Here is a 55,998-nt window from a genome sequence, read left to right as displayed (position 1 = left end):
CAGGTAAGCCCCTAATTCTACAGTTCTTGGACGGCTAGGACCCCACTCAGGGTGCCACGGACCCCGCTACATAAGATCGATAGGGTAAAAAAGGGTGAAAAGTAGTGAAATCTTTTCCAAGAAAAAAATTTTTTAAATAATAAATTTTCTGACATGGGTAATACTAAAACTAAAAAACGGCAACTTTTTATAAAAGTAATCTTAAAACTGTTAAGTAAAAAAAAAGGTTAAAAAAAAATAATATTCAATCCTTTTTTACATTTGTACAAGAACAATGCCCCTGGTTTCCACAAGAGGGCACTGTTAACCTAGTTATCTGGGAAAATATAGAAAAACAACTAAGATTATTATGCTCAACACGGCCCAGAAAAAATTTCTACTAACACCTTTTCTCTGTAAAATATGATTAGAGATGCTTTAGATCCTGCCGTTAAATCTGAAAAGAGATTTGCTTAAAAAAAAAAAGAAAAGAAAAAATACCAGCTAAAAAAAAAAGTGAGCCTGAAAAGTTACCTGTAAAAAAAGACAACAAAAATAAAATGGTACCTGATTAAAAAAATAAAAATAAAGAGCCCATACATACCTGTAAAGAGCTAAGGGCTATATTAGCTGCTATAAAAACCAGTAGTTATAAAGATAAAAAAAAAAGATCAGCTTTCCCCTCAAGACAAAACAGATTTAGACGAGGCAGCAGCTCAATATCATTCTGATGAAGATCAGCCTCTCCTAACAGAAAACACCCCTAAAAAAGTAAGAGATATATCTCCAGTCAGGCCATCTGCCCCTAAGAGCTTCGGAGATAATTTCCCAAATAGACCATCTATAAGACCTAAATATCAAGCAGTCAAGAGATTTCCAGAACAGGAGAGGACAAATATGGGGTGCTCTCCCATTCCGCCCCCCCTTATGGGGATAAAAAACCCCTATCAATGGTCCCTCAAAAGAGGGTCATCTCAAGCCCTGATGATGAAATTGATCCCCACATTAAAGCCCGTTTTCCTATAATATATGATGAAAATAGTACGAGACGTCCCCCTGCTGGGAGCCCATTCCAATAAAATTGATAAAAAAAAAACTTAAGCTTGTGCCTTATATGGGCCTGCTGCTGCTACTGCTAAGTCACTTCAGTTGTGTCCAACTCTGTATGACCCCATAGACGTCAGCCCACCAGGCTCCCCTGTCCCTGGGATTCTCCAGGCAAGAACACGAGTGAGTTGCCATTTCCTTCTCCAATGCATGAAAAAGTGTAGTCGCTCAGTGGTGTCCGACTCAGCGACCCCATGGACTGCAGCCCGCCAGTCTCCTCCATCCATGGGATTTTCCAGGCAAGAGTACTGGAGTGGGGTGGCATTGCCTACAGCCCCTTATACTATAACACTGTTAGAGACTATAGGGGCCAGATAGATGATACCTCATGATTGGAAATCAGTTGCTAAAGCTTGTCTATCTGGAGAACAATATGTGCTCTGGAGGGCTAAATATTCTGATGCTGCCCAACAACAGGCTGATGTCAACCACAGTCGTGGCCTGAGACGTATTACCAAAACTACGCTACTAAAAATTGATGACTATAAAACAGTAGGAGATCAACTAAATCTAGACAAAAGGACTCTAGATCAAGTGACAGGTTGCACCATTAAGGCCTGGCGATCATTGTCTCAAGAAAAAAAATCAACATCATCCTTTTCAAACATTAAACAAAAACCAGAGGAACCCTATGAAGATTTTATGGCACGGCTTATAGAGGGAGTTCACAGAGTAATTTCTAACGAAGAGGCAGCTGATATACTGATAAGACAATTAGCCTTTGAAAATGCTATCTCTACTTGCCAGGCTGTCCTACGTTCTATAAAAAAGAATGGACACATATCAGATTTCATCAGACAATGTGCAGACATAGGGCCAGCAATGATGCAGGTTTATAGCAGCGGCCATAAAAGGAGATTCTTATCAGCAGACAGTTCAAACTTTTCTTGTAGGCAGGAATTCCAACAATCAAGGCCGAAATGCTGGCTCGTCCAGAGCCTGCTTTTCTTGTGGCCAGGAGGGGCACTTTACGCGTGCCTGCCCCCAAAGAACAGCTAACTCTTCTCAGCCAAATCCTGCCTCCACGGCTATGACTCCCAATCTCCCTAAATCACTTTGTTCTCGTTGCCAGAAGGGATATCACTGGGCTAAAGACTGCAGATCGAGATTCCATAAAAACGGAACCTCGCTGAGTCCTGACCAACAGTCAGGAAATGGGTTGAGGGGCAGCCCCAGGCCCCAACAACGAATGGGGCAACAACAATTACAACAACAATGAACCCATTCATACCCTTCGTCCCATCACAGAGCTCATCAGAGCAACTCCAGGCAGCGAGGGACTGGACCTCAGTTCCACCACCTCAACAATACTAACACTAGATAGTCCCACTATAAAAATCCCTACAGGGATTAATGGCCCATTACCAACAGGCTTGGTGGGAATTATATTAGGCAGAAGCTCTTTAGCTATGCAAGGACTTACTATTATTCCTGGAGTAATTGATTCAGACTATACAGGAGAAATTCAAATAATGATTTCTCCCCCAACTAAAACTATACAAATTCATAAAGGACAAAGAATAGCTCAGCTTTTGCTTCTGCCCTATCATACTGCCATAGGGCATACTGCTACTCAAAGTGAGAGACTAGGAAGAGGGTTTCCGTCTAGTGATATGGTCTTTTGGGTAACAGAGATTACTCAAAAACACCCTATGAAAACTATCTTGGTTTCTGGCAAGTCTATTGTAGGACTGTTAGATACAGGGGCAGGTGTTTCCTGCATTGCTGGGAAAGATTGGCCTAGTTCCTGGCCAACACATACAACTGAAAATGACTTGGTGGGAATAGGGAGAGCCCAGGCAGTAGCTAAAAGTGCAAAAATATTGGATAGGCGGTTTGAGAATACCTGTGGAACCTTCCAGCCCTATGTAGTTCCTTCACTCCCCTTTACACTATGGGGAAGGGACGTGCTGTCTCAAATGGGAGTGCTGCTTTTCAGTCCTGACGAGAAAGTGACCTCTCAAATGCTCCATATGGGCTATGATCCATCAAAAGGATTAGGTAAACAACAGGAAGGAATAATTGAGCCAATTCATCCAACCCCTCGACAGCTACGCACTGGATTGGGGTATCCAAATGGATTGGGGTATCCAAATTTATAATGGAGACCATTGTTTTTTCTGCCGACCCCATTACATGGAAATCTCAGGACCCAGTGTGGGTAGAACAATGGCCTCTGCCTCAGGAAAAATTACTGGCAGCTAAAATGTTAATCTCTGAACAACTACAATTGGGACATATTGAGCCCTCCAATAGCCCCTGGAACACTCCTATTTTTGTCATTAAGAAAAAATCTGGCAAGTGGAGACTTTTACAAGATTTAAGAGCTATTAATGCCACTATGGAAGATATGGGGGCCTTGCAACCTGGGCTTCCTTTCCCAGTAGCCGTTCCAGAAGGACATAATATTATTGTAATTGATTTACAAGACTGTTTTTTCACCATTCCCCTAAATGCTGAAGATAAAAAGCGATTTGCCTTTAGTTTGCCATCAGAGAATTTTAAACAGCCTCATTTAAGGTTTCAATAGAAAGTGTTACCCCAGGGAAGGAAAAATAGCCCTACTTTATGTCAAAAATTTGTTAATACGGCTATAGAAGATGTTAGAACTAAATATGAGCAAGTGTATATGATTCATTATATGGATGATATTTTAATAGCTCATCCAGACAGAGCTCATTTGCAAACTGTTCTCCAAGATTTGACTCAGGCACTGTCAGCTAAAGGTTTAAAAATTACCCCAGAGAAAATTCAAACCAATCCACCTATAACTTACTTAGGAAGGGTTATAAATTCTGAAACAGTGACTCATGGTCCCTTACAACTAAGAAAATATCACCATTTTAATTTTAAATGATTATCAAAAACTTTTGGGTGATATTAATTGGATAAGGCCTTACCTGAAATTAACTACTGCTGAGTTAAAACCTCTTTTTAACATTCTACAAGGGGATCCTAATCCAACTTCAAAAAGACAGTTAACTGTTGAAGCTCGGGAAGCTTTAAACAAAGTAGAAAAAGCTTTATCTGATAGCTATGTAAAAAGAATTGAATTAACAGCCACCTGGCAATTCCTCTGCCTGGCTACTCCAACAGCACCCACGGGAGCCTTATGGCAAAACGGCCCCCTAGAGTGGATCCATCTTCCCACTCAAGCTAAACAGGTAGTGGCTTCTTATCCTGACTTAGTAGCTGCTTTGATATTAAAAGGGAGGAAACAGAGTATTGAGTTATTCGGTAAAGAGCCATCGGAAACTGTAATTCCATATAATAAAGAACAGCTTGATGCTCTTTTAATGTTTGATGAAAATTTGCAGATTGCTAGAGGAAATTATGTTGGTCAAATTTTACATCATTTTCCTTCGCATGTTTTGCTAAACTTTATGTTTAAACATCCAGTTATCTTCCCTGTTAGATGTAAATACTCCCCCATCTCAAACCCTGAAATGGTTTTTACTGACAGGTCAGCTAACGCAGAGCTTCTATAGTTGTAAGAGATCAGCATAAGGTTTTACAAACACAGGAAACTTCAGCCCAGAGAGCTGAATTCATAGCTGTTATAAAGGCTTTTATTAAGTTTGCAAAGGTGGAATTTAACCTTTACTCTGACTCTCAGGTATGTGGTCAGGCTGTTTCCACACACTGAGGCTGCGGTTCTGCCCGAGAACAAAACTGTGGTTCTGCCCGAGAACAAACGTGCAATATTTCACTTGTTAACTAAACTGCAGCAGCAAATTTGGAAACGAAACCAAGCATATTTTATTGGCCACATTCAGGCTCATTCTGGATTGCCTGGACCTTTAAATGCCTTAAATGATCTGGCATATTCACTAACTAAGGCCACAGTGGCTCCTGTTTTTGAAGAAGCCCAAGCTTCTCATTCACTCCACCATCAAAACGCTACTGCATTAAGATATCAAATTCCTCGAGAAACTGCTCGGGAGATTGTTCATTCCTGTTCTCACTGTCCCACTGCTGTAGTTTACCTATGGGAGTTAACCCTCGCGGTCTCAGACCTAATGTACTTCGGCAGATGGATGTAACTCATGTCTTCTCCTTTGGAAAATTGTCCTTTGTTCATGTAACCGTAGATACTTTTTCTCATGTCATTATTGCAACTGCTCGCACTGGAGAGGCATATAAGGATGTAGTACAACATCTCTTTACTTGTTTTTCATATTTGGGTTTGCCAAAAGCTTTAAAAACTGATAATGCCCCTGCTTATATTTCTAAGTCTTTCCAAGAGTTTTGTATAAAGTTTCATATAAAACATAACACAGGCATCCCCTATAACCCACAGGGACAAGCTATAGTAGAAAGAGCACATCAAGTTGTGCTCAAGAACATTAAGTATAGTTCCCCCCACCAGATCCTGCATCATGCTCTATTTGTAATAAATAACCTGAATGTTGATTCATCCGGAGCCACTGCAATGCTTCACCATTGGTGCCCAGAACAACAAAATAAAAAGCCATTGGTGAAGTGGAAGGACCTCCTCAATGGGCAATGGAAGGGCCCCGATCCATTATTAACTAGCGGCCGAGGATATGCTTGTGTTTTTCCACAGGATGCAGATTCTCCGATTTGGATCCCAGACAGACTGATTCATCATGTCACAGCCCCCCAGACACCTGGTCCCCCCACTGCCTCGACCACAAAAAATGAAGGGGCCTCCACTCCCTCCACCAATACGGGAAGTCCAGCTGACCTCGAGACAAATGACACCAGAGATCCTGGATGAACAGGAAGAGGAACCACCCACCAGACAGATGTCACAACTCTGTATAAAAGATATTGTCCCCCCTAATTCTTTACCCCACAGGAGACCACCAGGATGCCCAGCTCGTGCAACTCAACAAGCCTCCATACCCACCTGGGGACAGATTAAGACGCTCTGTCACCAGGCACAGAGGATAGCTTCTCTGCAGGGCTCTTCAACCTCCCCTGAGAGAGTGTTTATTGCTATGCTTGCCTTGCTATCTTGCCAGGTAAGCGTCTCCTCTCCTGCTCCAGAAAATTATTGGGCCTATTTCCCAAATCCTCCCACCTTCCAAGTAGTTACTTGGAACAGTGACCCTATACGGGTCCACACAAACCAGCCTCGTCTTTTGGGAGGATCATATGCTTCCTATACAAAGGATCAATACCCTATTAATTTCAATTATACCTTTAGGGGATTAACAGACAACCTTCCTGTTTAACTTCCCCTTTGGTCATACAGGAAGCTTTATTACTCCTACCAAAGAAGGATGTTTTGGAGCCTCTGAAAAAGCAATTCTGACACATTCCCCAAACTTAAAATATCGGTCAGTTTGGATATTACAGGCTGGTATGCCCGGGGTCCTTGACCCCTATAAATCCCTGCTTTTCAAATCTCCACCAGAATATCCAAATTGTAATAATGTTGCCCCTTCAGATGTCATGTGGAACACCATAGATGGTCACTTAGGCTATCTGATTTGGAAATCTTGTACTTATAATTTGAGAATTGATTACAGAATACCGGGAGAAGGAAATTATACAATTCAGGACTGGAGCAACCCAAATCCAGGTCAGAACCCAATGTCCAATGATGAATTTACCAGAAAATTTGACAGTTGGAAAGAATATTCAGTTCCTTGGCCACTAGCCGCCACTAGATGGCATCATAATCAATTTGTTCCTCCAATGTTGTCCTATACAGCTAAGGGCAGAACCTATTGGCAACCAGAAATTTGGAGAGCCCTTGCCGCTACTGCCCCTATTTCTTTAACCCGGGCAGAAAATAATTCTATTTACTCTATTTTAGCTTGTCTACCCTCTCCTTATGTTTTTCTCTTCACTAATGACTCCAAAAGACTTAATATACAAATGAATCATTCAGGTGGACCTCATATAGTGTCTTGTGAACAATGCATGCTCTCATCTTGTTTGATCCCCCAATATAACGTTTGCTCTTTTGTGGTGTTACAACGTCCACCTTATCTTATGGTGCCTGTAACTGTAACCACACACTGATGTGATAATTATGGTCTTGCTGTATTACAACAACTTCAAGATTTAATGTGATCATGACGGTTTGTGGGCTTACTTATCTTGGGAATAGCAGCTTTGATAACTGCAATTACTTTTGTTACTGTGGCAGCAATATCATTGACTCAACAAGTACATACTGCTCAATATGTTGATACTATGTCCAAAAATATTTCTTTAACATTGGCAACACAGGAAGCTATAGACAGGAAGCTAGAGATGAAGATAGACACCCTAGAAGAAGCAATAATATATATTGGAACTGAATTGCAGGCTTTAAAAGTGAGATTGGCACTGTCCTGTCATGCCGACTACCGATGGATTTGTGTAACACCCCTAAAAGTAAACGAGACAGATTATAACTGCGAAAAAATTAAAAACCATATTTCAGGTGTCTGGAACAGCTCTGACGTTGGTTTAGATTTAGGGAGACTTCATAATCAAATAACGACCATGGAACACTCCCGATTAGATTTTACTGCAGCAGGAGTAGCAGATGACTTCTTCCATACATTCTCTAACTTTATTTCAGGAAAGAACATGCTTTCTACTATTTTTAGCTATGCTGCTGTAGCTGCTCTAATTCTGCTTTTCATAATTATTCTTCCTTGTATTGTCAGAATTCTTTGACAGAGCACTCAGAAGCTCACGACTGAACTGCATCTGGCTGTCTTAAGAAATAAAAAAGGAGGAGATGCCGGGAGCCAGCACAGGAGTCCCCAGCCATGACAAGGCCATGTGAGAGAGTTATGGTGGGCAAGGCGAGCCAGAACTCGAGGGGTGCCCCTCTGGGCCTGCCTGAGCCATCTACCCCAAAACCAGAGTCTGTTTTACTATTTCACGACTTTCACCAACTCCTCTGACATTAACGGGAGGCTATCCCCGACAACCTTTCTCTGTAAGAAAATCAACTTAAAACTCTAGTTAATAAGTCTCCTGGGCATAATAGGAGTGTTTCCATTCAAACCCCTCTGATGACTTTCTAGCTTGCCTGACAGGTTTGTTCAGATTCACAGCCTCCCAACCACAAGAGGCACGGGAAGCTTAGGATATTCTAACAATGCAGAGCTTCTCAGAGAGTTAAAGTTGTTAAATAGAACTAGTAGAGGATTTCTTTGTTGAGCTAATGCTTGCTGCCAAGTTTCCATATCCCTTACCTACTTTGTCCCTGGGAGTGTATTGATTAATATAGTTGGTGTATAGAAATGGAAGTAGTAGCTTTAATGTTTGTAACCTTAGACCCTTGAGTTAATTCTTTTCTTGTTATAGCCCACCACTTTTGCCCTATAGGTATGCAACTTTATCTAATGCTTTTGGAGGGTGACGCCTGACTTGAGAATAATCACCTTTAGAGAAAAATAAGTTTTCTAAGGAAAAGGGTCATAAAATGTTAACAGGCTTCCTAGCCAGAAGATGATGTAAATCACCTAAAACTTTTGCATATGATAAGTTTGCAGGAAGAAAGCCTAGCTTCGATAAGGATCAAGGACTGCTGACCTTGCATGACTCTACCCCTTCCCCCATTATTCTCTATGCACAACTTAAGGTATAAAAACTACTTTGGAAAATAAAGTGCGGGCCTTGTTTACTGAAACTCGGTCTCCCCGTGTCATTCTTTCTTGTTTCCTTTTCCTCCTTTTTTCTTCTATTCTTCCTTCACGCCAAAATAATTGGAGCGCGGGGGTCCTCTGCGACCACTTACTTGCCTGGGCTTCTAAGACCCACTTGAGAAGGTGCCTAAGGTGGGGCACCTTCCGCTATTCGAGAGGGCGCCTGCGGCCTCTGTGGTCAGAGCTAACCTGGTGTCACAGGTTATATTGATTTTCCACGTAAACCAGTTATTATTGAGCATCTAATAAATCTCTGCTTTGCTATTCTAATCGCCAACGCCGTCCTCCTGAGGGAATCCCTGGATCCAACCGGGGCTGGACCCCGGTAAGGGAGACAAATGGAGATTAAAGCTTTTCCTCATTTAACACAGTTTTTCTGCAAATTACAGTTTGTTGGGTAATATTATAGGAAGGGTAGAGGCAGCAAAGACTGAATTGTTTCCCATGCAAATCTTCTCACTTGCCTTTTTCCCGTTTACCATCTGCAGACCCAGTCTCCCACCACTTGGCATCCTAGATCTCAGCAGATGTCCAAAATTTGGGAAGTACCTCTGGGATTGTCACTAAGCCTAAATAGATCTCAGGGAGCAAGAGGGAGAAGTAGAATGATTTTGATGTACCCCCCATCTAAGAAGTACCAAAGTCAAATCCAAAGGCTTCTTAACTATTTGTAAACACATGCAACACAGATAAACACACACATATAACATACTTCTAGTAACAGTGAAGGTTATTTAAATGAAGATAGTAGCTTATAACTTTTTAGAGGCCAGATTACCAATATCTGTCAAAAATTTTAAATATACACACCCTTTGACCTAAATTACAGATATACATGTTTACATAGATGATATTACTGCAGAATTGTTATATACAAAAAGCCATAAAAAAGTAACTGGTTAAATGTATTCTCTCTTTAAGGAAACACAGGTGGAAATCTTGTGACCTTGGACTAGGCAATAGTTTCTGAAGATAGGACATGAACAGCACAATTAACCAAAGAAAATAATAGTCTTCACCAAAATTTGAAACTTTTTATCAAATAAATAACAAGTATCATTTCTAGGAATATATGTCTCTTCTATGATTTATATTATCACAGTTCCCTTGATTCTGACATACTATTTCCCCCAAAAGTTGAAGCTTTTGTTAATCAAAGGACAGTGTCAAGAAAGTGAAACAACAACCAAAAATAGGAGAAAATATTGGCAAATCATAATCTGATGAGGATCTAGTATCCAGAATATATAAAAAACTTGAAATTCAGCAATAAAAAGATAACTCAGTTAAAAATCAGAATTTGAAGAGAAATTTCTTCAAAGAAGAAACAACAAATGCCCAATAATAAACACTTGAAAAGATCTCAACATTATTAAACATTAAGGAAACAAAACCATGAGGTACCATTTGACAAACACTAGAAGGGCTACAATTAAAATGACCAACAATAACAAGTAGTGGTGAAGATGCGAACCAATTAGAGCCCTCACATGTTACTGGTGAGAATGTAAAATAGCACAGCTGCTTTGGAGAATAGTTTGCCAGTTCCTCAAATAGTTAAACATACAGTTACCATGTGATCTACCAGTTCCAATCCTGAGTATATAACTAAGAATTAAAAAGAAACGTTTATACAGAAACTTGCACATGACTGTTGATAGCAACATAGTAATAACCAAAAAGTGGAAATAACCAGAATGTCTATCCATTGAAGAGCAGATGAACACTGTATGGTTTATCTATACAATGGAATATTATTGTGTTATTTGTTGTATTTTACTATTATTATAAAATGGAATAAAGTATTGATATATGCTACAAAATGGGTGAACCTTGAAAACATGCTAAATGAAAGAAGCTACATAAAAGGCCACTGTATGATTCCATTTACATGAAATGTCTTGAATAGGCAAATCCATAAAGATAAGATGTAGATGAGCAATTACCAATAGCTGAAGGAAGGAGTGAAAGGGGAGTGATTGCTAATAGGTACAATGTTTCTTTTGGGGGGTGATGAAAATGTTCTGGATTTTAGTGGTGATAGTTGCAGTGTTGGAATATACTAGAAAACATTGAATTGCACACTTTAAAGGGGTTAAAATGAATTATTCCTCAAAAATGCTGTGCTGAATTTCTGTGATCTATATTTGTCTTTTATAAATAGTGGCCAGAAAAAATTGCACTGATATATATATACTATGGTGTTTGAGTAATAAAATACAGCAGGCCCCCCTAGATATTCATGAGTCCAGACTGATAGGTGAATGAATCAACCAGCATATAAATAAGTAGGGAAGAAGGCATAAATATTCCTTTCAGAAGAATTTCAGTTAATACAGAAGGGGGAAATAGAAAATCACTAGAAAATCACAGTAATAATTGCTCATGGATGAATATTAAACAGTCAGTGAAACAGGATATTTGCATAGTCTAAAGAAAACTTACCTCAAAATGTATTGATTTTGTGGCAATTACCACAAATTCTCTGATACATCTCCCTCCTAGTGGTTTAGTCCCCTTCCCCTTGAGTGTGAGCTAGACTTAATGACTTGCTTCTAACAAACAGATGAAAATGGTACAGTAAGAAAAACCTGGCAAATATCACCTCAGCTTTAAAAATGATCAAGGTTAACATCACTAGTAATAAGTCATGTTGATATGATTGCTTTTGATATGATATAACAAGAAGGGCACATCATCTCTTGTATTCTTCCCTTAAATTCATAATTTTAATCTTTTCATGAGAAAACAGCAAAGCCAAACTGAGAGATTCTACAAAACACCTGACCAGAACTCTCCAAAAATGTCAAGATTATGGGAAGCCTGAGAAAGTGGCACAGTTGCAGGATTAGACTAAGGAGCCATGATGACTAAATGCAGTGTGGTATTCTGGATTGGACCCCGGAACGAAATAACCATATTAGTGGAAAAATGCAAATCCACATCCAAATTAATAATATTATATCAACATTAATTTCTTGGTTATGTAAGATGTTAACAGAGGAAGCCGAATGAAGAAGGGTATGTGAGAAGATTCTCTGTAAATCTTAAATGATCTTTTTTTAAGGACTAAAAGCCATTCTACTGGAAAAAGCATCAACACAGGTTCTTTGGGGGATAACTGTGTATCTGGTTCCCAGTTCTCCTCCCAGGTACATGGTAGGATGATATTTCCCTCCCCTTTGACATTTGGTAGAGCCATGTGACTTGCTTTGCTCACATATATAAAATATGAGTGGAAGCGATGTTTCATTTCCAGGTAGAAGATTTAGCACCGACAAGTGGTTTTTTCCTTTTTTAATAAAATGCTATCAGTTCCCCATATATATTATTTTTAACCGAAGAATGGAGTCCAGGTTTCATCTGACATTAAATATATACCAATAATCTTGCCTGAGAAATCCCATGGACAGAGGAGCCTGGCAGGCTACAGTCCACAGGGTCAGACATGACTGAAGCAACTTAGCACACATGCAGGAGAAGAGACTGTTCCAATGTGCTACGATCCTACAATTCAGTGACTGTAATTGTGCAACTCATCACAATCCTGAAGTTCTGTTCAGTGATAAGAACTCAGAAAATATTTAATGTGGGGACTTCCCTGGTGGTCCAGTGGTTAAGACTCTGACCTTTCACTGCAGGGAGTCCATGTTCAATCCCTGGTCAGGACACTAAGGTCCCACAAGGCCAAAATATATAATAATAATTTTTTAATGTCCTCTTTAAAATAATTATTTTAAAAATATTCAGTGTAAAACCTAAGCTGATTTTCCTTTCACCTCCCTTGGGTGAGTCTGTTCTTATCTTCACTCACAGCAAGTTTTTATATACTTTGGCCTCACTGTGTATCTTTAAGAAAGAACACACCCTTCATGTGGACCTGGCCAACAAGCCTGAGTCTTAACTGAGCAAGTAGACTTTACTTTCTCTAGCCCCACACCTCCAGCTTCAGCTGGGGCACTTTGATAGGATTTTTATAACTTGGAAGATAGACATCTAGGGCGTCCTCCTGTCCTTGGCCCATGCTTTCAGGGGAACAAAAGGCAAATGAAACCATCGACTTTTTGGATGATGCTGTGTCATGGTTCTCTGTAGCATTTCTGGGTAGTATTATGAATCACAGGTTTCAAATTACCTTAACTTGGACTTCGAGCCACAAGGTGCAAGTGGAACAGTTGGTCCAGAAGGCTTATTTAGAGCCCTTGCATGAGGCCATGAGGCCATGAGGAATGACAGAAGCATGACCTATAATTAAGACATCAGCTCTTGGCATTCCTCGTGTCTTTATCCTCAGGTTGAGGAAGAATATGAGGCATTGATAAAAATAAAATAAAATTCTTCAGGTGATTTCAGGGCAAAGTAAGAACAAAACTGAGTACCCCTCAACTCCCTAAATCCTGAAAACTCTACATCAGAGTGCAGTGGTATTTCTCTGAAAGAACCCTACAAACCCAGGATAAAATCCTGTAACAGCACTAGCTTATCATATACAAGTCCTCAAATTCTTGGACACAGAAGACCCTAAACCCTTCCTTAACCCTTAGGAAGAAAGGGCCTCAGGTAACTTCCTCGCCCATAAAATAGATGATAAGAATATAAGGTTGGAGAACTTTTACTTAAGAGGGTCACAGTCCACAGCTAGTCCATGCGTTTGCACTGTTTCATCTTTCAATTCATTTTAATCTTTGTGCAATTTGAGAGATAACCCTTTTATGATCTCTTCTGAGAAGGCAAATTACTATACTGACTAATGCTTGCAGGTCAAGCGGCTGCCACTGGTCCCTCAGTGTCTGTAAAAGCCAGAAGACTCACTCTGCTCTCGGTATCCTGGCTTCTCACCTTTCACCTGGGCTGTTGGCTCTGAGTAGATGGGCTATTTCTGTGAGACGAACCTAGTGATGTCCTGGTTCAATCCAAGTTCTTTCCCAGTGCCCTAGACAGGAGACAACTCAGTCTTCCTTCTCTTCCTCTTCTTTGAACAAGTGAGAGGTCTTCAGATATCTGTTCAGACTAAGTGCTTGTCAACATCCTTTTCATACCTCCTCCTGGGAGAAGTCATCCCTTAGGGTTCTGGGGCCCGCAAATGACACAAGAATTCTAAAGCCTAATTTCAAAGATCTGCTTCACGTTCTTACAGTTCTAGTAAGGAATAATGTTAATTCAGAAAAGAAACATAAGTACATCCATATTCTTCCCTCTTGGTCCAAATCCACATGAGAACACAGACAGGACCACACTCTGAGATTTTCTGTCCCTTTATTTATATAATTGTATCAGGAAAGTAGACACTGATGTCTTCAGGCTTTGCCTCTCTAGCACGAGCAGTCTCCTTGCCCTGAGTAGTGATCTTCATTCCCAGGAGAGAAAGTAGACATTGCCCTGGGTGTCTCCCACTGCGAGTTGCAGGGTAGAGTCAGGACCCAGACAAGGTTCCAGGCAGCTCACTGCCCCTTCACATCGGAACAGGCCCAGCTACAATGGAACAAAAATGGGAGATGAGGGCTACAAGCCTAGGGCCTCCTTACTAACTTATTTGTCTCCCACACCAATGACTTTTATTTAGAAACAAGTTAGTTACACATTATTGCAAGAAGGAGAGAAGAAAACAATTTTGATCCTCTGTCTTTCCTTACCCCAAGTTTGCTCTCTGACATCCCTTTTGTCCTCCTTACACACACACACACACACATACACACTTACCAGCTGCATACTGGGTCTCTCCCACAGTTTAACATCTCTGTCCTTTGAAGCTGTTACCAGCAACTCAGGCAGCACATGGAGGGCTGTGACAGGGCCTGAGTGAATCTTAGAGAGGAAGAGGAAGAGGTGTGGTGAGTTCTAGAAGGACCCTCCTCAGTCAAGGGAGAAGAGAAGTTTGCTGGGTCAGACCTAGAGCCTCCTCCCCAATATCTTGTGACCTTTCCCTCAAACTCACCTTTCTACGTTGCTGTGTCTTTAGCTCTGTGACTGTTGACCAGCTGTAGGTGTCAGTACATATACATGACTCTGTCTCTGAACTTTGAGTTGAAGGCATTTCTGCTTTTTTCTGCCAGATATTATCCGTGATCCATTCTCCTTCATCGGTGCATCTGGCTAGGTTCCACAGCATCCCATCAGAGCTGGCACACAAAAATGAGGACTCTGCCATTTCAAGGGCAGAGTTTGAGCCAGGTCTTAGACTTTGAAGAATCTGCCATCCTCCCCGAGGCCATCTCTGGATTCCTTGAGCCCTCCCAACACCACTTACCAGATCCAGGTTTGGCCTGAGTTACTGATATGAGGGTATTACTGGGATTCTCTAAATTCAGATCAAATTCCAGGCACTCTTCAAACTCTCCTAATTCCTTTTGCCCCTGTGAAAGGACAGAGCATTTTATCTAGCCTACTTGTATCATTTACTGCTTCCCAGACAAAGTAACTCTTTTCTGCTCTGGGCTGGTCAAGACATTTCAAAATTGTATCCATGATACAATAAAGTACACAAATCTTAAATGGACATCTTGATAAAATTTTACACATGTACCCACCCATGTAATTACTGCCCAAATCAAGCCATAGTACATTCCACCACCCTGGAAAGTTGCCTCCATGCCCCTTACCCTATCACCACCCCCAGAGTCAACAATATTCTGACTTCTGTCACTATAAATTAGTTTTGCTTGTTCTTGAACTTCATTTAAGTGAAATTATATAATATCTACTCTTTTGTGTCTGGCTTCTTTCACCTGGTATAATGTCTATGAGATATGTCTGTATTGTTCCAGACTAATACCCATAGTGACAAGACAAGAGACATGAAGATAATGCAATTAAGTAAATGCCTAGGTTGATCACTTCTCAGCCTTTTGGCTAAGATGAAGTGTAGTATAGGGGCTTCCCAGGTGGCACAGTGGTAAAGAATCCACCTGCCAATGCAGGTTTGATCCCTGGGTCAGGAAGATCCTCTGGAGGAGGAAATAGCAACCAGCTCCAGTATTCTTGCCAGAAAAATTCCATGGACAGAGGAGCTTGGTGGGCTACAGCCCATAGAGTCTCAAAGAGTCAGATATGGCTGAGCTACTGAACACCCACTTAGGTTTATGGTTCCCCACGATTCTTTTAAACAATAGAATTCTCTTTTGTATCAGTGAAATCTTACAAGGAAACCCAATATAAAGCACTCTTCAGTAGAGTTCCAGTTGAAGGAAGAGAAGGGGATTTGGAACCAACTGCTTTTCACTTCCTTCCTCTTTTACTCAGTCATGACCTCAAGACTTTAAAATAGTAGTCCTGAACAAATGGTTGTTTTAACACACACCCAAACAGAACTTACTGAGAAAGGAAGAACTTGAAGTTTCATTGACTGCAGGACAAACACACCATAGTCCTGGTGGGTGGACAACATCATATGGTCTTCCGAATAACTTTGCCTGGTTTACAAGAAAGGAAGAGGCTAAGCCCAGGAACACCCCTCTATAAGACCCCAGTGTTTGTTTTAGTTAGACCCAACCTCCCAGGGACGGGGGAGCTTGGTGGGCTGCCGTTCGTGGGGTCGCACAGAGTCGGACACGACTGAAGCGACTTAGCAGCAGCAGCAGCAGCAGGGTAACCATTAACCCATTTTTCTTTTTTCTCCAGCCTAAGAGAAAACAGCACTTGGGGTCTTACCAGATTACAGAGGGCTCATCACCAGGCTTCATGTGCAACAGCTGCAAATCCGCTTTGGCCAAGATGAGGGAGTGAGCATCAGGGGCCAGGCCTACACTTGTCAGGAAACCTAAGTCCTCCTGAAGAACTCGGTTCAGGCGAAGACTGAAGTTCAAACAAGGCACATAGACAAGAAAGAGTCTACTTTAGTCCACGTCTCTCGGGCTCCTCAGTTCCCCATGAATTCCTCAGGAGTATAGTACAAAACAAACTGTATCCCCGTCCCCACAAATTGCCTTCTTTCTGACTCTCTCATATTAGTATTTATCATACTATCATCCCTCAAACTAGGAATCTCTAATATTTTTGTCCTTTCCTTCCCTCCTGACCTGCAACTGATTGATAAGCACTGCAGAGTCAACGTTCAACATATGCCTAAATCTTTCTCTCCATCTCATCCCTGTTGCCCAGATTAGGGCCCATGTTATGTCTTCCTGGGACTATAGCATCATCTGTAAACGTGGTTGCCCTACCTTTAGTATCTCCCTACTACTATCCATCCTCCACATGGCCACTAGAGTTCTCTTTCAAAATTCAGATAATTATTCTGCTCAAAATTCTTAGCACTGTGCCCTCTACAGCCTGGCCCCAGTGTATTATTTCAACGCAATACCCCACCACCACTCGCACCAAGAACCCAAAGACTTAGCTATACTCAGAATACACCATGCACTCTCACACCCTGTGCCTTTTATTAATGCTACCTCCTCTTCCTAAAACACCATTCCCTGCCCTTACTTTAAGCCCAGTCTCAAACAGCCATTGTTAACAGTAAATTTCTTAAACTCTGCAGCCCCAGGAATTTTATATAATTTATTATAGCAGTGATCACTCCACATATTGTTGGCAGTTTACTTATATTCATATTCCTCTACTGTGAGCTCCCTTAAATAAAAATTAATTTCAATCTGGTTCATGCTGCCTGGCCCAGAACTTAGCATACAGTAAAAGCTTGATAATTATTATTTTAATTGACATAATGAGGAGCAGAAAACAATTTCCCAGGGACCTTTTCCCTGCTTACTAACTAATATCCTGTTGACCGAGTTCAGAAAGAGAGGAGAGAGATTTAAGCAAAATCCCAGGTTTAACCATATCCATTAACCCAGCCGCCTCATTTCACCTGACATTTCTGGGTGTTGAACCCTTCTGGAGTTCCACTTGCCACTCGCTGACTTTTTCATTAGCACTGACAACAATCAAGGTGTGTGCTGAGTACCAGAGCAGAGCACTGATGCAGCCCGGAGCCTAGTGAACACAGTTCAGTTCAGTTCAGTCGTTCAGTCATGTCTGACTCCTTGCAACCCCATGAACCGCAGCACGCCAGGCCTCCCTGTCCATCACCAACTCCCGGAGTCCACCCAAACCCATGTCCATCGAGTCGGTGATGCCATCCAACCATCTCATCCTCTGTCATCCCTTCTCCTCCTGCCCTCAATTTTTCCCAGCATCAGGGTTTTTCCAATGAGTTAGCTCTTCGCTTCAGGTGGCCAAAGTATTAGAGTTTCAGCTTCAACATCAGTCATTCCAATGAACACCCTTCTGAGGAACCAGGATTAACCTGTCCACACCCACCACCCCCAGGCTTCTACACAACCTCTGACCCTAGCACATGCCACCAGATACACAACCAGGGCAGAATTCACATAAAACTGAAGTTTACTCCACTCACCTGTACTGTGACCACAGCCTTAGCTTCCTGCCACAAGGTCAGTTCCCCAGCTTGATTCCCGGACACTGCTGCAGAACCGTCTGGGGCCCAGGCCACAGCAGTGATGGCTGCAGGACTCCTAGGTCTATATGTGTCATCTGGAGAAGAAAGGAAGTGATTCATTAGCAGCTGGACCACTGCTGGGGTACAAGAGGAGAGAGCAGACTACCCTTGAATTTCTTGGTCCCACTTACACACACCACCCCCCTTTCACACCTTGCCTCTCTCCACACCTCACTCACCTGCCTCTTTGGGCACCTGCCAGAGCCGTAGGGAGCCATCCTCTGAGGTGGTCAGCAGGAGGCCTGAGGTCTCTGAAACAGCAGCTGCACTGACTGGGCCACTGTGACCCAGCAGAGTGTGTGTTTGAAACACCTGGAAGGAAAGGATGGAGATAGAAGAGTGAAGAGTTGACACAACAGGAGGCTGTCCCACTACCCCCTCCCACGGCCCCCAGCCCGGTCCTTTCAGGGAACTCACCAAGAGTGGATGCCACAACCGTGTGGCCCCATCCAATCCAACAGTGACCACCAGAAGCTCTGACCCCGGCTGACCGGCTGGTAAAATGCAGAGGCTGAGTCAGAAGAAGGGGAGGAGGGAAGAGACAGCGGGGACTGGAAAGTGGCTGATATCCCGGTACCTGCACGGGGCTCCAGAGCAGCCACACAGTGGCTGATGGGTCCTGAGTGAGCGGGGATGCTGGTCATCTCCACGCCCTGATGGTCCCACACTTTCAAGGTCCCATCTCGGCCCACGGATACCACGTGCTCCTCCTGCCCCAGGAAACAGGATCAGAGAAGAGTCACACTGAGCAGGACGTGGGAATTACGGTTCCCATCACAGAGGTGCGGGCTGAGCATTAAGAGCCTAGAAGCTGTTGTCAAAGAAAGAGGACAACCCGGCAGTGGGGCTAGGGGGCTCAGGGATGCCATCCCGCCACAAGGCCATGACACTAGGGTACTGTGTCTTCATGCTCTCCCTCCCCTCACACTGAGCCTCAGCCTCGACACCTAACCCTGCTCTCATTCAGGCCCAAGCATCTCACTCTTGGTACTTCTTCTGACCTTAGGATTAGATACCCCATGCATCCAGCCTCCCAAAGTCCCCTTAACCTTCCCAGGGACCCTCCATGAGCTCTCTACCGCCTTCTCACCACGGCCACCACGGCGCTCACAGCATGCTGATGACCCAGGAAGTGACCAAGCTGCTGTCTCGACTCTGGGTCCCACAGGGCCACAGAACCATCGCTGGAGCAGGAGACCTGCAGAGCCAGAAGGTAGAGGAGTAGACTTAACCAGCATCCCTCCAGCATCTCTCTGTGCTTATAATGTAGGATGCAGGGCAGTAAGCCTTGTGATTAAGAGCAACGGTCGTCCTGCGTTCTAATCCTAGCTCCACCATTCATTACTTGGTGACCAGTTCATCTCTCTGGGCCTCAGATTTCTCGTCTATTCAACCAGGATAAGGACAGGGTACCTACTGATATGGGGCTGAAGCATCTATATACAGGACTTAATACACTGCCTGGTACATAGTGAGCACTGAATAAATAGTAGCTACTGTCCTTGTTATTAACATAATGTTAGTCAACAACTCTGTCTCACCCTGACAAAGGTGAGAAGTCTGCAATGCCCAGGACAGATCTATGCCTAGAAGGCAGGGGTAGAACAGACTATGACAAGTCTATTCAATTGTTATTTATTTTTGAGAACAGTGATTCTGTGTTGGGAAACTAGGCTTTACCAACCCTGAGTGCATAAATTGAGACTGGTTTTTCACTTAAGACCAAAGAAATCACAGCAATACAAGTCTCCTGCAGGAACAGGGCATCCTAAGCCCTTGGGGAGACAGCTCTGTGTTCCTGTTATGAGCATGGGCTTTCTTATCATAAAGTTTACTGACTCAGCTTCTTCATTTACATGACCGTGGAAATGGTCTTTAATCTATCTGAGCTCAATATCCTTGTCTATGAGATAGAAAGAATAGCAGTAACTTCTTTACAGGGTGTTGTAAAGACTATATGAGGCAACACATGCTAAGGACTCAGTCCAATGTCTGACACATACTAAGTGCTCAAAAAGTGCTCTATTATATTGGGTGTTAGAAAACTATATTAATACTGTATTATTATATATGAGTGTTGGGAATAGGATGAGGTAGAAAGTGTTGACTCCCTCTCCCAGGAACCCTGCTGAGCCCTACACCATCCCAACCCCTTCACTCACCAGGAGGCTGTCTTTGGTCCAGGCACAGCCAGTGACCCAGTCTCGGTGACAGGCAGAGAAGGAGCAAATCAAAACAGGGGCTTTGGGTGTTCTCACATCCCAGCAGAGCAGACTCTGGATACAGGTACCAAGAGAGGAAGTCGTCAGGATAGTAGGACACAGGTAGGAATAGCAGGGCCATCTCAGGTAAGAAGTTTCAAGGAAAGAAGGAGTAACAAAGGAGGGTGGGTGGGCAGATCCAGTACAGGAGGTTTAGGAAAGCAAAAAGCCAGAGGAAGCAGTAGGAAGTGAGCTGCTAGGAAATCCAGGGGCTGTGGGCCCCCAAGGGGCTGGAGGTCCGTGGGGAGGAGGGCCCAGGGGTGCATCTTCCTGAGACTCACCCGATCCCTGCCCCCAGTGGCCAGCCTGCATCCATCAGTGCTGAAGCTGCAGCAGCTTACAGGGCCCTCGTGTCCCCGGAGCTCAGTGCTACGAGGAAAGTCTTCTGTCTTTTGTGGAAGCATCAGCAACTGCCTTGGCCACAGTCGCACTGTGAAGTCCTCTGCATTGAAAATGGGGAGAGAGGAAGATTTCTTGAAAAGAGAAAGTGAGACAGGCCTGGAAAGCCAAAGACAAAGGCAATCCTGGGGGCTGAGGGTGATGTCTGAAGGCACAGCTCCAAGGGAGGGACTCCGTGAGTCACACTGAGACCTGGGACACAAGTCTGTCCCATGCGAGGTCACAAGAAGGCATGCCAGGACACCCAGCTCCAGCCCTGCAGTTCTCTCTAACCGCACCTCCACACTCTGCTCTGCTAAAGTGCCCAGTGTCAGTCACTCTGACCAAGCCTCCTACCTAGAAAGGACTAAGGCCATCCTGCATTTTCACCTCGACATCTCCCTCTCTCCCAAGGGAAACCCTTCACACAGCAAAATCCCCAATGGGCAGAAGCTCACAGGGTTACAGGGTTTACAAAGGCATCTAAGAATCAGGGTCAGGGAACAAGAAGAAAACAGCCTAGACTGATTATGCAAGATAAATGCATTTAAAAACACTCTGAATACAGTCAAATATGGTTGAAATGGTATGTTTTACGTTATGTGATTTTTACCATATTAAAAATAAAGTTTAAAAAATAAGTAAATAAAAGCACTTTGAAAGTTGGAAAAATAAGTTATACAGGTGTATTTTCACACACATATACATATGAATTGAAGAAATGTGTTCATATATTTAAAAGCAACAGTGACTCACAACCCTGCCCACTGTACCTGAGGCAACGGCCAAGAGTTCCTGGGAGGTGGCCAGTCCCAACACAGGCTTCCGGTGTCTGGACAAGAGCCAGAGGGACTGAAGGGCGCCCCCCTGGAGCAGCCAGCCCTGCAGGGCCCCGTCTTCTGCACCACTCACCAACACCTTAGGGCTGAGCCAGGTCAGAGCAGACACTGCCACATCGAGCGCTTGACCCTGAGCCCCCTGGGAAGCTGGAGAGTAAGAGACAAGAGAATAAGCCACTTGCACAGGGGGCCAGAGTTGGGCAGGAACAAAGGTGGGGGTTTCTTTCCAGGCTCAAAGACTCCAGCCCTCCTCCCTTCAGTACCTGAAGAAATTCTGCAGATCCGAATGCCATCTGCTCGGTACCCAACAGCCACCTGATCACCATCTGGGCTGAGAGCCACGGAGAGGGCAGGAGAGAGGTGGGGGGAACCAAGGCACCCACGGGGCCGACCCAGAGACCCGGACCACACCTGAACCTGCGGGCCGAGAAAGGGCCTTAAAGATAACCCACCCTCTTCTCTGCCCCTATTAAAGTCCTCCCTCCAGAAATTCTTCTGGAGAGCTTCTGTGCACACACCCACAGCCCTCTCCCTGTAGCTCTCCAGCCAAGCCCCTCTAGACTCCTCGACAAAGGTCCCACCCTCACACAAATATTTCCACGCCTTTGCCGCCCCCTCCTCATAGCCCACCACCAGCTCTCGGTAACCTGACCTTGCCGTCCTCTCCAGCCGTCAGTAACTGGCACCCAGATCGCAGGAAAAGGGCGGTAGCAACGAAGCCTTGGTGGGCAGGGAAGGCAGCCAGCCGTGCCCCCTCCTGCCAGGCCCACAGCTCTACCATCCTGTCCAGCCGGCCCACAGCCACAACCCGCCCGGGCACACCGAAGGCCAAGGTACGGACAGAGGCTCCTGGGGCCCCCAGTTCCTACACGAAGAGATAGAAACTGGAATGGCAGGGCCTGCTCTCAACCCAAACCCAGAATGAGCCAGGATGCAAGTGTCTGCCATTCCCCACCTTCCACTCCACTCTCCCGTGCTTCCCGCTACAGGGCCACCTAGCTCCTCTCACCTTGGTGACTCTGAGCCCATCCACGTGGAAAAAGCTGAAACTGCCAGCCCAGCCGCCGACAGCTATCACCTGTCCTTCTGGGTGGAAAGCAACGCAGTTCAGGGGCTTGGGACAGGTGTGCTGGGAGGCCAGCTGCCCTCGGACTACGTCCCACAGCTGGAGAAGAGAGAAGGGAAAGAGGACACGGGAAGCTGAATAGACCCCTGAGCTGCTGGGTCCCAGAGCTCCAGGGGCCACCTCGTCCACTCCCCAGCCCTCAGCAGGCCAAGCAGTCAGAGCATCTGCCCCACTGAGAGAGCCACTTCATGGGGCTGACGCCACGTTTAGGGCCCTTTTCACCACCACAGGCCCCTGGCTGTTACCTTCAGGCCTCCACCCAGGCACACGGTGGCCAGCAGCCGGCGGTCTGGACTCAGGCAGCAGCCAGTGATCTGGTACTGGTGAGCTTGGATCTGGAGCACCCTACCCCAGGGAGATAAGGTCAGGGTCCCCTGGCCACTGCCTCCCTCCTCATTCCCTTCCCCCTAGGCTTCCAACAAACAGGGAGGGCCCTCACGCCAAGCACGGGGACCCCTTACCGACAACCGTGCTGCAGGTCCCAGAGCTCCAGGAGCCCATCAAAGGCAGTTAGAAAGAGGGCGTTGTCCGAGAGGAATGAACAAGAGGAAACCCCATCACCGCCACTCACCATCGACCTCTCCTCCTGTGACAGCAAGTGGGTAAGACACTCAGGGCACTCCCTTGACCACCCCATGTCCGGCTCCCCCAAGCCCCAACCAGGAATGAGGCGATGGCTAGAAGGGCTAAAGCCCTTGGCTCTCTACAGTCCCTGCTGAGTCGCAAATTATGGCCCTCTGGCCCCACACAGGGACACCTGTGAAAAGTGCAAAGCTCTGGGCCCCACTCCAGACCCAGGCCAAGCTCGAACAGGTTTAAGTGGGACCTCATGATCCAAGTGAGGTCACATCGTCTCCCCCATTTCAAACCCCATAAGCATCCCCAAGTCACAGAAGATTCTGATTGGTCTGAGTTGGGAATGACGTTATACACATACATATATATGGGGGAGATGGGTTGACATGGGTGGAAGAGGAGAGAGTGACTGTGGCTGTGGGGCCCACCTCTCCAGCCTCATCTACTCGGCCCCTCCCTTACCTACACTCCACTGCAATCAGTGCCAGCAGTTTAAGGAAACGTTCCCCCCGATGTTTGTGCCCAGGCTCCACACTCAACCTGGAACACCTGCCCTTCTCATCCTGTGTCCTCTAGTACCTGCACAGTTCACTTAGCTCTTATCTATGTCACATGGCCACGTTCTGGTTCCCTTTTTAACCTTCTGTGCCTTAAATTTCAACAAAACTGACCACTTGGTGGGCAAAGACAATGTCCTAAGTCCTGTGTTTCTTGCAGTGCTTAGTACACTTAGTGCCTTCAAAGGAAAGTACAGAGCAAGCATTTGCTGTAGGATTGATTTTTTGACCAAGCCCTTGGGATCTGATGTGAAAGTAAAGTTGCTGAATCAAACAGGGTGATAACAGGTAGGCTTGTCTTGTCTTGGGCTTCGGGGCAGGCTGGGAGGCTTTTCTGAAGGTAAACTCTGCCCCATCTTGAGTGTCATACCTGCCAGGTTCTCAGGTCCAAAAGGTAAACTGTCCCATTGGCAGTGCCCACGGCTGCTCTTTGCCCGTTAGGGGAGAAGGCCACGGCTGTTGGGGAGGAGGAAACTGCCAGGGATAGGCTGGAGCTACAGAAAAAATAACAAAAAAGGTGGAAATGAGGGACCAGGGGAAGGATGTGCATTTCTGTGCCTGAAGTCCCATCTCACTGGTGACTCCGGTCTGTTCTTTATTCTCTAGTTTCAGAGAGGACTGCAGCTCGCTCTCTGGCAGGGCTTGTCAGCATCTGGGGTCAAGGGTTTTACCTTTGCTGGTGCTTCAGGGTCTGAGGTTTATTAAGCCAATGCAGCATACACTGGAGGTGCTGTCGCTGGGAGAGTCGGGGGGCCTGGCGGCAAAGAGGCGAGTCCAGAGGCTGGTTGGCTACCTGCTGGTGCAGGAGCAGTGGGTACCGGCTGAGGATGGGAGCCTGCTGCCTCAGGAAGGTGTGAAATGCAGCAACATCAGCCTCAGGAAGCTTCTGTTCCTCGCCAGGGACTGAGGAAGCTAGAGAAGAGATGCAGAGTCAGCCTTGACCCCCATGAACCCCAGGACCAAGCCAATCATATGATGTGTCCAAAATGCTAAGTCTTAAAGTGTGGCCCTCCGGTTCCAGATCAGGCACATCTGTTAAAATTACAAAGCCGGGCTTCCCTGGTGGCTCAGTAGTAAAGAATCCACCAGCCAATGCGGGAGACAGGGGTTCGATCCTTGATCTGGGAAGATCCCACATGCCGCAAAGCAATTAAGCCCGTGGGCCATAACTATTGAGCCTGTGCTTTAGAGCCTGGGAGCCACAACTACTGAAGCATATGTGCCCTACAGCCTGTGCTCCCCAACAAGAGAAGCCACCGCAGTGAGAAGCCCATGCACAGCAACTAGAGAGTGGCCCCCATTCACTGCAACTAGAGAAAAGCCCACACAGCAATGAAGACCTGGCACGGTCAAAAATAAATAAGTAAATAAAATTTTTTTTGTTTTAAGTGCGAAGCTTTGGATCCCACTCTAGACTTAGGAAACCAAATCTGAGGACCCAGGTATCAGCAATTTGAACAAGTTTCCCAAGTAATTTTATGCCCACTAAGATTTAAGACAGCTGAGTAAAAGGTCTCCTAAGAATCACTTGCTTACACTCATGGCATTTTTCACCTTGGAATAGAAATCAACTGCTCCTTCCATTACACCTCCCTCCGAGCAGGACCCCACGAACACACCCAGGACCCCATAGCTTGGAGAAGACTCCAGCCCGTAACTCATCTCACCATAGAGGGCATGGGCCTCCAGGAGCTGAGAGGTCAGACCCAGTTCCAGGTGTGCAGCCACCACATGGAGACTGGTGAGGAACTTGGCAAGAAGGCCGCGGTTCCCGCTCTGGAGCTGGAAAGTCAGACTGAATTCATTAGGGATGTGACAAAGCTGGTGAGGAGGGACAGTCTAGTCTTGGACCCTGCCTGTGCAGCTGACACTTAGACTTAGGAGCTGGGACAAAGGACCTGAAGGAGGAGGGCTGGAAAACTGAAAGAAAAGAGGTACAGAGAGTTGGAAGGCGGGTAACGATTGTGGGGATGATGGTGGTGGCTGGGGGAAGAGGGGGCTCAGAACGGCCACAGCAGTTCCTTGGGAGAAGGTGCCAATGGGCTCTGGGGACTAACCAGGTGGTAAGGCAGGTCTGCCAGGGCTTCCGGAGGGCACCTTCGGAAGGTATCTGAGGCATCAGGGTCACACGTCTTCCAGAGCTGAGCTGCAGGTGCGGGTCACAGGAAGAGACACTGAGATGAGCTCGGCCCTGAAGCATCTCCAAAGATCACACTCCTCAGGCTACAGTGAGAGCCATCCCCTCACTGGGGTGGCAGTTGAGGAGGCCAGCCAATGGGGAGCGCCAGGCCCCACGCTCAGTGCCCCGGAGGTTAACCAGGCTGCAGTCACCTGCAGTGAGGAGGTGCGCTGTCTTCTCCAGCTCTGGCCTCTTCCCGTAACGACACCTGACAGCCGTTCTCAGGGGCCCATCCTGGAGACAGAGCCGGGCACCGGGGCGCTCCAGGGGTCCCTCCCCTAGCAAACTGACCCCATGTTTGGGAGAGAAGGCAAGAGAAGTGGGAGAAGGGCTGTCAGTGAGCAGTCTGGCACAGAGGTGGGCTCCCAGTCCCACCTCAAACAGTGGTAACTTGAGTGACAGCCATGCAGGGTCTGGAGACAAGTGTCAGGGGCTATACCAAGAGAGGAAGAGGATGAAGAAAGAGGGTCACATGGGGCCCTGCCTCAAAGACAGGGAGGCACAGGTCAGTGGGAGCTCAGTGGGGGCACTTGTACCTGCGCAGACTCTGGACGAGGTAGGCAAATGGGCCCATGGGGTAGGGGTCCCCACTGTTACCAGCAGCCACTGCTTCTTCCCAGCTCTTGCTCCCCCTGGGAAGAATCCGCCATGCACTCAACACTCCATGCAACTGGTCCACGGTCAGACCTGAAAACCCAAGGTCACTGAGGCCCTAAACCAGGCAGCATACCCATCCCCACCTAATCCCTAATCACTCCCTGTACGGCTTGCTGAGACCCCAATACGACCAAGGTCGTCCAACCCCTGAGCCCACTCCAAGCGCAGACCGCTGCGTGTGGCTTCAAGAGTGGCCAAGGCTTGGGGAAGGACGTCGGGGCCATGCTCCTGCTCCAAGGTGCCCAGGACGTGCTGCAGCAGCAGAGGGACGGTGGCCGGCAGCGTCCGGAGCCTTTCGGAAACCTGGGGGAGGAGCGCGAACGGCCTCCGTCAGCGCAGGGAAGGGGAGAGGCAGCTTCGGTGTGGGTAGGAGATGCGGCAGCAAGGAAAAGTGTGGGAAGGGATGAAAAGGAAACACCGGTGGGAGGGAAGCAGGTTGGGGGTGTGGATGAGGAGTGGCAAAGGAGGAGGGTGGGAAGGGGTGAGGGATGCGGATGAAGAGGTTGAATGGAGAATGAGAAATGGGGTTAGGATACAGAAGATGAGGAGTGAGGGTTCACATCCTCAACCGACCTGCTCGTAGAGCGTGAAGAGCCTCAGGTGATCGGTGACCAAGCGCAAGTAGAGTGGCAGCACTGACCCCCGCTTCACCAGCAGCAGCCGCATCTGACGAGACTCAGAGGACTCAGCACTGGACCAGAGAGCTGGCCCACTGCCCTCCACTCGGGCACCAAGCCCAGTGCGGGGCAGCTTCTCCTCTGAGAGCCCCCACAGGGGAGAGACCCACCGTGCTACTCAGAACACAGCTATCTCTGCCCAGCACTGCTCTGCCCAGCTCACTCCACTCTCCCCCCGCACCCGCTGGTTCAGCCCACCCAGATAGATAACCGGCATTCACCAGGGGAAAAGGACCAGGTAATATTATCAGCAATCACAATCCTCTTCCCCTGCACAGACTTCCTGAGAAAATGAAGGAGCTGGTCTGTGTGGGGCAGCTGGTAGCTTCAGCACTCAGAGTCTCACAGCTCCCAGATTCACCCCTCACATCTATCAGCGCCAGCCTAGACCCAACCTGGTTGTTAAACGGTGACTCCTCCAGCCGCTTCCCATACAGGGCCAGTTCTTCTCGCACCAGTTGGGCCCGGGCAGATGGCTCCAGAGGCCCCAGGGCCACCACGTGGGCACCTTGACTCTGCTCAAGGGTCTCCCCCAGGCCAGAATCACTGGACACGCTCAGCACTAGGTGCACCCACTGTGAGATTTGGACAAAAGGGTAGTGATGAAGAAGGAGAGCGGGGAGAATATTGTTGGAGAAGCCCCTCTCCCTACCCTCATCCCACCTCGCCTCCTTCTCACACTCACCCGGGGAAGGATCTTTGGGATCCAGTCCGAGATCAGCTGCCCACGCTGGTCCACCAACCTGTCAGCCCCGTCGATGATCAGCACCAGAGGCTGGCCAGTTCTCAGGGACTGAGCAGACTTGGGCAGTAGCCTCTGCTGCAGCTCCCACACCAGGCCCCTGTGTGCAGAGGGGGAGGGCCAGCGTCAGCGGGGGTGGTGTGAGGGGCTATCAACAGGCCGGTCTAGGTCGGGGAGAAACACACCGGTAGGTGCTGGGGAGGGCACTTGGCTCCTCCAGTTGGCTATGCAGATAGGCACAGAGGCGTCTGAGCAGGGTGAGGGCAAGACTGTGGTCAGGGCGGGCCCCTGAAAAGTGGAAGAAGACTAAGGGGGCCACCGTGGCCCCATCCGGAGCCTGCAGGGCTGACACAAGGGATGCCTGAGGGGGAAGAGAACAGAAAACACGGTCACATACGCCAGCTTCCGGTGCCCCACCTCCTTAGCCCTCCTGAGCACACACAGCCCTCGCTCCCTCCTGTCCAGGCCTCTGGGACCCTGTACCAGGAAGGCGGTCTTGCCCTGTCCTGACTGCCCGGTCACCAGGCTCAGCCTCCCCTGGTGCTGCATGAGCTGCCGCACTGTGTCCTGAAGAAGGCGTGGTCGGGCAGGACTCGGTGGCTTCTTTAGCTGCTGAAAGGTGGCCTGGACCAAGTCGTCATCTGGGATGGGCACTGGCTGCTGCGGCTGGGCCCCAGGCTGAGGGTACATGGGGCAGTGACTGTCTCTGTTTCCACGCTCCTCAGGACCCCAGGCCTAAAACTTACAGCACCCCCACCAAGTCACTTCCCACCCAGGACCACCCTACCCTCTCTCCACTCTCCTGGCCACCAGCACTCCTGCTGACCTGGAGGTAAAGCTTCTGGATCATACTCCACACATCCTGCAGAACCAGCTGCCCAAACTCCTCCAGCCCCCCGACATAGGGCCGGCCAGCTGCCACACCGCCCCACTCACAGCGGTATCTGTGGGCAGAGTGAGCACAAGCAGGATCAGAGCAGGCCTGGCCCACGCTTCATCGCATCTCTCCAGGCAGGTGCTCCCTACCTCTCCCAGCTCACCTGCGACAGGTGATCCCTTCCTGTCTGCTCAGATAGCTCTTCAGTTCTGAGATCCGATGGGCAGCCTCTTCAGATTCAGAAATAAAGTCCGATTTCCAGGCATCTGGCACAGAGCTGACCACCAAAGACACCCCAAGAGTGAGGCTGGATTCAGACCAAAGCATCTCTCCACCACCAGCCACCAGACCTGGCTGTGGCTCCCTGAAACTCCTCAAGAAACTGCTCCAATGGAGATCTCCTGCCTTCAGCTGCAAGGCAAGCTCTCTGATTCCTGCTTCTCCATCCTAGGCACCCTCTCTTGTACTCTGAACGTTAAGGAGAGAAGACACCCCCACTGAGCCTATCTGGCCTTCTGTGGAGGTACCTGAGGAAGCTAGAATCCCGGAAGTAGAGGAGAGGCTGAGCAGAAGGCTGCAGACGGAGGCCCCGATTCAGGAACTGCATCACCTCCATCTCTGTCACAGAGCGACCTGCAGGGTACTGCTGGGCCTGCAGGGAGAGGGCAGGGAGCAAGTGGGTTCAGTCCTGGTCACACTATCCCCTCCCGTGAGACCTGCCATGACCCAGGGCCCTTCACCTCAGTAATGTTCCCCTCTCTCTCCAGATACTAGCCAGTAAAAATAGAGCTAATAGCTAAGATTTATGGAACGCCTCTCACAATTTGAACATTTTTTGAGCCTTCTTGAAATAGATTTCTGATTCTCATAATAACCCTGAAATGTAGACATCACTGCTTCTCCTTTATATAGGAAGAAGCTGAGTCTAGATTAGTATAAACCATTTTCCATTAAGCCTCACAATGACAGAAGAGTGATCAGAACCCAGCTCTGTCAGATGGCAAAGCCTAATCAGACCGACCGCCTACCTCTCGCATCCTGCGGCCAACCCAGAGGTGTTTCCCAAAGGAATTCCCTTATCTAGGACTTGGTCACTCACAGAACCTTCTGCCTGTGTTTCACTTCAAGTCTCAAGGATCTGCCTGTGCAGAGTCCCGGGGTTCTAGACACACCGTGACTTCTCCCGCCCCTGCCCCAACCATGTCTGTCTTACCCAGCAGAAGTGAGGATGGTCAGGGAGGCTGTAGTTGGGGGGAACATAGCCATAGCGGGAGCCCAGGATCCCCACAAACAGCTGCGAGTTCTCCACCTCCCCGAGGCACACTTCCAGCTGTCTGCAGGAAGGTTATGGGAGCACCGTGTCAGGGAGACGGCCCAGCTCACATCCCATAGCATCCAAAGAGCACCTCTGGCCCACAGCCCTCAGCCATCCTTGCAGCCCCATCCCTACTGCCACTCAAGCCCCTATCTCCAACCCAGCCCCTCTTCTCAGCAGCCTCCACACCTGTTCCGACGGGTCTCCTCCTCAGTAATGCCCCAGCGCAGGTCGATGGCATGAAGGCTGATGCGGTAGGGAGCCACTCGGGCTTGCAGTGCTGGCAGCAGGGACCTCAGCAGCAGGTCCCGCTCCCCATGCATGTCCCGGAAAGTGGAGGAAATGAAAAGCCGGATGCTTCGCCATCTGCCAGTAAATCAGGGGTCAGCCCCACAGCCCATAGACAGGGCTGTGACCACCCCTCACCCTGCTGAGCCAGGTACAACAGATGGCAGGGGGTATCCAACCGGCCTCCGTGAATAACAGGCTTGTAACCTCAAATGCAGAGTCTGGAAATTAAATCCCACTGGCTATTTCTCATGTACCCCTCCTGTGTCAGCAATGATTATTATGCATCTACTATCCTGCCCATGATATGGGCCCAAGTTGCACAGTGAGGTAAGCACAATCATTCTCTCCATTTTACTGATCAAGAAACTACAGCTTGAACTTCCCTGGTGGCCTAGTGGTTAAAAATCTGCCTGCCAGAGCAGGGGACACAGGTTCAATCTCTGGTCCGGGACGATTCCACATGTCATGGGGTAACTAAGCTTGTGTGCCGCAACTACTGAGCCCATGCTCTAGAGCCCGTAAGCCGCAGCTACCGAGCCCACACACCGCAACCACTAAAGTATGTGTGCCTTGAGTCCGTGCTCCACAACCAGAGAAGCCCCCACAATGAGAAGCCTGCATACAGCCACTAGAGAATAGCCCCACTAGCCACAACTAGAGAAAGCCCACCCAGCAATGAAAAAACCCAGTGCAACCAAAGATAAATAAATGAAAGAAACTACAGCTTAAGACATCAAGCAACTAGCCCAAACTTCAGCTATTATTTGGCAAAGCCAAGATAAGAAAGCCCCGGCCCGTGCCTCGAAGCCCTCTGCCTGAGCCCTGGTGCCCGCTGCCTGCCTCACCTTCTAGCCCCCTCTCCCTAGTACAGTAAGGGACATGCTCACCATCTGTGTTAGACAAACCCCTGCCTGGGAAGAGGAAATGTTCCTCAACAATAGAGCAAGCAGCATCTCAACAGCCAGAATTTCAGTCACTTGAGTTTCTCTAGGTTTCGACTAAAGCCTCTCCCAGTTCACAAAGGCATAAAAAACAGACTGACCCAAGCTGGGAAACAGGAGCCAAGGGGCTTGGAGTATTCTCTTCCAGTGGCCGGAGAGACTGGACCCCTGTTTTCCCTGGGGGTGGTGGAATCTTGAATATTTTGTCCATTTGGCCTACATGTTCTAGAAGCCGGAAGGCCCCACGCTCTGCAATGAACCTGAAATAAAGAGTGAGAAAATAAATGAGAACAAAATAGCAGAGTGAGAGGGAATCAGGAAGGTCCTCCGAGGGGGCAAGGGACAAAGATATGGCTAAATTAGGTCAACCAGTTAACTGGAGGTTCTTAGGAAGATTACCATGAAGAGTAAACATAGATTAAAATAAGGAAGGAAGCAGAACCAGAGGAATGAGGGAACAGAGAAGAAACCCAGATATAGCCCCTTCTGTGTGCATGGTTATCACAGGCTTTCACTATCACAGTTGGACCAGGGGCAACTGGGCTGAATGAAGATGTAAAGATTAAGGTTGATCAGCTCTGGGCTTGATTAGCTCTGTACCAGCCATGAAAACTCCCTGGGGAGGGAGGAGCATAAGGCTTCCTAACATGGGGCAATGGGTGGCATCCAAAGGAAAGAGCAGAGGAGAAAACAAAAAAATTGGAAGCCTGATAGCGGACAGAAAAACAAACAAAGATTTCTGTAGATCAGGCATAAATAAATAAAATTAACATGGTATTTCCTCTGAAATGGAATGGAACAGAGGCCTCAGAGAATGAATAGAAATGATGGGACAAACTCCTGAGTTGTACCCTTAAAAGCAAACAGTACAATCTCCTATGTTCCCTTTTCTCCTTTCCCACTAGATTAATACAAAAATGATGGCTGGAGCTGTAGTAGCCATCTTGAACTATAAAGTAGAAGCAGAGTATTTGAAAATGGTAGAGCAACAGATAGAAGATGACCAGGTACCTGTAATATCATGTTGCTGCCATGCCTAGACAGCTGTAAAAGCAGAATAATCTTTTATTTTGCTTAAAAAATGAAGTGGTTAGAGCAGAAACCACAGATAATCTCTAAAAGATGTTCTAACAAAGCTGCCAACCTCTCCAATGTCCATGCTATACTCACTTCAGTATCCCATCAGTACAGCCTGAGAGTGTCACGTCATTGGGATTCAAATCGGTACATCTGCCAAAGAAAGAAGAAGTCACTAGCAGTTAGAAACAGTGCCAGGAACATAGAGTCACTGCCCCCACCACCCCCACCTCTGCACCTTTAATAGGGTTCCGTGCTAGACTAGAACTGGGGTGGACCGTCACAAAGGGGTACGGGGCCAGGCTGAAGACTTCAGAGAAGGTTCTAGCACTAGAAGTGCAACAGAGGTAAGAGGCAGAAATGGGAAGGGGCCTAGAGAGTGGGAGTATCCCAAGCTTTAGTAGGGATAGACAGGAAATATGGATCACTATCTGCCGGCACTGAGCAAGGAACATAAGCGCCCTTACAGGTAACTTGCCCTTAGGAGAACACCAACAAAGAGGCACTTGGGATTCACATGCTGCCAGAAGAGCTGTTTGGCTGCATTTATCAGTTTCTCATTTGTAGTCTGGCCAAAGACAATGACCCTGTCCACCTGTAAGATGAAAGGGGAGGGGCTGAGACGAGGGAGGTGCCAAAGAGCTCAGGATATCAAGAGACAGGATCTCTGAGGGCAGAGGAACTAGGAGAGCTCTGAGGTGGGTGTAAATGGCCTTTCTGGAGTGTACTTAGGGTGCAAAAAGTCATTGCACCCTGACTTGAAGAGCATCAAAGTGGAGTAGGGGTTGCCAAGATATGAAAGCAACCTTAGTGTCCATCAACAGATGAATGGATAAAGAAGATGTGATACATACACATACACATACACACACACACACACACACACACACACACACACACACAATGGAATACTACTCAGCCATAAAAAAGAAGGAAAATTTGCCATTTGCAGCAATATGGGTAAACCTGGAGGACATTGTGCTAAATGAAATAAGTCAGACAGGACAAAGACAAACACTATATGTTAACACTTATGTGTGGAATCTGAAAAATATAACAAACTAGAGAATAAAACAAAAAAGAAGCAAACTCACACATACGGAGAGCAAACTAGTGGTTACCGGTGGTGGGCAATATGGGGGTGGGGGGGTGGTGGGAGACAGAAATTACTGGGTACAAGATAGGCTCAAGGATGTATTGTACGACATGGGGACTATGGTCAATATTTTATAATAACTGTATTTGGAAAGTAACCTTTAAAAATTATATTAAATTTTTAACAAAAATAAAAAATAAAGTGGAATTTGGGGTAGAGGTGGTGAGTAGCTGGCACATTTAGGCTCACAAAAGCTGACTGTCAAACCTATAGGAATTCTGTGAGCCAGCTGTTAAATATGGCCACCATTAAATATTAAATTGTATAAGCTCACAGTCAAATAAATTACATTAAAAACAATGTTAATAAATACTAAAACATATCACTTCCTAATTATTTTACCACATTTCACCATTAAATACTCTTGACCTTATTTACATCCATATTATACACATTATAGAATTACTATACAAAGGTGTGCTACTGAGCAACTCTTTCTAACTCTGTGGTCAATAAAGCACGTGGGTAGTTTGAAATCAGTCATGGAAGAAGTATTCACACCATGGAAAATAGCAAAAGCTATTAACCAAGATGATTTTTCCAGATTGCTATTTGAGGCAAATATCTACCAGCATAAAAAAAAATATTTACCAGCATACCACTGAGTAGGGGGTTGCAGTCATCAGGGTATTGTGCATAGGTTACAAAGAAGCTTTGAAAAATGAGAAACATCCATGCGGAGGAAAACGTGGAGGAAGGGAGGGTTTCTCAGGGAAGGAGCAGTACTCACAGGGACCCTTTGGGTAGCCAGAGACAGCAAGTGCTTCCCCAGAGTAGTCAGGGACTGTTCACAGCTTTCATCTGACTTCTGAAGGAAAGAAACTCATGTCATGCAGTCGCACAGGAGATGGTCAGTAAACAACAAAGACTGTAGACGGCTAATCTTCAGATCTGAGTAGATCCGAGCCTTTCCTGAAGTTAGCTGTTCCCAGGCCTCTGTCTAGTTATGCAGTTTTGCAAGGAAGGGGTGAGAGTCTGACCTGGACTTGAGCTTGGAGTTCGGTGGCAGTTTTCAGGATGCCTTCCTCTGCCTTAATCACAGCAGTCTTCACAATGCCCCCTCCACACAGCAAAAGCTCCACCTGCTCCGTCCGTACCATCATCATGGCAATCAACAGCAGCACATAGTTCAGAGGGGGCTGATTGGACAAGCATCAGGGTGAAATAGGCTCCCCTATTTTAGAACCCACTTTGCCCACCCAAATCTGGAGACCAAATGTCTCTACTGGTTAGAGTAAAGTGGACAAAGTCCCCAACTGAGATAGTTTCAAGAACTTCTCTGGTGGTCCAGTGACGGACTCCACGCTCCCAATTCAGGGGATCCGGATTCAATCCCTGGTCAGGGAAGTAGATCCCACATGCCATAACTAAAGATCCTGCATGCCACGACTAAGGCCTGGCACAGCCACATAAGTAAATAAATAAATACTCCCCCCACAAAAATAGATGGGCTTCGCAGGTGACTCAGTGGTAAAGAATCCGCCTGCCGAGCAGGAGTGTCTTACCCCTTGTGGGTTGCTCTTGGGAAGGATTCTGTCTGCACTGGCATCTGTCAGATAGACCAGGAGGGTGCGGCCTGGCAGTGGGGGCAGGCTGTGTTTGACAGAGAGGTTCACAGCTGTCTCCAGGGCCTGTCGATACCGAGCCAGCATCTCACGGTCACATTTCCACTGTCTGCAGGCAGGAAAGAAACAGACGGAGGGCTCAGGGGCTTCTCTGTTTGCCACTTGAAGGCAAACGGGAAGATGAGAACTTGCCACTCAAGTATTAAGTCTCCACCCATCCACAGCCCGTCTCCAGTGTCAGTAGAAAAAATAAGGACAGAACTTCCCTTGGGCCCATTCTACAGGACTCTGCTAATCCATCCCATGGAGTAGACCCACTCTCAGACACTGCTTGCCATGCTTACCACATCAAGCCATATTTATTTCATGAAGCAAGATTTAACTGCAACTTTTTTGGGGGGTGGGGGCTGTGCAGGGCAGCTTTGGATATATGAGTTGCCTAACCAGGGACAAAACTGGCCCCAGTAGTCAGAGTACCAGGAAATTTCCAACTGCTGCTTATTTTTAAATTGCAATTTGAAGAACAAACACTAACTTCTTAATCTGAAAAATGGCAATTAAAGGAAAAAGAAACATTCATCCCACCTTTCCAAGACAATCTCTATTTCAAAGTAACTAAATAGCTTTAGTTCACAGAGGGTGGTTCTTTTCAGAGCTCCAGCTAGTAAATACGGGGAATGATAGAAAATGTATCATATTATTTGGCATTTGTTTTTAAAAACATCTTCAAAAAAAGAAAAGAGAGGGATCAGGAAAGGAAGGCTGGTAAAATCTTGATTTTTCACTGAATGGGAGTCCATTACATTATTCTCATTACATGTTTAATTTTTTTCATCATTTTTTTAATCTAGAGAAGCCAGCAGTCTCTACCATTGCCTATCCAGTAGAAATAAATTACAATTAATGAAATGAAATTGAAACTATACATGTAATATAAGGTTTTCTAGTAGCCACATTTTAAAAAGTAAAAAGAAACAGGAAATATTAATATCACATTTAATTTAGTCTAATGTACATATGTACATATATATATATGTATTTTTCACTTCAACATGTTAATACAAAAATTAAAAATGAGATATTTTGCATCCTTCTTCACATTGCCCTCAAAATCCAGCACATCTCAGTTCCCACTAGTCACATTTCAAGTGCTCAAGAGCCACATGTGGCTGGTGGCTACCAAACTGACCAGCAAAGACATACTGTTAGGACTACACCCTCAGCTTAATTCTTTAATGGCCCTGTGTTCAGCCACTGATCCACTGATTCAGATGAGTCCTGGCCACTGAGTCCTATTAGAAGGTTAGATGAGACCTGCATTTGTCTTGAATGAAAATGAATGAAGAAGTATCTAAAAGGACAAAATTCTGGGAATTCATCAAGCTTACAGAACCGATTTTATACCTATCTTTGAGTCTGCTTGAGGATAACAATCTTTATAAGTATCAAAAGAGAAAGGAAAGTGAATGGGTCAGAAAATACACAGAAGAGAGAAACAAAAAGAAAAAGAAACAGATAGAGAAGAAAAAGAAAGACGAGTATGAACCAGAGCATAGGTAGAGAGGCACTATCGGGTACAAAGAGGAAGGGAAATGCCACATAGGCTGACAGAGTCCACAGAAACCAATAAGCAACCACAGATACTACAGTGGAGGCCAAACACTGATATTGTTTCACTCTCTCTCTGCAGGACAAAGTTAAAGACTAGGTTTTCTATGCAAAAGACGATGGGAAACAGTCAAGTTTCAGTGGCTGGGAGACTGACAAGCATGTTTTCACAGAATAAAAGCTGGGGTTTCAAGATGACTTCCAAGCCCTTTTAAGGTGCTTCTCATGCCCACCCCTTGCTCCCAGATAGCACATACTCATGCACACACCTGGCCTTGTGTATTTTCATCTTCTTCCGCTTGAGCTGTTCATATATCACAGGGATCATCATTGCTGTCCGAAGTTCCCGACGGCTTGGTTGGCGAAACTGCCAGGAATAGGCATGCTTCTTGCCATATTTTGTGTTTTTAATTATTATCTGCTTTATCAGTTGTGTGTTGGAAGGAAATGGCAACTCTGGGTGGCAACAGGTAAGTATCTGAGTTAGGCAGCTTCTATTTCCTCCTCTTATCTTCCCATCAATGCTGTCTTGAGGAGGCTGGCCAGTGTCTGACCTCTGCCCACCCCATACAGAGAGTGGAAAGTAAGAGGCTGAAAATACCAGTGCTGCTATCTCATCTGTTCTCAGACATGAGAGATAAACAGGAGTTGGAAGAAGAGAGATATTACCTTTCTTTTCGAGTTGAGCCTCAAGGTCATTGATGGAATCATGAGCATTAAGGAATCTGAATGGAAACTGCCGACTGTGGATCACTGTCTTCTACAAAGCAAAAAGAGGGGTCATGAGCAGAGGACCAAGAGGGATGGGGAGCATCAGAGGCTTCAGGGGCCAGGAAGATGAGATAACCCTTCTATTAGATCTGTGGGAAGGTGGGAAAGGACAAAATAGATATTAGACAAAGGTAGAAAAGAATAGATGTCCTGAGAGACTATGAGGAAAGAGAAAAGGAGAGGAAGTAACAGAAGGTTCCCTGTTTCTTTTATATCAGACTCCCTCTTAAGTGAGTTAAATCACAGAAATGATCTCAGAAAATAAAAAGGAAAGTTCTCAAACAGCACAGTGGCTATGACCTTCCCCAGCCACTCGGAGAAGCCTGGCTCCCCGCCCCTCACACGTACAGCATGCTGGAGTCTCTGGAGCACAAGCTCGTGGTGACGGGCGCTGATTCCAACCCGCAGCAGGTTACGTAGGTTCCGAAGCATGGCCATGAAGGGGAGTTTCCCACTGTCTGCCGAAGGTAGACATAGGGTGGCAAAAGCAAACAAAGGATGAATGAGAGAGGTCAGAGATCAGAGCAGGATGACCAGAGGCCAAGGAGAATATGCATGTTAGAGGAAATGAGGTACTAATAAGTGATCTATTGTCCACAAAATATTTTAAAGGTCTGGAAAGATAAAAATTGGGTTGCCTGATCTTGGAGCAAAATCTGTACGTTTCTGAAATTAGCTATTTCAACAAACAACTTAGGTCATCACTTTGTTGGCTTCAGTCCTGAGACTGGGCTTAACTGGCAAAATACATTCTCTACAATAATGATTTCCAAACTTTTTAGATGGCTAAAAGAGAAATTTCCAAGTGTAATCTCATAAATTATATACATGGAGTACTAGCAACATGGACTAAGTGATTACAGGAGTTCAATCTGTATAGTAAATACTGGAAACACTCTTTAGATAAAGGTAGACATAAACAGGAGGTGTGATATTTTTCCTGGGTACCCCTGCAAAACACTCAGACCACACTCAGACCACATTACAGGCCTGGCCTATGAGGCCCCAAACCACATCCCAGTCACTAGCTCTACCATCAACAGCCTTCATTAGGAAAGTGGGGGTACCTTTTTTAAGGTTATATAAGTCTCATTTGAATTATAGCTAGAAAGCTTTCAGCCTCCTGGAAGTCCTGTGGTTCTCCAGTCATAAGTCTTCTTCTGAGTTAGATTGTGTAAAACAATTAAGTTGTATACACAGTGTAAATGATATGTGACAAGTCATGAACTATTGCATCCTTTGTCAACTCATAAGTTTTGCTCAAATGTTGCTATATATGAAAGATATACTGATCAATTTGATAAGAAATTAAATTCAATATCATATTCTTTGATACACTAGAATATAAAATGATTACTCATTCTATAGATGAAGTAGTTCACTGATTTCAATCTAAAAAAATTGTTAATGAGTTACTAATGAGCCTCTGAGGGCCAAAGAGGGATCTGTATATCTAGTTATATTTTATCTTATATTGTATACTTTATTTTTTACATTTATCTTCATATCTATATTTATATAAGTTATGTAGTTCCTAAAGTACACAATTTATTAGTACATGTATAAAATTTTTTAAAATACATGTACATATATTCTGGTGTATCCCAAAAATTCTTACTGCAATATATAATCCAGTGGGCTGGGGACCACTGGATTAGATTATGGGCATTTGTCTCAACCAACATAAATGGCACAGTTTTAATTTTCAGGGTCAGAGGGAGGAAGTGGAGATGATGCATACTAGAATCACCAAAACATGCTAGCTGCCATCCAGGTCTCTTTATCCCACTCTAACCAAAGTCATACCAAATGTTGGGGGAAAGGTTGTCAAGCGTGTGTGTGTGTGTGTGTGTGTGTGTGTGTGTGTGTGTGTGTCTTTTTGTGTTTTAATTCTCATGTGATTCTGATATATACACTGTCATAGACAATTACAAAGTGAGAGGAATGATAAGCGGCTGAGCTATTTGGTCTGCCCTGAGTACAATCTATAAATGACAGCTCACAGAAAAAGAAAAGCCAGCTTGGGTTTCTGAAGCTCCAAAATATGAAGTCCATAAAACTCAAACAGCCAGGACTTTCTGGTGGTCCTTTCTGCTGGTCCAGCAGATAAAAGTCCACCTTGCAATGCAAGGGACTCGGGTTCAATCCCTGGTCAAGGAACCAAGATCTCACATGCTGTGGAGCTACTGAGCCTGCATACAACTAGAGAGTCGGTGCAACACAATGAAAGATTCTACGGGTGCAAGGGAGACCCCACGCACCGTAACTAATACCTGACACAGTCAACCAAAAAACAAACGAAAACAAAACAAACAAACGCAGGAAACCCTCAAGCAGGCAAAAAGTCTACAGTCAGACAGAAAGAAGCTGATTTTAAACTTTCAAAGATGAAGGAGGAAGTAAAAGAAAACATGGAATAAAAAGGGCCTTCTATAGTTAAAAATAAACAAGCAAGAAAAGAGATTGAGAGTAACTTGGTCCTCCCCATCTGAATTATTTTTACTCATGTGGGCATATGACCTAGAACATCCATGTCCTAAAAATGGGCTTTGGTGGAGATTTCAATGTGCCATGTCCCAGTCCTACTTTGTCTGGAAGAGTGACACAGATATTGGCACAAGTGATATCAGAGAGAAGGTAATGCTTTTGTCATGTATTGATAAAGGCTTGTATTATATCACCTAACATATCACCTAATCACGTCTGAAATTATGACCTTCCTATGATGTCAGTGCTATTCAAAGCAGAGGCCACTGGCCACTTTGGTATGGTCAATGGCAGACCTGTTAAATCCAATCATTTCCAGTGATGGAACTACCAAGTGAGAATAATTGCACCACGCCATGGAAACTTCTCTTTCAGGGGCCAAAATGTAGAAGCATGAGTGAGTAAGACAGGAAGGGAGTGTGATAGTCAAGGTTACTCTACCGATGAGTTCCTCCCAGACGGTGGCCTTGTTTCCCCGTAAGCTCAGCTCCCGCTCCCAGGTCTCTGGTCGAGCGAGCTTCATCCGCTTCCCGGCTCTGCTAGAATCCCAGGGCCCTGGGAGGCGGCTTCGAGAAAAGGCCTGTAGGTTGGAGGGGTATCTGAAACAGACAAGGAAAAACATCATTTCAAAGGCATCTGAAAATAACTCGGAAAGGAACAGTGAGTCAGTCAAAGCCAGTAAGTCCCAGTTAAGGCCAGGTCTGCTCAAACTATAAGGACTGGGGCTATGGGCGCTGAAGAGTCAGGGGGTTATCCAGCTGGAGTGTGCATCTTCTCACCTGCAGCCCAGCAGGGCCTGGACAAGCTGTGCAGGCTCATGGATGTGCAGTCTCCGTACCAACTTCTTCAGGGTGAACCTTTGCTCACTCTTTTTCTCTGACACTGAACCATAGGTTGTCTCAAACTGTGGAAATATTCCCAAGTCCCACAGGGGTCATTCAATCTATGACATGGTCATCTTCTTCAGAAAACAAAAAACAAGACCATCCTACACCTAGATTTGACAAAGAACAGGACTAAAGAGTAAAACTCTTCAGCAGCAGGAGCTTCTGAGTAGGTGTGTGGGGTCACTGTGTTTCATCTACACAAGTCGGACTACCAACAGTTAACAATGGATGAATGGCTTGTGAAAAGCAAGATGGGGATTGACTAAACAGAGACGAGCCGGTTCTTAGAGGGAGAGAGAGCGAAAGCAGCTCTTATTTAAATCATTGATGGGCTTCCCTGGTGGTCCAGTGGTTAAGACTCCATGCTTCCACTGCTGGAGGCATGGGTTCAATCCCTGGTTGGGGAACAAATGTCTGAGACTTGGAGCATGCAACTGGAGCACAATGTAAGCTGTGAGGAGTTAAAAAATGAAAGAAGCTGGCTTTCAGAGTCTTCTATCTTAGAAGAGCTAAGTTTGGGATATATTAATAGGATGAAAAGACCAGTGGACCAACTGAGGATGTGTTTTCTTGTAATACTAACATATTTCCCTAATAATCTTATTTTAATGAATATGATATCATCGTTCAGATCCAGGTATTGTTAGAAATCCTTTAAATACAGTAACTGATTTAGTTACTCCTCACAAAGAACCCAATGAAGTAGGTCCTGCTAGTATCCGATTCATTTTATATGTGAGGAAAATGAGGCAAGAGAAGGTAAGTCATTTGACCAAGGTTGCACAGCCAGCAACTAAGGAGTGGGGATGGGGTGGGATTCAAAACTAGGTTGTCTGGATCCAGATTCTACGCTCTTAACCATTAAGCGTGTGTGTGTGCGAATGCTAAGTCACTTCAGTCGTGTTCGACCCTTTGCGACCCTATGGCAACCGTAGCCCACCAGGCTCCTCTGTCCATGGGATTCTCCAGGCAAAACTACTGGAGTGGATTGCCATGTGCTCCTCCAGGGGATCTTCCCGACCCCACGATTGAACCTATATTTCTTATGTCTCCTGTGTTGGCAGATGGTTTTTTACTACTAACGCCACCTGGGAAGCCCTAACCACTAAGACTAGTGCCTAATTTGTTATTAAAGTAAAAACGAAAATAAAAATTTTTTATTTGGCTTATTTTTTTAAATTCCTGTGGAAGGTGGAGATTCCATAATGTTTTTAACTCACTTATCCAGCTGGACGTGACCTCTGTCAGTAAAGAATGACACCAAAGAGAGCAAAGTGGAAACAAAAGGAGCCTTTCCCAGTGTTCCCAAAGCCCCAAAATCACAGCTGAGAATTCCAAGGACACTGGCATGTGCCTACTACACCCACTACTAGTATTTCTAGACCAAATGGAATTCCATTTCTAAGTATTAATTGAGAAAAGATTGTACATGTACATTTAGAACCCCAGAAAAAGGCACTCACCATCTTCTGTTCACCTCGAATATGCCAAATGAACCTTGGCAAATACGTCTGTGTCTCAGAAAATGTATGTTCCTTCTGTAAGGACAGAAGAAACTGTTTCAAAAAGGGAGGTGATGGTTGTCCCTAGAGAGACCCATTCCAATAGCCCATCTCTATCACAAAGGAAGCGGCTGGGAAAGAGGCGGGCCCTGCTCTCTGCTGCCTGAGCTCTACTCAGCTCCTCTGCATTTCTCTGACTCCCTCTGTTCCTGGTGGTAGAAACATGTCAGTTGTTTAGAGGAGGTTGGGCGGCTGGGGGGAAATCAGTGTGTTCCCTCACCTTGCCCCACCCCCCGCCCCCGCCAACTTTCTAGGGAAAAAGGGGCCAGGCTGTAAATGACCAGGGTTGAGGCAGGGACTGACTGGCGGGCGGGGTGGCCGTCGGGGGCGCCGCTTGGCCCGGTGCTTCCGAGGGTTGTACTTAGCCAGCTGGTACTCATCAAACTGGGAAAATTTGTCCCTCATCGCAGCACGCAGGCAGGCAGGCAGGGATGCGAGACAGTCTTCCTGTTCTCTGCACAGGAGCTGTCAAAGAGATGAAAAACCATCAAGGGTGAGACCACTTCATGGGGTTCAGTGACAGCACAGGATACAAATTCCCAGGCCCAGCTCAACAACGGCAATTTCTGTGGTCCTGGACCTGTCAGCAGACTCCTCAGAGTCTCCTCTTCACTGTAAACACGAGGTCCAGAGTAACACCAATTTTTCTCAAACTCCGCCCAGCCCTTCTGAGTCACGCCCTCCCTGTTGGGCAACCCAGCCTGGTACTGCAAGAAACTGTCCTGTCTGGGCACCGGGCTTGAGACAGCAGGTCAAAGTGTCTGAGAGTTTTCTCCAGGGATGCAGTGAGCAAAGGAAAGGGAACCAAGTGAGAATCCAAGCTCAGGAAACTGAATGCCATACCTCGTAGAACCTGGCTACCTGGATCCAATCGGAAGGCAACTGGACGATGGCACAGAAGTACCGTCGCAGGTAGGGGCGGCAGAGTGGCAGGAAGGCAGCAATGGCCAAGACTTTGTTGGCCACATCCCGGACATTCAGCTGCTGCCTGGTGTACAGAGATGCCTAGGGAACAGAGTAGGTAGCGCTGGCCTCTCAGCCACCTCTTCATTGCATCGTGCCATAAACTAACTTCCTTATCTAACCTGCCTGCATAAAACCTTTCCTGAGCCCTCCATATTGTCTGTAAAGTCCAAGCTTCTTGGCTTGGCATTCTACATGCTCCATAATCTAGCCCTTATTCACCAGTCTTCTCCTAAGTCTACATACCCCCACTTAAGGGCGTTTAACCCTTTCCCTCTTTGGAGGGCTTCTCTGGTGGTCGAGACGGTAAAGAAACTGCCTGCAATGCAGGAGACCCAGGTTCGATCCCTGGGTCGGGAAGATCCCCTGGAGAAGGGAATGGCAACCTACTTCAGTATTCTTGCCTGGAGAATTCTATGGACAGAGGAGACTGGCGGGCTACAGTCCATGGGGTCGCAAAGATTGGACATGACTGAGTGACTAATACTTTCACTTTCACTTTCCCTCTTTGGAAGACCTCTCACTTTTCAGACTGCCGATTTATCCTGCCATCTTCCAAAGTCTAATAGGAAATATTTTCCCCCTTTTCTCTGCTTCTGAGACATTTGCTATCTACTACTCCATTTGCATTTACATAATATCTGGGATTGCTTTGGTTTCCCTAACAGTATCACACATGCCCTAAGAGCCAGATCCAAGTATCATTATATCTTTTGGTATAGCCCTCAAGGCATTGTGTATTTAGCCTGTGTACTTATTAAAAAGCAGAGATATTACTTTGCCAACAAAGGTCCGTCTAGTCAAGGCCATGGTTTTTCCAGAGGTCACGTATGGATGTGAGAGTTGGACTGTGAAGAAAGCTGAGCGCTGAAGAATTGATGCTTTTGAACTGTGGTGTTGGAGAAGACTCTTGAGAGTCCCTTGGACTGCAAGGAGGTCCAACCAGTCCATCCTAAAGAAGATCATTCCTGGGTGTTCTTTGGAAGGAATGATGCTAAAGCTGAAACTCCAATACTTTAGCCACCTCATGCGAAGAGTTGACTCTTTGGAAAAGACCCTGATGCTGGGAGGGATTGGGGGCAGGAGGAGAAGGGGACGACAGAGGATGAGATGGTTGGATGGCATCACCAACTCGATGGACATGGGTTTGAGTGAACTCTGGGAGTTGGTGATGGACAGTGAGGCTTGGCGTGCTGTGATTCATAGGGTCGCAAAGAGTCAGACACAACTGAGTGACTCAACTGAACTGAACTTACTAAATAAACAAACCCTAGTATATTCTTTCTCAATCCTCTCTTCCCCTCCTCCTCAGAGAACCCTAGGGATTGGGCCTCAGGCTCACCCAAAGATCCTACTGTCTTCCTAAGTAAAGCTCCTCCCACCCCTAATACGAATCTGCCCACCATCCACCTCATACACCATAACCAAATTCCCTTCCTCCTAGCTTCCCACTCCCATCCCTCCTTCACATCACAATACCTTGAGGACAAATTCAGGCTCAAAGCGGGCAACTTCGCTACAGACTTTGAGGAGGAAAGCCTGGGTAGAGTACGCTGCATCATTTCTGTTTACATTTGCCACCAGCGATGAACACAGAAAGCTCATGAGAACCATCTGGGAATCAAGAAAGAGAGGGAAGAAAGGGGTCAGAAGGACCAACTTAAGCATCCACTCAGGCCAACTTACAATGTCAAAGACAGAGAAAAAGAACCCAGATTCAGGAAGATGTTTGTCTGGCTAAGAGGTCTGAAAAGACGTTTAGCAAGTGAAACGCCAGAGCTCCTGCCCCTTCTTTCCATGGAGGGGATCTGGATCAGCCTTTGGTGACCATTCTTCTCACCTTCCTCATCCCCTCCCCTCCACCACCACCAACCTCTCCCAGCTCCGGAACTTTTACCTTCACTTCCTGAAGGACTTGTTCAGTAGGCTCAGGATGAGATTCAGAGTCCCCAGGGGTGAGCTTCAAGGCCAGCTCCTCCACCTCCTCCTCCTCTCCCAAGCTTAGTCTATAAAAAGGCATTTGAGCCTCTGCCCATTCCTTCTCTTCTGGCTTTTTCTCTCCTGAAGATGACCATCGACCCTGGGGATTGTGGCAGTTATTAATCCCAGCATACACCGGCAGCCCCTCAAACAGACAGAGAGCTGAAAGAAACATCCAGGGCTAGGAAGAGTCCACATCTACCTTCTAGCACCTAAACTCCTCTCCCTTCACACCCTAGCATGGATCTGTCTGGTCTGATGGAGAGACACACTGGCACACACACACATTGTTTCCCAAATCAACATTCTGAGCATTTGCTCAGATGATTCATGATCTGCTTTCATCTTCTTATTGATGTCATAGCCTAGAAGCCTGGGGCCCCTCACAACACATCTTCTAATTGCTATTAAGGTATTATGGAGTTAGAAGAAAAAAAGACCAAGCCCCAGATTAATCCCCCAGCAATCGTGATCTTACTCTCTGAGCCTCAGCTTCCTCATCCTCTGCCACCTACCTGATGGGGCTGTTAGAAGATTAAATGGGATGTGTATATGACTCTTTGCAAATTGCAAAGTGCTGAATAAATGTAAGGTGGCAGTAGCTGTAATCCTCACAATGACTCAATGAGGTGGACTTTCACTGACTTCATCTTAAAGGTGAGAAAATTAAAGCTTCAAAGGGTTAAGAGTCTTGCCCAAGTCTGAGTGGCTTGTAATAATAGGCAGAGAAGGGGAAAGGCTCAGATTCACCTTTCCCTCAGTCCAAATCTCAAGTCTCCACAGAAGGACTGTGTATCTGCCTATCGATCCTGACCTGTATGCCAAAGGTGTTTATATAGATGTGTAAGTGGACGTGTGTTTGCACATGCACACACAGTGAAGTGATCCAGGGTATTACAGTCGTGTCTCTGCCTTGTAAGATCTCAAAAGCACCTGACTGACTCTGCTACTGCAATATAATGCCAGCTCTCCTCCCATGCAGAGGCTTTCTAAAAACAAAATCTACTTTTGCTCTACTGTTCAGAATCTCTGAACTATATATGCAATAAGAGTATTGATGCTGATGAAGAGAACCTTTGGGTAAAGGGCACGTCAGGAAGAGACTGTGAGGAGACAGGGTACACAGATGCAGAACAGAGGGACAGTGTGGCACTGAAAGCTAGTGACTAGAGCATCCAACACATATGGCTGCAGTGAAGACAGCTTCCTGGAGCCATTACCAGAACTGCTTCCTGAACTCTCTCTGGGGCAGAGATGGTTTTCGAGACCCTGGGGCAGGTCAGAAGGCCTCGTCCCTCAGAGAGGTACTGCACCCTCGAGGCTGGATGCTCAGAAAGCAGGTGGTTGCTGCTGTTCAAGCTGCACAGATCAGCTTGAGCCAAGTGAGATATCTGGAGATTCTGGAGCAAGGGGCTGATAGACACAGTGCTCTTTAAAATGGTGAGTGTGGCCAGGCACCGATTCTCCAAGGAGAGGATGTCTGAGTGGGCAGACACATGCCCGGGTGGTTTCTCCAAGGTCTTCAGGTCAGGAAGGGTGGCCAGGCACCGGTTCTCCAAGGAGAGGATGTCTGAGTGGGCAGACACATGCCCGGGTGGTTTCTCCAAGGTCTTCAGGTCAGGAAGGGTGGCCAGGCACCGGTTCTCCAAGGAGAGGATGTCTGAGTGGGCAGACACATGCCCGGGTGGTTTCTCCAAGGTCTTCAGGTCAGGAAGGGTGGCCAGGCACCGGTTCTCCAAGGAGAGGATGTCTGAGTGGGCAGACATATGCCCGGGTGGTTTCTCCAACATCTTCGGGTCAGGAAGTGTGGCCAGGCACCGGTTCTTCAAGGAAAGGATGTCCATGTGGGTAGACACGTACCCATGGAATTTTTCCATGACTGGGGCCCAATCTGTATATAGCTAGAAGGAGAGAAAGAGAGGTGATGAGCAGCTGGCTGTAGTGGGAATGCATGTGTACTGGGACTAAATCTTTTCCATAGTCTTCCTGGTAATGCCAGTGACCTGAAGGCAGAGAACAACCAATATTTGTTTTTCTAGGACTGGGTTCATTCCAAGGATGTATTCAGGGAGTATTCAATCCAGAGAATACAGAGAGTATTCTAAGGAGGAGTAGGGAAAAGATAAGGCAGAAGTTTAATAAGAGTAAGGAAGTCTTAAAAAAAAAAAAAGAAAAGAAAAGAAAAAGCAAGGGCTTGAGAGGAAAGGAACGTGTCTTCACATGAAGGGGTAAGGAAAACTCTAGAGCTATCGGTCTGATCCCAACTTAGCACAGGAGCCATACTGGTCATCTGGACTGGATTCTTGGTGAAAGAAAAACAAACATCTTGATCAGGTATCAATACTCACCACCTCTATTGCTTTCTTTCTCCAAAACTCTAGATGTGTTTTTAATGAGCTGCTGCTGCTGCTAAGTCGCTTCAATCGTGTCCGACTCTGTACGACCCCATAGACGGCAGCCCACCAGGCTCCCCTGTCCCTGGGATTCTCCAGGCAAGAACACTGGAGTGGATTGCCATTTCCTTCTCCAATGCATGAAAGTGAAAAGTGAAAGTGAAGTCGTCGCTTAGTTGTGTCCGACTCCTAGCGACCCCATGGACTGCTGGAGCCATGTTTAAAAACCAGACTATATAATGATCTTTTACTTTTATCTAGTTTGACTTTTTCTATTTCATATTCAGTGCTCCCATTTCATTTAGTTTATGTTTTCCAATTTCTGTCACTTCATTTTTTTTTAATGTTCTTGCTCAAGCTTTTATTAAGCATAATAGAAAAGCCTTTGTATACATATATATAGTATGTATAATATATATTTTAAAGAACATGAATTTTTGCCTAGCTAAAAAATTTATGACATTTTGATTCTACTTGTTTAACTCAGTATGAATAGAATGCTAGGATTCTAATTTTAAAAAAATAGATACAAACAAGCAAAGGTTTACTGTATAGCACAGGGAACTATAGTTAATATCTTGTAATAACCTATAATGGAAAATAATCTGAAAATGATATATGTATATATGTATAACTAATCACCTTGCTGAGCACCTGAAACATTGTAAGTCAGCTATACTTCAATAAAATATATAAAGAAAAAATAAAGCAATTTTAAAGCAGAAAAAAAAAAATACCACGTCAACATCTTGCCTCTTACTCACTCTTTAACCAACTAAATAGGATTCTATCCCCACTAGTTCTCCAAAGCTACCCTCTTAGGTAACTAATGAAATTCTGGTTACTACAAAAATAGACATATCTTGGCCCTTATTTACTTTATCTGTCAAGTAGACTATGACACTGTGATCACTCTCTCCTGAAACTCTCCCTTTGGCTTCCATGATGCCATCCCGGTATTCCTCTTAAAACCCTGACTGCACCTCTTGGGGGTTCTTCCTCTGCCATTCCTTGAATATTGATATTCTTTAGAATTCTTTTCTAACCCTTCTATACACTACTTTCTCAAGATGGTCTCACCTACTCTGTTGCTCCAAATAACACTGCTACGTTGGCAACTCACATATTTATTCCATGACCCAGGTCTCATCTGAGCTTCATACTCATTTATTCATTCCCTTGTTGGACATCACCACTTGGATGACCCAAAGGTACCCAATACTCCATAGATCCCAAAGGCATCATTTTTCTACGTCTTCCCCAAATCCACTTCCCCTCATTGCCCCCTCTGCTTACAGGGGTTTGAATAAAATAGGCTTGAGTTTGAATCCCGATGAGACCTTGGACTGGTTCCTTAAACTCTGTGCCACAGTTTCCTCATCAACAAAACTGAAATAAATGCCTACCTCATATAGTTGTACAGGAAGAAGTAAGAAAAAAATATATGAAGCACTTAGAGTAGTGCCTGGACCTTAAATGCAAGTTGTTATTTTTTATTATTATTATCCAATAAACTACCAAATCCTATTGATTCTACTCCTTCAATATCTCCCAAATCTAATTCTCTCTGTTCTGCCTGCCACTATCTTTGCTGAAATGCTCCAGTCCACATGGCACACAGTACGTAGCTCTACTTAAAGGAGCTCCCAATACATACCCTGGAGAAGGAAATGACAACCCACTCCAGTACTCTTGCCTGGAAAATCCCATGGACGGAGGAGCCTGGTAGGCTGCAGTCCATGTGGTCATGAAAAGTGGGACACAACTGAGCAACTTCACTTTCACTTTTCACTTTCATGCATTGGAGAAGGAAATGGCAACCCACGCCAGTGTTCTTGCCTGGAGAATCCCAGGGACAGCAGAGCCTGGTGGGCTGCCGTCTATGGGGTTACACAGAGCTGGACACGACTGAAGTGACTTAGCAGCAGCAGCAATACATACCCCAGCCACCATTTACTGCATCACTTTATTTCATCAAGATAAAAATTTATTTTGTTAGGTTATCTGCCTACTTGTTCACCGTTTCTCCTTAATAAGATAAAACTCCCTGAGAGTCAAGGCTCCTTTGTCTTGTTCACCTCTGTATGCCCAGCATCACACACATAACCTGGCTTCTAATCTCCCAGTCTCATTTTTTCCTGCTACTCCCATCTAACTTCATGCTTGAACCATACAAACTCTTTTCAGCTTATGAATTGCCGAGGTATCTCTTGACTCTCGATCTTTGCACAGGCAGAGGCCTGGAACATTCATCCTTCTACTGAGACCACCCGTCTTCCCCAGCCTCTTCTTTACTAGGCCAAATTCTACTTCCTTCTCACTCTGAAGGCCTCAGTTTAACAGTCGGAGCCTCGGGTGAAACCCAGCCCCCAGCCTTGTACAGGTGGTCCTTCTATGTTCCCACATTGTACTTCCTCAAGCAGAGAACACATCTTTGTATTGTAATTGTCTGTTCATTTGTCTTTCATCCCCCCAGACTATAAATTCCTGAGGACAAAGACCCTTCAGCCTTGTTCAGCATTGTCGGAACAATGCCTAGTCCATGGGATTCAGAAGTTTTTGAAAATCTGGTGAAAGCTATGGAGCTTTTTCACATGAGTATATACTAGTTTGCATTCAGGTTACAGGAAGTCCGCCTACGTATCTCCTAGAATCTCTATTAACTGCAAATTAAGAACTTCCATCTGACAGAATGCTTGAATTAATATTATTAGGAATGTATATACTCTCTTATTTGGACAAATGCTTATCTCCTGTTTACATTTAAGTATTTTAGGAAAAAGTATGTTGTTAATACGTAAGAGTTTATGTAATACGTACATAAGTCTTAATATGTAAGAGTTTATGTACTGAAATGTAGAATACTTCCAAGAAGACTTGAATGGACTGACAATCCAGAACCAGAAAGGACAATGGCTATCTCACTGGACATCAGTGTGGGCAAATGGAATGAAGAATGATGGCCTGGATGTCCCTGGTGGCTCAGTGGTAAAGAATCTGCCTGCCGACGCAGGAAACACAGGTTCAATCCCGGGTCAGGGAAGATCCCACATGCCATGGAGCAGCTAAGCCTGTGTGCCACAACAGTTGAGCCTGGGCTCCAGAGTCCAGGAGCCGCAATGACTGAGACCACACGCCACAACCACTGAAGGCCGCAAACCCTAGAGCCCGTGCTCCACAAGAGAAACTATGCAATGAGAAGCCCCCACTCACCACAAATAGAGAAAAGCTCTCACAAAGTAATGAAGACCCAGCACAGCCAAAAACTAATTAATTTACAAAAAAGAATGATGGCCTGACTTGCAGTAACAGGGATGTAACTAAAGATCATCATATTAAGTGAAGTAAGTCGGAAAGAGAAAGACAAATACCATATATCACTAATACATGGAATCTAAGATATAGCACAAATGAACCCATCTACAAAACAGGAACTGACTCATAGACATAAAGAACAGATTTGTGGTTGCCAAAGGGAAGGAAGGGAGGCAGAGGGATGGACTAGGATGGGTACATGCAAGCTATTGGGGTTGGCAGATGTAAACTATTACATTTAAAATGGACAAAGTCCTAATATGTAGAACGGAGAACTGTATTCAATATCCTGGAAAAACCATGATTGAAAAGAATATTTTAAAAGAATGTATATATCTATATAACCAAGTCACTTTGCTTTAAAGCAGAGATTGGCACAACACTGTAAATCAACTATACTTCAATTAAAAAAAAAAAATTTAACAACAACAACAACAAAAAAGAATGACGGCCTGTATGCTTAGTACATTTCCCTCATGTCTTTGTGCTATATGAGCCCCCAGCAAAAGGAGTGGGGAATTTCAGAATTGACTCAAGACTTTAAAAAGAAGTCCTATTATAAAAATAGAAAAAACTACAGTTACATGTTTTTCTTTCCCTGGTGCTTGTGAAGGAGATTCAACTGACCTACAAATGAAAAGTATAAATCCCTATCTCGAGTTCCATTCTCCAGGAACAACCACTGCTAAGTTTTATATGAAGAGCTTCGGAAACTTTCTATGCATATACAAGTACATGTATAGGTCTATACTTCTCCTTCCCCCATATCCACCACCCGCTCCTTTCTTTTGCTTTACACAAAGAGGATCCTTCTTTGATAGTTTGATGTCAGCGCTTTCTATCATTGTGAAGCAGAATTCATCAAGCCAATGGATTGTAATCTGGGGGCTTCCCAGGTGGCTCAGCGGTAAGGAATTCACCTGACGATACTGGAGACAAAGGTTTGATCCCAGGGTTGGAAAGATCCCCTCAAGAAGGAAATGGCAACCCAATCCAGTATTCTTGCCTAGGAAATCCCATGGACAGAGGAGCCTGGCAGGCTATAAGAGCATGGGGTCGCAAAAAGAGATTCAGTTCAGTTCAGTCACTCAGTCATGTCTGACTCTTTGCAACCCCATGGATCGCAGCATGCCAGGCCTCCCTGTCCATCAGGGAGTTCATCCAGAGTTTATCCAAACTCATGTCCATTGAGTCAGTAATCCCATCCAACCATCTCATCCTTTGTCGTCCCCTTCTCCTGCTGCCTCCAATCTTTCCCAGCATCAGGGTCTTTCCAAATGAGTCAGTTCTTTGCATCAGGTGGCTAGAGTACTGGAGTTTCAGCTTCAACATCAGTCCTTCCAATGAACACTCAGGACTGATCTCCTTTAGGATGAACTGGTTGGATCTCTTTGCAGTCCAAGGGACTCTCAAGAGTCTTCTCCAACACCACAGTTCAAAAGCATCAATTCTTCAGCACTCAGCTTTCTTTATAGTTCAACTCTCACATCTACACATGATTACTGGAAAAACCATAGCTTTGACTAGATGGACCTTTGTTGACAAAGTAATGTCTCTGCTTTTTAATATGTGGTCTAGGTTGGTCATAACTTTCCTTCCAAGGAGTAAGCGTCTTTTGATTTCATGGCTGCAATCACCATCCGCAGTGATTTTGGAGCCCAAAAACATAAAGTCAGCCACTGTTTCCACTGTTTCCCCATCTATTTGCCATGAAGTGATGGGACCGGATGCCATGATCTTAGTTTTCTGCATGTTGAGCTTTAAGCCAACTTTTTCACTCTCCTCTTTCACTTTCATCAAGAGGCTCTTTAGTTCTTCCTCACTTTCTGCCATAAGCATGGTGTCATCTGCATATCTGAGGTTATTGATATTTCTCCTGGCAACCTTGATTCCAACTTGTGCTTCTTCCAGCCCAGCGTTTCTCATGATGTACTCTGCATATAAGTTAAATAAGCAGGGTGACAATATGCAGCCTTGACATACTCCTTTTCCTATTTGGAACCAGTCTGTTGTTCCATGTCCAGTTCCAACTGTTGCTTCCTGACCTGCATACAGATTTCTCAAGAGGCAGGTCAGGTGGTCTGGTATACCCGTCTCTTTCAGAATTTTCCACAGTTTATTGTGATCCACACAGTCAAAGGCTTTGGCATAAACAACAATAAAGAGAATCATACTTTAGACGCTGTGTGTTAAGTTGTTTCAGTACTTTCGGATTCTTTGCGCCCCCATGGACTGTAGCTCACCAGGCTCCTCTGTCCATGGGAATTCTCCAAGCAAGAATACTGGAGTGGGTTGCCATGCTCTCCTCCAAGGGATCTTCCCAACCCAGGGATCGAACTGGCATTTCTTATGTCCCCTGAGTTGGCAAGCAGGTTCTTTACCACTAGCGTCACCTGGGAAGCACGTTAATAGCCATCTCACTTTTAAGTTGACTGTGTGACACTGCACTCCAGTACTCTTGTCTGGAAAATCCCATGGACGGAGGAGCCTAGTAGGCTGCAGTCCATGGGGTCGCTAAGAGTCGGACGCGACTGAGCGACTTCATTTTTACTTTTCACTTTCATGCACTGGAGAAGGAAATGGCAACCCACTCCAGTGTTCTTGCCTGGAGAATCCCAGGGATGGGGGAGCCTGGTGGGCTGCCGTCTATGGGGTCGCACAGAGTCAGACACGACTGAAGTGACTTAGCAGCAGTAGTGTGACACTCTACCCTGCTTAAGCACGGCCCAGATTCCCTTCCAAGGAGCATACAGAACAAGGAAGAGGGCCCATTCTCATTTGGCCTCTTCCTCCCTCCTCCAGTGTCCCTCCCATCCCCGGGCCTTCCCGTTCCTTCCGCCTTCTCGCTCCCTCTTTCACACTCCACCTCCGCGCCCAGAGCTGTCCGAGTAGCCCGGCCGAGGCACCCCACGCGGCGCCCGCCCTGCCGCGTCCGGGGAGGTCTCTACCTGGCCGCGCTAGGCCCTGCCCGCTCGCCCCGGCGGCCGAGCCCACGCCGAGATCCAGGCCGGGGCCGGTGCTGCCGGCGCTCGATCCTCCCGGGAGACACCCGGGCCTGGAGCAGCTAGCTGCCAAGCGGGACGCTCGGTTCCGGGCAGCAGGAATAGGATCAGGATCTGGGCTCCACTGGCAGGAAGAGTGGTAACCCGAGGCGGAGCCGGGCGGGGAGAGGGGCGGAGACTGTGCAGGACTAGGTGCGGCCCGCGGGGCGGAGAGACGAGCGGCTGACGACGAGGACAGAGCGAGCACTTCGCAGCTTTTTCTGGGGCCTGCGGTTAGTGCCACTATCAAGCCGCACTTTCTTTTCCCCTTCCTCGCCCTCTCTTTTCTTGTCCCTCAGGGACAAATTCTACCAAATTCTCTTCTACCAAATTTTCTTCTTTTGCGAAATTTCCTCTTTTGTTATGTCTTCCAATGTTCGCTGCTGATCTGGACACATTTTGGACACATTTTGTTCTGGTATCAAATATAGTGGGACTGTTAATTCAGGCGCAAGTTACTTGGTAAAAATAGAAAAGGAAAGGGAAGGTCTAAAGCAATGGCCTATAACTGGATGTAAATATCAAATGATCAAACCTGAGTGAACTAAGAGCATGCCTATGTCCATCTGGGAGAGGTCCCTGGATTACAAAAAAAATTTTGGAGCCATTCTGAATGGCTGATGCAGAACTGTTTCCCAAAAGATGGGACCAGACTCAGGGAAGAGACAAGTGACCTTTACGATGGTAATGCTAGTGCTGTTTCATAAAGAGCTGGGCCGAACAGATTCCAGCAGGAGAAACATGCTTACCTCCTGTAAAACAGATTATGATTATCTGTCTCCAATAAAATATCCCTTTCCTAAGGGTAGGCTTCCCTAGTGGCTCAGTCGGTAAAGAGTCTGCTTGCAATGCGGGTGACCTGGGTTTGATCCCTGGGTCAGGAAGATCTGCTGGAGAAGGAAATGGCAACCCACTCCAGAATTCTTGCCTGGAGAATTCCGTGGACAGAGGAGCCTGGTGGGCAACAATCCATGGGGTCACAAAGAGTCGGACACAACTGAGTGACTAACTTTCACTTTTCCTAAGGGTGGGGAGTGGGCATCCCAGGTTGCTCGGTAGTAAAGAGTCCGCCTGCCAAGCAGGAGAGAGGGGTTCAATCCCCAGGTGGGGAATATCCCTTGGAGGAGAAAGTAGCAACCCACTAAAGTATTCTTTCCTAGGAAATTCCATGGACAGAAGAGCCTGGTGGGCTACAATTTATGGTCTTGGAAGAGTCTGACACAGCTGAGCATGCATACAAGCCTGGGAGGGCACTTGAATTCTCAGGTGACAACTGAGCTTCATCTGAGAATCGAGGGCACCCAGATCCCACCTAACTTGCCTAGTTGCCTCTCTTACCACCTATCCCATTAGTCCCAGCACTCTTTTTATAAGAAATATTTTTATATTCCCTGTTTGATCCTGAGCTACAAATCATAAAGTGTACTTTAGCTAGATACACAGTCCAAAAGTTTATAAAATGTCTAAAGAGATATAAAAGAACAGTAGAGAGAAGGTAATTTATTATAAAATACTATGTGTTTATATACATAAGTAGTTGGACACGACAAGAAGACACAATGAGATACTTAGATGTACACATCTCTCTATAGAATCACCTTGAATTTAA

The 55,998-nt window shown here is 46.0% G+C and overlaps 1 protein-coding gene across 4 annotated transcripts; it reads right to left on the bottom strand.

The window, feature by feature from the left end:
• Positions 1-13,947: 13,947 nt before the first annotated feature.
• Positions 13,948-54,387, bottom strand: TEP1 (telomerase associated protein 1). Of its 4 annotated transcripts, none has more exons than XM_061430621.1 (55): positions 54,297-54,387; positions 46,861-47,541; positions 45,558-45,740; positions 45,140-45,274; positions 43,541-43,702; positions 43,001-43,162; positions 42,599-42,673; positions 41,028-41,152; positions 40,690-40,847; positions 38,110-38,219; positions 37,660-37,750; positions 37,260-37,446; positions 35,323-35,491; positions 34,798-34,956; positions 34,548-34,625; positions 33,129-33,256; positions 32,755-32,814; positions 31,686-31,844; positions 30,542-30,718; positions 30,251-30,371; positions 29,565-29,689; positions 29,201-29,314; positions 28,987-29,104; positions 28,644-28,838; positions 28,346-28,521; positions 28,104-28,260; positions 27,814-27,993; positions 27,315-27,407; positions 26,912-27,044; positions 26,621-26,771; positions 26,243-26,370; positions 25,963-26,057; positions 25,573-25,687; positions 24,577-24,817; positions 24,276-24,399; positions 23,234-23,358; positions 23,018-23,117; positions 22,656-22,811; positions 22,299-22,511; positions 21,910-22,063; positions 21,581-21,793; positions 20,711-20,871; positions 20,331-20,444; positions 19,259-19,366; positions 18,746-18,878; positions 18,586-18,662; positions 18,348-18,480; positions 18,067-18,203; positions 17,518-17,642; positions 16,356-16,499; positions 16,021-16,117; positions 14,956-15,061; positions 14,644-14,849; positions 14,409-14,513; positions 13,948-14,180 (listed from the first exon to the last, which is right to left on the bottom strand). In XM_061430621.1, exons 2-55 carry the CDS (start codon positions 47,515-47,517, stop codon positions 14,058-14,060), a joined length of 7,971 nt encoding a protein of 2,656 aa, XP_061286605.1. In that variant the 5' UTR covers positions 47,518-47,541; positions 54,297-54,387; the 3' UTR covers positions 13,948-14,057. The 4 variants fall into 4 exon arrangements, with proteins under 4 accessions (XP_061286605.1, XP_061286606.1, XP_061286607.1 ...); XM_061430622.1 differs by lacking the exon at positions 54,297-54,387 and adding an exon at positions 52,269-52,734; XM_061430623.1 differs by lacking the exons at positions 14,644-14,849; positions 14,956-15,061.
• Between the last annotated feature and the right edge of the window lie 1,611 nt (positions 54,388-55,998).

The sequence above is a fragment of the Bos javanicus genome, chromosome 10 (genome assembly GCF_032452875.1).
Source record: "Bos javanicus breed banteng chromosome 10, ARS-OSU_banteng_1.0, whole genome shotgun sequence".
Classification (NCBI taxonomy): Eukaryota; Metazoa; Chordata; class Mammalia; order Artiodactyla; family Bovidae; genus Bos; species Bos javanicus.
The sequence above is the reverse complement of the archived record's forward strand: the minus strand, read 5'-3'. Positions and strand labels throughout refer to the sequence as shown.

What these genes read in the sequence shown, in the direction of transcription:
- TEP1 (XM_061430621.1), bottom strand. Translation starts at nt 47,517, where the DNA reads ATGGAAAAATTCCATGGGTACGTGTCTACCCACATGGACATCCTTTCC. An exon ending in TGTACTGATGGGATACTGAA is followed by an intron (nt 31,845 to 32,754) that starts GTGAGTATAGCA and finishes TCTTTATTTCAG; the next exon opens with GTTCATTGCAGAGCGTGGGG. An exon ending in GAAGACAGCGCACCTCCTCA is followed by an intron (nt 26,058 to 26,242) that starts CTGCAGGTGACT and finishes TGTGACCCGCAC; the next exon opens with CTGCAGCTCAGCTCTGGAAG.